At 37.4% G+C, this 71,592-nt stretch overlaps 5 protein-coding genes across 8 annotated transcripts in view; 3 read left to right on the forward strand and 2 right to left on the reverse strand.

Annotated features, from left to right (window-relative positions):
* The first annotated feature begins 5,516 nt into the window (after positions 1 to 5,516).
* On the forward strand, positions 5,517 to 5,948 carry LOC130744007 (uncharacterized). The gene has a single exon (XM_057596206.1). The coding sequence runs from the start codon at positions 5,517 to 5,519 to the stop codon at positions 5,946 to 5,948; it is 432 nt and encodes a 143-aa protein (XP_057452189.1).
* Positions 5,949 to 6,063: 115 nt separating this feature from the next.
* LOC130743465 (splicing factor SF3a60 homolog) lies at positions 6,064 to 14,173 on the forward strand. Its single transcript, XM_057595719.1, has 12 exons — positions 6,064 to 6,298; positions 6,379 to 6,492; positions 6,707 to 6,811; positions 7,334 to 7,476; positions 7,589 to 7,685; positions 8,315 to 8,479; positions 8,692 to 8,763; positions 10,400 to 10,558; positions 10,690 to 10,767; positions 12,336 to 12,464; positions 12,797 to 12,943; positions 13,748 to 14,173. The coding sequence occupies exons 1-12, from the start codon at positions 6,125 to 6,127 to the stop codon at positions 13,892 to 13,894; spliced, it is 1,530 nt and encodes a 509-aa protein (XP_057451702.1). The 5' UTR covers positions 6,064 to 6,124; the 3' UTR covers positions 13,895 to 14,173.
* A 471-nt stretch (positions 14,174 to 14,644) lies between these two features.
* Positions 14,645 to 21,664, reverse strand: LOC130743472 (1-(5-phosphoribosyl)-5-[(5-phosphoribosylamino)methylideneamino] imidazole-4-carboxamide isomerase, chloroplastic). 2 transcript variants are annotated; one of them, XM_057595726.1, is made up of 7 exons: positions 21,422 to 21,664; positions 21,081 to 21,291; positions 19,820 to 19,905; positions 16,954 to 17,079; positions 16,531 to 16,664; positions 15,604 to 15,652; positions 14,645 to 15,109 (listed from the first exon to the last, which is right to left on the reverse strand). In XM_057595726.1, exons 1-7 carry the CDS (start codon positions 21,593 to 21,595, stop codon positions 14,927 to 14,929), a joined length of 963 nt encoding a protein of 320 aa, XP_057451709.1. In that variant the 5' UTR covers positions 21,596 to 21,664; the 3' UTR covers positions 14,645 to 14,926. The 2 variants fall into 2 exon arrangements, with proteins under 2 accessions (XP_057451709.1, XP_057451717.1); XM_057595734.1 differs by having other exon boundaries at positions 16,954 to 17,055; positions 21,422 to 21,663.
* A 1,097-nt stretch (positions 21,665 to 22,761) lies between these two features.
* On the reverse strand, positions 22,762 to 32,664 carry LOC130743485 (uncharacterized). 2 transcript variants are annotated; one of them, XM_057595746.1, is made up of 6 exons: positions 31,847 to 32,664; positions 27,595 to 28,441; positions 25,670 to 27,020; positions 25,293 to 25,373; positions 24,274 to 25,038; positions 22,762 to 23,242 (listed from the first exon to the last, which is right to left on the reverse strand). In XM_057595746.1, exons 1-6 carry the CDS (start codon positions 32,382 to 32,384, stop codon positions 23,237 to 23,239), a joined length of 3,588 nt encoding a protein of 1,195 aa, XP_057451729.1. In that variant the 5' UTR covers positions 32,385 to 32,664; the 3' UTR covers positions 22,762 to 23,236. The 2 variants fall into 2 exon arrangements, with proteins under 2 accessions (XP_057451729.1, XP_057451723.1); XM_057595740.1 differs by lacking the exon at positions 22,762 to 23,242 and having other exon boundaries at positions 24,039 to 25,038; positions 31,847 to 32,663.
* Positions 32,665 to 67,070: 34,406 nt separating this feature from the next.
* LOC130743501 (probable plastid-lipid-associated protein 14, chloroplastic) overlaps positions 67,071 to 71,592 on the forward strand; it is a 6,440-nt gene continuing 1,918 nt past the window's right edge. The window contains exons 1-12 of one of the 2 annotated variants that reach the window (XM_057595754.1): positions 67,071 to 67,255; positions 67,981 to 68,323; positions 68,408 to 68,451; positions 68,532 to 68,610; positions 68,693 to 68,809; positions 68,980 to 69,162; positions 69,282 to 69,368; positions 69,851 to 69,954; positions 70,041 to 70,128; positions 70,899 to 70,979; positions 71,077 to 71,153; positions 71,481 to 71,592. The exon at positions 71,481 to 71,592 is cut by the window's right edge and continues 24 nt beyond it. In XM_057595754.1, the coding sequence (XP_057451737.1) occupies positions 68,000 to 68,323; positions 68,408 to 68,451; positions 68,532 to 68,610; positions 68,693 to 68,809; positions 68,980 to 69,162; positions 69,282 to 69,368; positions 69,851 to 69,954; positions 70,041 to 70,128; positions 70,899 to 70,979; positions 71,077 to 71,153; positions 71,481 to 71,592 (1,296 nt within the window). In that variant the 5' untranslated portion in view covers positions 67,071 to 67,255; positions 67,981 to 67,999. Of the gene's footprint in view, positions 67,256 to 67,391; positions 67,527 to 67,980; positions 68,324 to 68,407; positions 68,452 to 68,531; positions 68,611 to 68,692; positions 68,810 to 68,979; positions 69,163 to 69,281; positions 69,369 to 69,850; positions 69,955 to 70,040; positions 70,129 to 70,898; positions 70,980 to 71,076; positions 71,154 to 71,480 lie in introns of those variants that run through there. The other variant, XM_057595761.1, reaches the window with a different exon arrangement.

The raw sequence follows: 71,592 nt of genomic DNA on the forward strand, positions 1-71,592 counted from the left end.
TGATTATTGCTTGCTTTAAAGTCAAACTTGAGTGACTGCTCAACTGTCACGCCACCTGGCCCTTCTAAAATGATTCCAGCTCCACTGCCCTTGACGTTAGACGAACCATCTACAGACAAACTCCATTCACCAACTTCTATATTTTTCTCACAGGAAGACATTTCATTGACAAAATCCACCAATACCTGTGCTTTAACCAGACCTTTCTTATCAAACGTGATTTCAAATTCCGACAACTCAACAGCCCAGGAAACCATTCTTCCAGCCAGATCAGGCTTTTGCAAAACTTGACGAAGTGGCAAATCTGTTTTTACCACAATTGGAAAGCCTTGAAAATAAGGTCTTAATTTCCTGGCGGAGATGATTAAAGCTAACGCAGCCTTTTCAATTTTTTGATATCTAACTTCAGCTCCTTGAAGAGCATGACTCACAAAATATATGATCCTCACATCATCTTTACTTTCTTGCAACAAAACTGAACTAACTGCATTATCAGAAATGGAAATAAACATTGATAATGAAATACCTGGAACTGGTTTGGCTAAAATTGGTGGCCTGGATAAATGATCCTTCAAACTTTGGAACGCCTTCTCACATTCTTCAGTCCAATGAAAAGTTTTGTTCTTCCTTAAGCATTGAAAAAATGGCGCTGATTTTTCCCCAGAACACGGAAGAAACCTGGACAAAGCCGCTATTCTTCCTGTTAATTTCTACACATCTTTAACTGAAGCTGGACTCTGCATATCAAGTATCGCCTTGCACTTATCAGGATTCGCCTCAATTCCTCTCCTAGTGATCATGAAACCCAAAAACTTTCCACTTTGAATTCCAAACGAACACTTTTCTGGATTAAGTCTCATGTTATGCTTTCTTAATTCGCCAAAAGCTTCTTCGAGATCAGAACAATGTGCCATCATTTCCTCTGACTTGACCACCATGTCGTCTACATAAATCTCCATGTTCCGCCCCACCTGCTTGTCAAACACCTTATCCATCAACCTTTGATATGTTGCTCCCGCATTCTTCAACCCAAACGGCATAGTCTGATAACAATAGTTCGCCTGATTTGTCATAAAAGCTGTCTTCTCCTCATCGGGCTGGTACATTCTTATCTGGTGATACCCTGAATATGCATCCATGAGGCTAAGCATTCCGAACCCTGATGCCCTATCAACAAGCTTATCAATATTTGGTAAAGGATAAGAATCCTTAGGACAGTGTTTGTTCAAATCTGTATAATCCGTGCACATTCGCCACTTTCCATTAGCCTTCTTCACCATAACAACATTCGCCAACCAAGTTGGATACTTTACCTCCCTAATAAACCCAGCTTCCAGTAACTTATTTGTTTCCACCTTCACAGCCTCTGCCTTTTCTTCGCCCATCTTTCTTTTAAACTGAACAATAGGTTTCGCCCCGGGATTTAAAGCCAATTTGTGACATATAAATTCCGGATCGATTCCTGGTAAATCCCTTGCACTCCATGCGAACAAATCCATATTCTCAGATAATAACTTTACTAACCTGTTTTCCTGACTTGTAGTTAAATTGACACCAACTTTCAAGTTTCGCTCCCCAATCTGGATCGCCTTAGTTTCCTCTTCTGATTTCATCTTGTGCTCACTAAATCCCTCTCGAGGATCCAAAATAATTTTTGACTGTTCTAAATCCACCTCATAGACCCGATGCCCCTCTTTCACTGCCTTCTTACCCATGTGCCCATACTGCTTGAAGCTTTCTGAATAACACTTTCGAGCAACCATTTGATCAGCCTTTAAAATTCCAACTCCTCCTTTGCTCAATGGATACTTCGCCGTTAAATGTCTTGTAGAAATGATCGCCCCCAGTCTGTTTAGTGATGGCCTCCCAATAAGTACATTGTACGGTGAAGTACACTTTACTACCAAAAACTTAATAGCAAATGCCTCCGAACTCTTCCCTTCTCCAAAAACAGTCTTCAATTCCACATATCCTCGAACAAATACTTTTTCTCCAGAAAAACCCACTAAAGAACCATCATAAGGCAACAAATCAGATTCACTGAGCCCCAACTTTTCAAAAGCGTCACCATAAATCAAATCCGCTGAGCTTCCTTGATCCAAAAGTACCCTCTCAATTTCACAATCCGCAATCCTCAGCATTACAACAATTGGATCGTCTTCGTGAGGTTGTACTCCCTCAAAATCTCGCACAGTAAACGTTATATCGGGTTGATTGGTTGCCCAACTTCCCCAATCGTTAGAGTAAACAGCATTAATAGAATGAACGTACCTCTTACGAGCTGAGTTAGTCATTCCTCCGCCACGAAATCCACCAAAAATAGAATGAATTCGCCCCTTTGCTTTTCCATCTGACTGCCTATCTTGACCATCTTCCTCAATCTCTTTTCCATCTTCGGTTCGTCTTGTTGAAGTTCCTGCTTCATCTGAATTGCTTCGCCCTTCAAGCTGCTTCATATACCCAGCATTTATCAATTTATCAATCTCCTTCTTCAAAGTAAAACAGTCATCAGTATTGTGTCCTGAAATCCTGTGATACTCACACCACTTCTTCTTATCCACATAACCCGTTGACGGCTTTGGCTGTCGCGGAAAACGAATAACATTCGCCTCCAGACACGTGTGCAAAGCTTCAGTCAAATTAACCGCCAATGGAACTGCACGATCATTTTGGTTCCGAGTCCACGTCATCGAATGTCCTGGCCCACGCACTCCATACGGTTGAGCACGATTTTTAAAATTAGAACGATTCTCAAATCGTCCATCATAACGGTTACGATTGTTATACCCTGCGTTGCCACGTTCGGTCCATCCCTTCGAATATTGATCTGCAACCACGTCATCGAATGTCCTGTGATACGTGCTGATCAATATGTATATTACTTAGGCTGACCGAATCATGTATTAAATGGGCCGGGTAACCCATGATCCAGCCGGATCAAAACCCAACTATAAATAAAGAAGGACCGCCCAAGCGGCAGGGATCCTATCATTTCACGCATTTTTATTCGCTTTGTTTACTCTCGCTTGCTCTTGATATTGGTTAGCCTTAGTCTGCGGTTCCATACCGGAACAATGATCTTCACCAAACCCTATGGTGGAACAAGAATCACTCTTATTCTAGAAGAAGAAGCTTTACAATGGCTTAGGACTCTACACCCAATGTAGAAGATAAAATCCTTGTTAAGATCACAATCAAGTACAATATCACCAAAGGCTCATAGTTTTCTGGTTTCTAAAATTTGCCAGCACTTTCACTCTTTATAAATATGAAAGTTTTACTCAAAAAATTGTGTTTTATCTTTTCTGAAAATTCTGGCCTGAATTCAGATTTAAAGGATGATATTTTTTTTGACAGCAAAGGGTGATATTTATAGATTGTATGTTCAAGAAAACACAATGATTCAAACAACTGTATATATAAAATAGGTTTTGTTACGTCCCTGTGCGTTTTGATTTTGGAATCAGTTTAAACATTGTGTATTAAGACAACGGTTTAAAAACAATTTCAGTTAAAGCAAATATAAAACGATTTACTTTCAAAAAAATATAAAGCGATTTAACGTTAAGAAAAACTTAAAAAAAAAAAACGTTAAGAAAAACTGATATGTCCATAACCTTTTTTTCATCCCTTTGGTATTATAACGTTTCTGTGCCACAAGAAGAGTCATTATTGATTTACATTTTAAGAATTTTACTTCAACGTCTTTCTCTTCAAAGTTTTGGCCTTCATTTATTCTTCATTTTTTTTTAAACTAATTGGTAATGCTTCAATTTTTAAACGTTAGAAAACTTAATTTTTTTTTGAGAGACTTACCCACTTAACGTGATCTCAGAGCCTTGAAGGATTAGTCTCATGGGTGTCGGCTGTGGGAATACCTTAGGAAAAAAAAAACAAAAAACTTCATTTTTAAACCAATTAAATTTCAATTCTTTCCCCTGTACTAGAATTCAATTTGGCTTCTGAATCCAATTTACAAAGCACCTATTCGTAACCCAAATAAAAAAGCATTGTTTTATTTTTTTATTTTACTTACTTCTATAGTTATAAATACCCAAAAAAAATTCATAATTCATAACTACACAGATTTTTGTCTCCCACTAAATAAAATCATGTAAGTTTCAAAAAATTAAAAAAATAAAATAAAATCATGTAGATTTAAGTTGAAAAACAATTTAGAGGTTTTTATCTCTTTCAACTTTTTTTTCGAAAGCACAAATTGTATTTGATATAAATGAGAGGAGATAAACACGATATACACCCTCCTCAAAAAGGATAAAGAAAAACAACAAAACACCTAAGAGCCCTAAAAAACCACAACCAAGACACGAAGAAACCACCTAGAAAAGAAACCCCTAGAGCCAAGCACAAAGAAAAAAACCCAAAAAAACCACCAAAAGTTAGCCAAGCGGTCAACAAAGCCTAGCGAAGCCCGATCAAGCCTACGAAACCCACCCAGCAACTTCAAAACAACAGAAAGGAACCAAACAGAAACAAGCTCTACCCTCCCTTCGCAAAAGCTAAGAAACCCTTCTAGCCAAGATTTGAGCTGCGATCTCGCCATGGGCAATGGCGTCTGCACAATCGTATGTCAAGCCAAGACGCTTTCCCAACAGGATGACACTTCTCGCAAGAGTCATAACGCCAAAAGGGTTTGACAACTCTTCCGAAAGGACCATCAACTCTTTGCCCGTAGCCTTGACCTCATTATCGTCCAAAGACACCGCCGAACCAAGGCAAGACAACTACTGACCCTTCTTCTCGCATCCCTCATCCCTAATCTTCTTAGGCCTGCCTCGTGGTCTAGGGATTTTCACAGGCTCTATAGGTGGAGAAGGTTAATTGAGGTCTTTTCATAATTAATGAAAGCATAAAGATATATTAAAACACAAGGTAAGTTCAAATCATGTGCCTAAATATTAGTGGTCCATGTCACTCCTGTACATACCCATAATCAAAATTGTGAGTACCACAACATACACTTTGAAAAAATGTCGAAAACAACAATCTTTCTGGAATAGATGAAGTAATATTGTTTGTTGGTGGGGTGAGAATTGAGCACCATTTTAGTGCGTGTTAAGCTTCGTCGACGTGGTGTTGATGTGGATCCTAGCTGTCCTCTGTGCGGATTAGAAGAGGAGACCGTGGAGCATCTTTTCTTGCGATGTACTGTGAGTCGGGGTTGCTGGTTCGCTAGTAATCTGGGCTTGCGATCTCTCGCCGGTATGAGGATGGCTGAATTTATGGCTTGGATTGTGACTGAGATGGAGATTGAGGTTGTGGCTGATGTGCAACGGATATTATTTGCTATATGGGAGGCCAGAAATAAACTGATATTTTAGGAGAAACCTTGGTCTGTGGCTTCGATTTTGGCTCGTGTCGCTAGTCAAGTGGGCCCCCCATCGACGTCGTTCTCTTTGGCGCATGGTGGGCGGGGTCAGGGGCCAGGGAAATGGGTCCGGCCAGCGGTTGATGTGGTGAAAGTCAACGTGGATGCTGCGGTGGGAAGGGACAAGATGGCGGGTTTTGGGATGGTGGCGAGGGACAACGCCGGCGAGGTGCTCTCGGCTGCTGCGAAATTTCCAACACTTGCTCTTTCTCCAACAGTGGCTGAAGCTTTGAGTCTTAGGTGGGCTATGGAATTGTCTGTGGATCTTGGGTTCAGACGCGTTCAGTTCGAGACAGATTGCTTACCCCTCTTTCAGGCTTGGAAGAAGGCGAATGGAACTTCTTATATTTTTTTACTTATTTTCGATTGTCGTAGTTTATTTTCAGCTTTTGATTATGTTGATTTGTCTTTTGTTTGTCGCCAAGGGAACTCTTGTGCTGATTATCTTGCTCGGCGCGCCTCTACCTTTCAGAATGTTCTCTGGATAGAGGAAGGTCCGCCAGAGCTTACTAGTTTTTTGCTTTCTGATGTATTGGCTTCTATGCCGGATCCTATTTGATTTTATCTAAGGTTTTTGTTGAGTTCAAAAAAAAAATATTGAATTGAGGTAAAGGCGTAAAGCCCATTGGTCTGGGCTTTGCAAACACATTTATTGGGCCTACCTTCCATTTGAGTATCGAGCGCGATATAGAGAGAGAAAGAGAAGTGAAAGCTAGAGAGAGAGAGAGAGAGAGGATGTCGTCGACGTTGCTGGAAGTGACTCGGGCGGCACACGAGGAGGTAGAGCGGTTGGAGCGGCTGATAGTGAAGGATCTTCAGAATGAACCTACCTCCAACAAAGAGCGTTTGTTTCAGAGCCACCGCGTCAGAACCATGATCGACACCATCACCTCCTCCACTGAAAAACTCGTCAGTTTCCACCTTAGGTTTTTCGTTTTCTTCTTCTTTTTCTTCTTCCATTCCAATCTTAACTACATTGTATGTTGCAGATTGATATATATGAAGATAAAGACGGTGCGAGGAAGGACGAGATTGCTGCACTTGGAGGCCAAACTGCTACTGGAATCAATGTTTTCAGTGCCTTCTATGATAGACTCAAGGAGGTGAATTTTTTTATTTTTTATTTTTTATTTTTTTCAATTTCAACTGTGAGTTTGGAGAATTGGAGTTGTTGTTGTTGTGTGTTTTGAGTTTGGTTTCATGTTTGTGTTTTGGAATTGAGATTTGTGATGCTTAGGGTGTGTTAGGTTACTTGATTTTTGTTACTTGCTGCTTGTTTAGGTGTAATGGATTTGTTGTTTTTTGTGGTATGTGCAGATACGAGAGTATCATAGGAAGCACCCGGTTGCGCGTGTTGTTGATGCTAATGAAGATACTGATGCACTTCTTAAAGAGGAGCCTCAAATTGAGTTCAGTGGAGAGGTCTACTACTACTCTCTCTCTCTCTCTCTATATATATATATATATATATATTTATGTGTTTGTGTGTGTGTGTAATCTAGCAATGCTCTTAGAGCATGAACTATAACTGTGGTTTTCTTGCTGTTAAATTTAACTTATCCCAGTATGTGGGATACACTTTCAAAAGTACAAATTTGGAAATTCTTCATCTTTTAAGAATAGCATCGACAATTCCTTAGGAATTTTGGGTATCCCTCAGATCTGTCCCGTGCATGAATGAACCATTTAGTAGTTTATCTGTGCATCAGAAACTGGTGAAGAGAGTCTGTCTGAGCCTCTGAGCTGCCTTTTCTACTACTAAATGGTTCATTCAGAACACTTATGATGACACACTTAGTAGTCTATGCAAGTATTTTCAAAACGCAAGATGAAATCTAACATATTCTACACTGTTAGGAGAGATGATGTATCATTTCCCGTACCGATAATTTATCCCCCTGCAGCTTTTTCTAGTAACTGATTCCGTGAAATTTTTTCTTGTAGGAAGCTTATGGTCGATACTTAGACCTGCATGAATTGTATCATCAGTATATAAATTCTAAATTTGGGGAGCCAATCGAGTATTCTGCATACCTTGATGTTTTTTCGGATACAGATAAGATTCCACGTAAAATGAAATTGACCAGGTGAGTTGTGTTCTGTTAAACTAAATTTGTCTATCACTTGACATCTATGTGTACCCTAGTTCTGTATGGAATTTGTATTGGCTTCTAAGATTTTGCTATTCGATTTCTATAGGAAGTACAGGGAATACATGCAGAATCTTTTGGAGTATCTGTTATACTTTTTCCAGCGGACCGAACCCCTACAAGATATTGATCGGATTTTCTCAAAGGTGATTAATGATTATTACTGTTTTGAATGTGAAGTTTTTTTAGCATAATTTTAAGCCTCACTTTTCTGTAAGGAATTTTTTTTTTCATTTCTCTTTGTTTGGAAAGTTTTGAAGTAGAAATGCATAGGATCGGCTCTTCAAATGATTTGCTTTAGTTGTTTTTCGTCCAGAAAATTTATTTCAATGAAATCCAATGTTTTGGGCTGTCAAATTGTCTTGTCCATGCTTATAATTCTTGTGATAATTTTTCAATTTTATAATCCTTCTATTACCACACATTTTCCTCTATAGGCATGTAGTAATTGTTTATTTGGATATTTATAAATAAATTTACTCCATTTCTTCTTTCACATTATCCTATTTTCTGTAGCATTCTTCATTTTAGTAAAGCATTTTCTGGATTAAAGCTAAAATCGCATAAATATTTGTAGTGTTTTACAGTGTAATTATTATGAATAGACATTAGAAAGGATTATATTGTTTTAATCTTTTATATTCTCTTTGTTGAAGGGTAGTGGTGCCTTTATATTGCATCTTAAAGGGTGTGTATCTATTTGTAGTTACATCATTTCCATGTATTTTCATTTATCTCTTTTTATGGGAGGGAGAATCTGATATAAGTATGGCAGGTGACAGCTGAGTTTGAAGAAAATTGGCTTGCTGGAAGGGTTCACGGATGGGAGAAAGATAATCAGGAGAATGGACATGTACCTTCTCAACACGCTGCAATTGATCTAGATTATTACAGTACAGTTGAAGAGCTGATGGAAGTGGGGCCCGAAAGATTAAAGGAGGTAAAATTGAGGACTCTGTTTATGCATTCTATTAACAATGTGGCTAGTTAGGCTCAAGGGCTCACCCTTTCTTCTTATAAAGTAAATATCTTGAATTTCAATATTCATAAAGTACAGAGGTTAAGTATTGTTTCTTGCCGTTCATTGATTTGTGTAAAACATAGGTTTTTGATAACTGGTTCTTTTTTCTGCCCTGCTTTTGGATGTGATAGGCACTGGCTGCGTTGGGACTTAAGACTGGTGGCACTGTTCAGCAACGTGCAGAGAGGCTCTTCCTCACAAAGGTGATTTATATATACCTGTACTTTTATTAAAATACAAGATTACACTTTCTATTTTCTGTTTCATGTTATCTTTTTCCATCGAAGGAATAGAAATGTAGGGATTGTATTTGCCATAGTATAGTACATCAAAAAAGGCCAGTGAGTGTGTTTGGGTGAAGCTTAAAGTACTTTTATTTTGTCTTGGAAAGTCAATTCCCACATTCCTAGAAGAAAAACATCAAAGCAAATATGTGGTAGAGTTAACGTTCATGATGTTAAAGCAAAAATACTCCAAGGGATATTAAATGACGTCGTGCTTATCATTTCCTTCCAAGTTGATTGTCATAAGTCCAAACATTATTAGTCCAAAAGCTGGGAGTTTCTTGTATTCGAGTCAAAATGAAATACCTACATGTAGAGGTGGGCACAGTTTGATTATGTTTGGTAAACCAATCCCAACTGATTTGAACTGAAATTTGTTGTCTAAAGAACCAAACCAATTTTATTTTATAACAGCAAAATCTGAACCATCTAAACTGGTTTTTCCAGTTCAGTGAACTTGACTGAACCAAAATATGTAAGATTTCCAGTTTGAGCAAGTTTCAGTCTGAAACCTGATTGAACTAATGTCTTCGAATATGAGAAGTCCAGAAAAATCAAATAACTATGGAGAGAGAGAGAATATAAAAGGAAGGATGGGAGGAAACTTGTGTGAGAGAAGCAGTATTATTTCTCCTTGATAGAAGGCAGAGTCCCAGAGAAGAGGGGTTTCCTTCAGTCAATGAAATGAAACTTTGTTACAAGCTAATGTATGACTGACTTAAATATTTATGTTTGGTTATTTTAAGTTAATCAAACTTTATTGTGCTATAGAGTATAAAACTATTCATATGTCCTCACTAACTGTTCAAATTTTTGGTTAATGAACTGGTATGAGTATAAAACTATTCATATGTCCTCACTAACTGTTCAAATTTTTGGTTAATGAACTGGTATCATCAGAGCCTGGTTTAGAGTTCAATCATTGCCACTCCAATTTCCTAATAAAAAGTGGAGTTCAGCACCAGATAGGTGTACCTGTGCAATGTTCATGCTTCAAGCTCAAAGGGCTCTTGTGAGGGGTGTGTAATAAAATTATTGATGTGTCTGCAAGCTTTTGGGATAGTTGGTTGCCTGTATAACACTTAGCTGAACCACGTGGAAAAATGAAAACCAGTACGGTCATAGGATTCAGTTCCAGAAAAATTGGTTTGTTAGATGCAGTTTTCAGTTCACAGTCCCTTCTGGTTTGGTTCCACATAGCTTCCTGCTCACCCGTACCGACAGGGTCAGGCCCAAGTTGACCGTTTCTAATGCTAGTTTAAGATGTTTTTTAGTTACATTGGCTTCTCATTCAAATCCCTCTAAGTTATAACATATATAAGTACAGTCCTTGGAAAGCTAGCTTATAGATAATTGAGTCTAGGCATAATCTATAACTTTACACATCCCAGATGGTGATCTATTTAATAAAACACAAAAGTATTTTGTAGATCAAAATTAATATCAAACCCTTCAAGACCAATTTCCTTTTTATTTTGAAGAGGCCTTTAATTTTGATTCTAGTTGCTCTGTTGTCCATGAGCTATAACAATTTTTCTGTTGTTGTTCTATACAGCATACTCCTCTTGAAAAGTTGGACAAGAAGCATTTTGCTAAGGGAGCACATGGTGTAGATAAAAATGGGGTTGCTGCAGTTACTCAAGAAGATGGAAATTCAAAAGAAATTGCATCAATGGAGGCCAAAATGACAAAACTGTGTGATTTGTTAGAAGAGGTTAGCGCATGATGCATAATTTCCTCTAGTTTAGTTCTTTTGATGTTTCATATTCTAAATTGAGGCATAGACAAAGACTTCATGTGTAGAAACTTCTATCTACATGTATAATTTTTCTAACCTTTCTACAGACAATTGCTCGAACCAAAGACAATATTGTGAAGAAGCAAGCCCTAACATATGAGGAAATTGAAGCAGAACGTGAGGAGGTGAGTTAAAGCAATTACTATGATATTAGTTTTTCAAATTACAGTTTCAATAATTTTAAAAGAGTACATTTAAATAATATCTTTTGCTTGGATGCAATCAATTTAGTATATTAAATGCACATTTCTTGTTTGCTTTGAACATCTGGGGGGATGGCTTTTAGGACTGAAGTTTAAGAGCAGGCAATGATTTATATCTTCATATGAATTATCTACCGTCTCTAGATTCCAAATGATGTCCAAGATGGCTTTGGTCCACTCCATTGCATAAGTAAAGTTTAAATTACAACTTGGCCATCTATGCAAAAAGAGCAGAAAACATTTTTTTCTATGATTTCATCTCAATGTTTTATCTTGAACTTCGTATAGCCATATGTACCTTGAGCTGGTCAGGTATGGCTATTAGTAATTTAGAATATCATGAATTATCTTAGAATTTGTTTCCATATTTATTTATATTTTATGATTTATTTCCTTAGATAATTAGGATTAGGAGTCTAATATATTATTTACAAGGATTGAATATGTTTTTTGTCCCTGCACTATAGGAGATTATTGGTTTTGGTCCCTCATAATTTTTTTGTATTACTTTCGCCCCCCTTTTTTGGCAATAAACATTAGTCCTTGACACCACTTAAGTGATGCAGTGGGGGTGCTTACCTGCTCACGTGTACGACTCTTATGATGTGGATTTAGTGACTATTCTCAAAAAAAGGAAAAAATTAAAGCTTGCATGGAAATTTTCCAGTGAATTACCAAAATTGACATCCCTCTCCTACCTTTCCATCCACTGCAAACACCTTCATCGTCCCTTTCTCTCCAGAAGCACTCTCTGTCTCTCTCATTTCAATGTGAGGAATTTTCCGGGTCCACACAAAACCCAAACATGAATTGGGCGAAACCAAAGGGAACAAGCCGAACCCACAAAAATTCACTACAAAGCTCATTACTTGAGCTTAAATATCACCATCTTTTCACTGTCCCTGAGGATTATTCATCTAGAAATGTAATTTCATTTTTGACCTACCAATGAGGAAATAACTTCCTCACTTCATGGAATTTTGTGTGCACCACTGGCTTGTGTATGAATGTTTTCCTTCTCTGTTTCTGAGTGGATTATGCTGTTATATATTACATCATCGAGGTATTGTTAAGGAGAAGAAGAATGATGCCATGAAAATGATAGGGAAAAGTTATTATATAAGGGAAGAAATTACCTTATGGCGCTCAGTGAACCATCCCATTAAAACACATTGGCTTGAGAGGAGAAAAATGTATAATCTACTGTTAAGATGCATTAAACTTGAATTCTAGCTGAATGTACTGAGTGAGTATTTGTTAGTTTTTCCCCTCATTCCTCCCTTTGTGTCTTTCAAAATGATCTGGAAAATTAAATCTTTCTGTATTTTCATCATTTAAGTTTCATAGACCATACTAATGAGAAATATAAGTTTCATTCTTTTGCCTGCCCTCATTACACTTCCTGTTGTTTTGGCCATTAATTTTTATTCCTTCATTGGTTACAAATATTTCTTGTCTAACTGTACCTTATATTAAATAACTTTTGGCAGGAAGAAACACAAGAGGACTCTGAAAGCGAAGATGAGGAGCAACAGATTTATAATCCCCTAAAATTGCCAATGGGGTGGGACGGGAAGCCTATACCTTATTGGCTATATAAGCTACATGGTCTTGGTCAGGTAGTATTCAATTTCCATTAAAATCTTTGAACTGAAATCAACATATTTTCTCATTAGTCATGTCAAGCAGTCTGCATATTTGTTTTTTATTCTTGAGTCTTGGCAGTCACCTCAAATAGCTTGTGGCCTATAATATTTATCCCTTTTCTAGAGTAGCAGGGATCAGTTGAAAATAGAAGCTTTTAAAAGATAGAATTGTGATCATCTAATTTTTCTTGTTGGCAGTATTGCATTAGATAACTCCATTCGTCGAATTAAAATGGAAGTTAGGAACTTCGTTACAAGTCTGGCTCTCAATATTTGATCATTAAATAATGTAATATGCATTTCAGGAATTTAAGTGCGAGATATGTGGGAACTACAGTTATTGGGGGCGTCGGGCTTTTGAGCGACATTTTAAAGAATGGCGCCACCAGCATGGGATGCGGTGCCTTGGTATACCAAATACCAAGAACTTCAATGAAATCACGTCAATCGAGGTATGCATTTTTGTTTGTCTCATTCCCTTGCTGATAGTGAGTCTGTAGCATATCTCACTAGTATTACAAATTATTTCCATCTTCTTTGGGTCCTTGCCTAGTTGCCTTGTTATTTAATGTTATACTTGCATGTTATTTCCATCTCTGCCCTATGCTATAACTAATTAAAATGTAACGTACATTAAAACGTCAGGGTCTAACTTGATCATTCAGCATTAAACTTCTCTTGTATATACCGTATTTATATATTTGTTAAAAGTTTGAAATGTGACCTTTCAAGAATTTAAGTGCAAAATTATATTTGATTGCATGGTTTGATTTATTACTGATGTAGGTTGCAATACCTGTATCAGAATTTGTCCACTATTGTTTTCCTCTTACCCTGCAAGGAAAAAAAACTAATAGTCTGCTTGTAATCGTAGATACTGCCAATACATAGAATTTTGTTATTGTTCCTATCATGTACTTGATTATAGTTGCAAGTGCCAGTTAACTTTGTTTTATGTACTTGTCCTTGTTCAAAACACCTGAAACAACATTAAAAAGATTCATTGTGAGAAATGCTCAGGCAATGTTGAAACTGAGCACGTGAGTGTATAATATATTCGGTTTTAAAAACGAATTTAGCAAAAACACATTATCAAACCAGAATGAATTCACTTCTCGACAATCTTGGAATACTTGTGCTATTTTCTCTCTGGGACTCTGCAGTCCTTCTCAATCATTGTCCAACAAAAAAAAACTACTGTTTTTTTGTTACCTGTGACATTTAGGTATCTAACATTCTACCATGCTCTTTTGTAGGAAGCAAAAGATCTTTGGAAGAAGATACAACAAAGACAAGGAACGAACAAGTGGCGCCCCGATCTTGAGGAAGAGTACGAGGACAAAGAAGGCAACATTTATAATAAGAAGACATACACTGATTTGCAGCGCCAGGGACTTATATGAGAAAGAGAAACTTCAGAGATTTCTTTTCAATTCTTCTATTTAAAAAGAAAATTAACAATCCTGTCCTCACCTCTTCTATGAAGTGGAAGCAGTTTGTTTTCTGCAGAGTTAATAGGAGAATGGTTGTATCTTAACAAAGTAATGTGCACTAGAAGGCAGAAGAGTGGACAGACAAAGCAATATTCTGTGACTTGTGTTGCAGTTTTCTGAGAAATTGTGTACTTGTATCAATTCACACTCTAGGTTGCATAGTATCAATTCTAGGTTTTTTGGTGTCAACTAATGTCTTTATTTCAGTAGAGATCTGTGGATTATACCTTGCATGAACGTTGGACGGTGCTAACCAACTCTCAACCTTTCTCAAAAAAGTTCTTGAGCTAAAAAAAAAAATGAATAAACGCAAAAATAAATGCTTATCATAGATTTCGTTTTAAGGCGTGCTAAATGAATAAACGATGTCTATTGAATACACTTTTTTTATATCTTGGCCCTTGAGAAGATGGGCAAATAAGCTCTTATATGTTCATGTTTGGATTCGTTAATTGGAATGTAAGTGAAAATAAAATGGACTCTGCAGTATATGCACCTATGATATAAAACCTAATTACACAACCTGTATTGTCTCGTAAATAACAAAATAAAATAATGAGTTAAGCGACCAGTTAACATACAACTGAGAATCCGTAAAAAAAAAACATACAACTGAGAAGAAATAATTTTAAAATAAAAGTCCAATCAATATCTTTAATCTTGTATTTTAAACGTAAAAACCATGCAACCTTAATATGATTAAAAGGACTTGAATGAGATTGTTATACATGAGTTCTAGGAATCTCAGGGCGAGTAATATCAGACTTCTCAGAGTTACTTTTCCTTTTACAAATGAACATAATATACTCTAGCTTCTCCCAGAATCAATTATTCCTCAAACGTCAAAACCTACAGAAAATTCATAGACACTTAAATGATTGAGACAAAGGTCAGAATCAAACAAACCCTGGCTCACCCACCCTTGTCCCCAACATGTTTCCATCAAGATTCAACCACTGAGGCCTTTTGGTGGTTATGCCAGGCTACAACCTCTTGATAGGCCAAGCTTCCCCCAAAAATATCCAAGGCACTGCCAACAGTAACATCAACACGTCCCATTCCTGCTGTTTTTATCCTTTCTAAATCAGCCAATACAGTCACACCACCCGCATAAGTCACAGGAATCTGACAAGAAGCAAAATACATCAATAATATGCACACTTCACATGCTTTCCAATCAGAAACGCAATGGAAATCTTATATAAGCCATAATTTTTTTAGAGCCATAATCCTTCAAATACTGAGAACATTATTTTGTTATATTTACCACTCTTAAAAATACTCATAAACATCATTTCAGCAAACAGAACATATATACATTCAAAAGGCATACCTCCAAGATAAACACGACATACTAACACTTGTATAAGATACCCGGGCATGAATTCTCTCCAGTGACATGACCACTAGAGATCTAGCCATCTATTTTTTTTCCCCATTTTTCTAACATATTTCAGATGGTTGGGATCTCTCTCCAGTGATATGATCACCGGAGAGAATCCAAACCCATAAGATCCCCCCTCCCCCACAAAAAAAAATCCTTATGAAGTTATGGTAATTTGAAAACTTTGTTGCATAGAAGTCAACAGGTTAAAATAAAATTATGCGTGGTTACTAACCGGCGAATGTTTTCCAAGCAAAGCCACAAGCTCTTCATCAATTCCCAACCTACAGGGAGCAATCACTTAACATCAGATATATTTCCAAGCATGCATATGGAGTTTTTTTTTTCTTTTTCCATTTTGTCATATAAATTGTGGCAATCTTGAACAGTCGCATGAATTGGTAATTATATTCTTTAATTAAGATTTTGAAATAATCACCAGAACATACAATCTTGAACAGTCCCATGTTTACTTAACTGTTGATTTAACAAGACAAAGTGATGTAAACAAATACCAAATCCACAAAAAAATCTACTAAAATGATCTTTGCAAACATGTTTATTTCATTAACTCAATAATAAATACCAAAATAATTAGTGGAGGTCTGATTTTGAAACAATTTCTTTAAGCATGACATCCATACTGGAAAAATGCTTTCTCATCATCAATTAAACTACTTTGATGCATACAGAATCACAGTCTGAGTTCAAATTTGTTAGTCAATAGTCCAATAAAACTATTAAAAATGTACTTGATTGCACTGGAGAAAAAAATACAAATCTATTGTTGGATTGAAGAGAAGTTCAAAAACACATTTAATCCCTCTTGCCCTCAAATTGATTGTGATATATTTACCCTATAAAAGTTTGGGCCGTTAAGGTATTAGAAAAAGTGAGATCAATAATAAACAAGGATAAATTTGGAAAATGGAAAGACTTATAGAAGAATAGATTGTACAGAACACTAATGTATTCTATTAGCAATGCAAGTATGCAACCAAGAAACACACCAAACAAGCTACATAAAGCAACGTTTTCCATTAATTTATGGAGCAGACAGTCAATTTTTCTATCCAAAAAAAAATTTCTCCCACTCATAACTAATTTAGTAACTTAGAGTTTAGTCTAAACATGTAGTTATTATAAAAGATCTTATACTTACTTCTTCCCTTCAACATCAACACCATGAACCAGAAACTCATCAGCAAAGCTGGCAAGAAATTCCATAACTTCAGCATCAAGTGACACATCACTGAACTTCTGCCATCTATCAGTGACAATTGCATATTTACCATCCTGAGCACTGGAAACTATAAGTGCTTAAAAGAAAAAGTCCAACTAAAAGCATGCAAGGGTTGGTAATAATATCATAAAATTGTTACGAAGTTTAACACAACATCAAGTTTTCAATACATGAAACTATTTCTAATTACTGAATACTGATTGCTTCCCTCCCTCAGGTTGCATGAGATTGCTCTTGAGCATTTGAATACTTTCAAGCAATTATTTGTGTCATATCCGTTCCTAAAACTTTTCCAGAAAAAAATTACTTTCAAATATAATATAAGTGAATGACCATTTCTACCTTTTTCCTGCAACTGAGATCCAACACAAGCCTCTCTTTTCCAACAATTCGAACAAGATCTTTTAGCCTTCCAAGATCCATTTGTCCATTGTTGAATACATACTGCAAAGATGGAATAAAAGATATCTAATGTCTTAAAATAATTATCCATTAACAAATGGCACATCTGATAGGAACAAAGTCATTCCTATCAGAAAAAGTATGTATTGATAAGAGCAATAATGCTCCCAAACTTAACGGCCCAAACTTTTATGGTTTGGGCCGTTAAGGTATTAGAAAATGTAGTTACAGAAAGATAAGAGCAATAATGCTCCCAGTCAGGGATGATCTTCCTTGGCCCAACTAACCAAAAAACTATTTCCTCAATGAACACCCCCCCCCCCCAATTACATTTCTGTATATATACCCTTTTAATTCCCGCTCTTCTATTTTTCTCTTTCTATAACAAACTCAACTAAGTGGTGTGGACTTTGGACCTACGAGTACTCAGTATCTTCTCTTTCTTGGGCTGATTTGGGTTTGCATTCCCGTCAACATCACTGGTGTTTTTCTAACATGATCAGTTTGGTTGAGTTATAAAAATCAAGAATAGAGATAAGAAGAACAAAGCCTTTTCCCATCACGCCATAATTCTCTATCATGTATAAAGTATAAAGATAACTCATTTATCTCTAAACCCCTTTTAATCATTTGACCCGCAGTTATAGGTACTATTTCCAACATGAATGTGTTTAGACTTTAGATCCATTGAGAGAATGGCTATCCATCAAATTATTAGGATCAGCTGTGACATGGTGAGTTGCACCAGAAACGGGAAACCAAGTATGTGTAGTAGAACTGCCATATCAAAATTTGTAAAATAAGCTTGAGCTGATGAAGGCCTGGGATCAGGAACAGCATATCCCAAATTCTGAAGTGAATATACTGAATTCGTCAATTCGGTATAGAGGATGAAGGTATGGTAGTATGTCCACCATAAGATTGAGGCATTGAAGATCAGTGAGGATAAGAAGCCTTAGGAATTTGTGACCGGTGCATCCATTTTTGGAAGCACAAGCAGTAGGGCTGATCCAGTATGGCGATAGAAGCAGATGCTTGCATCATGACTAAAACGATAACAAATCTGGCATTGTAATGAAAATCATCCTCCAAACCTTCCACCACGACCACGTGACCGGCCAAATAGCCAGATTAACCACCTCAAGATGAAATTTCAGAATAACTACCTTGTTGAGGATGTGGTGAATCGAGAATGAAGAATTGGAATTCGAAAACTGAATCTGAGTAGGAACTTGTTGCCCAGATGAGTGCTGAGTAATATTCACAGACAAAGATTCTGTGACACATTCCTTCTTTGAAGAATCAAGAACAGCTGCACAGGCAAGAAGCTGAGCCTCAAGTTCACTCATGGATTTGAGATCAGGTCCATGGTTTTTAGCAGCAATTACTGGATTAAACTCAGTAGGAAGCGATTCAGTAGAATCTTGAACAAATCGCATTGTGGAATTCAATCTCCAATAGAAGCTAAGGAATCTGAAATTGCTTGAATGTGAAGAAGTTCAGAAACAAGCGGCCCCTTTGGTAATTGGGCACAACTCAGATATAACTTGATGAGATCGAGTCATAGATTAGAATTAGATATGGAAAAACTCATGAACTGCATCCCATACCTGCCAGGAGGGACGACATGTAAGCACTCTAGGTAGATTCATAAATGGTGGGGAGGAGTCATGTGCACAACGAGTCACGTTCCTCCCAATCTGCGTAGCTCGGATTTACAGCATCTAGGTTCCAATCAGCTTCATTAAGATAGCGCAGAGGAATAGTTAGATAGACAACAAAGTGGTGAAGCTTGTGCCCGCGAAGAATTCGTTCAACCTCATGCTGCCATCGGAGAAAGTTCATCTCACCGAGTTTAATGGAGAACAAATGAGAAAATGCTGAAGAATTCACCGGTACAGTCGATTTCACCTGTGATGGAGAAGACATTTCCGGCGATGTTTCGGTAGGAGAGCTCAGGGAAGCAATGGAAGAGCTCAAAATAAGCTCATGATACCATGTTAGAAACAAAGAGAATGGAGAAGATAAGAATATTTTTGAGTGAGGATGATTTCATTGACTGATAAGAGTACAAGTGAATACTCTATATAGTCTTTACAACTAAAAAGAATCTGAAAACAGAATTCTAACTATGATTACAACAGTCTAACTATAGTTGCAAGTTGCAACAAAAAGTTAACTATAGTTAAGATAGTAAACTAACTATGAACTAATTACAATATATGCCAGGCTATATATCTCAGTAAATAGATTTTCTTGATCTCCCTCCACCTCTAACTAACTATCCTCTATCTCCCCCTTCTTCTCGTTATTACAGGTGTTTCTACAAGTCTTCCTCACATGCCCAACCGAAGCCGAGACTTCTCCATCCTTTCTACAATAGGAGCTACCCAAACTTTCTATTTAATAACTGTATTCCTAAAACTATCTTATCTTGTATAGCCACTCATCCAACGTAACATTCTCATCTCAGCAACATTAACAAAAATAAAGATAGGAGACCCCCCTGAAAATTGATTTTCTTTTCTTTCAGCACTTAAAAAATATATGGTTCATTTTTTTGTTTACATTTTCACAGTAAAGATTTAAAACAAAATATATATATATATATATATATATATATATATAAATGAATGACTAACTATATAAGCCCTGTGCATATATCGAAAGTGTCAAATTGAGTTTAAGTTGGAAGCCCTATCTAGTATCTACACATCTAGTGAGGCATGTTTTTTCAATGGATAAACTTTAACGAGAACGAAATGTCAAAAACAACCCAAAGCAGGAAACACTAGACATAACTTACAGATGTGACAATGACATGGCTTGCTCCTTCCTCAATGTAACTCAAACAATTGTCAGAATTTATTCCCCCTCCGACTTGCAGACCGCCTAAAGTTTACCAGTCCTCCACAGTAAGTTCAGCAGAGGAAAAAACTGTAAGTTTTAAAGATATCATCAACCATAGAAAACAAAGGGACTGCAAAATAACTCAAAGGAAATTCTCCCATGCTATGATTAATGTTTTGATAAATATAAGCACAAAATCAAGGCGAACATCTATTTATGTTACAACAAGGAGGAGTGGATTTCCACTGTTTCTTCACTGTTGGCAGCATGTTCTGGATCTATTTAACATTTGTTTGGGTAATGACAAAGATTTTCAGCATTCGTGTGAACAAAAGTATATGCTCATGTTCTGCATTATATTTGATTTAACTATTAATTTATCATGAATTGTATGCCAAAAGTTGGCATTATAATATTAGAAAGAAAAAACTCACATATAAACTATAACACCTATCTGTAGTGTTTTTTTAATTCATTTTGTACAAGTAATTTTTATTGGTTAATTGTTTAAAGTTTATATTCTTACCTTCAATTTAATTTTCAGATTGATGGTATAATATATTATGCTTCTCTTGTGCAATAGAGCAATATCAGTAAAAAAATTCCATGCCACAAAAAACCTTAGATGCATTTCCATTCATTGCACAGATAGGATATTAGTTTAACGCTAACTTGCTAACGGGCATAAAAATCCCAGGTCAACAAAAAAGGCCCAATCAGACAGAAAGTCACACCAAAGAAAACATGTAATCTAATTATCCATGTCTTATGCCCCCTTCATCCCTTTTGGAGTTTAAATTCTATAAATGGTCACTCTAGAGTGACAAGCAACAAAAGGGTGCCATGTCATTACAAATTTGTGGTAACTAAATTTCTTACTTTAAGCAAAACGCTTTCAATTGTTGCCAAGATAGGTATTAGAAATATAATATGAAACACATGACATAAACCAACCATCTCAAAAGCTTAAGCTGTTAGGTGAAGAAGACACAATAGGCGACACCACATATTAACCGATAGAGCAAAACTTCTCAGACAGTATGTGAATCAAGATCAATCCATTTTAATTCTCTTTTTAGATTTCTACTTGTATATGCTAAAATTCAAAACCAACAAAATCACCTATATCACATTTCACATTGCATCAAACTCTACGACTAAACTAGCAGTAAACATCATCAACCACAATGGCATGAAGAAAGTCCCAGCAAGAATACCTGGATAAGCATGCAATGCTTCAAAGGCAGCAGCTTTGCTCAAAGGGTCAGCACCGAGCATGATCACGTGACCGCCGGTGAGCCCATCCTGTTTGTAAAGAGTGGCATACTCAGCTGCTGATTTATCAGACTCAAAATTGGTCACTGGTTCTGACCCACCATCCCCTTTCAAATCTTCAAGGGTTGACCCAACAATTTGTTTCACCTTCCCCTGCCACAAGCACACGAACCTCAGGTAAAAATGTCATTCCCCAAAATCACAATTACATAAAAATGTCACCGTTTTCCCATAAAAATCTTCACTACAAAGGTTGATTTTGACAGAAGAAAAGGTGGCATACCTTGTGGATATCGATGCAGGGGCAGAATCGAACAGCGCATTGAATGGAAGATCTCCTCGCTAAGGAGGAGGAGGAGGAGGAGGAGGAGCGAGGGTTGAGTGTAGCGGAACGAAGCTTGTTAGGGTGGAAGATCGGAAAGTTGAGGGAAGAAGGTGCAGAAGCTAGATTGCGCATTGTCCTCTGTGTTTGAAACAACACCACACTGCGACACAACAGGTTTAAGGTTTCCGAAGGTTAATGTTAATTCTCCGAGGTTATTTTTTAGGTCTTTTTTTATTTATTTAATATTTGACGGATCTTCTCATCAATTCGAAAAACTTCAATTGTGGACTTTTTTTTAGCTTGCCGCCGTTTAGCTTAGAGTTGTCATTTGCCACTAGATTTACACTTTCTTTGTAAATGGAAGGCTTCTTTGATTCTTCGCTTAAATAAATTCTCCCCCCATAAAATATGCCTTATTTTTTAATTTAGGCTTGTAATTTTTTTTTCCGTTCTGGTACTTCTAAAATCGTAACTTTTGTTTCTGGTCCGTGATGTTAATTTTTCGGTCGAAACTATAGAGGAAAGTGCATATAAGCATTACGTTTGTCATCTTTTTAACTTGTTGGTGTACATATAATTGTGTCATGTACATATGACATCTCCTCCTTCTCTCCCCTTCCCCCTCACCTTCCAAACCCTTTCTTCTTTCTCTACAAGAAACCCTTAACCACCATATGCGCCTCCAACTGACATCATCTCTACATCATCCCCCCGCGACTTTGTTTGTTTTTTTAATGTTTATAGAGTTTATGAGGTTAGTTTTGACTTCAAAGCACTAAACACATAAATAAATTGAGTTTTCTCATTGAAACTCTTATAGGTTTTTACTTTTCAACCACCACTTCACGAGTGATCGGTTTTTAGTCACAGATCGCAAGTTTCAAAACCCTCTCTCTACAACGACAAATATTAGAAATGCCTTTGTTTCTCATAAGAAAAATTAAAAGCGCATTTGTTTTTTTTGTTTGTTTACATAGGATAATTAAAGTGCGTTTCATTATTGATTTTGTAAAACATTTTTTAGTATGATAGAAAAAAAATTCATTTGACGTGAACAATTTTTAAAAACTCTTCTCAAAAGTAGTTCTTATCTTTCACTTTTTAAAACTGAAATCTAGAACATCTCAGCAATCAATCAAACATGTCTGTTGCTTTCGATTCTATTTTTAGTCACAGGATTTCTTATTTTGCAAAACATCTCATTCACATAATATTTTCCTTTATTTTACAAGTCATATCAATTATTTTGAAAAAAATAAATAGATAAAAGAAGCAAGGTTTAAATAGGTTTCTTGTCCCTTCAATATATCTTTGATTTCAAATTTAGTCCTTGCAATTTTTTCATTTTAGTACCTTTAAAATCACAACTTTTGTTCTTGATCCCTGACGTTAGTTTTTAGTTTAAATGAGGCAGAAATCCATATAAGTATTACATGTGACATTCTTTTAATTTTCATTGACAAGAATCAATGTACAATAGCCTAGAATCAAACTAAGCCTCTTTCCTTAGCCCACAATCGTCGTGCCTTCATCAAATTCTTCAACCTGCGACCACCACCTGCCCATCACCATCGATCACTGTACAATAGCCTAGCCAGCAAATCCATGCACCACCATCAATCACAGTACAATAGCCTAACCAGCAAATCCATGCAGCAACCACTTGAACCAGCCAGTAACCCTGCACAAACACCCACAACCACCAAGTCCTTATCTCTGCCACATCAAACCCCACCATTGAATCACCAGGACGACGAAGCCAAACCCTTCCTTTTATATCTACAATCACAGAAACACTATGAATCCCTTGTCATCCAAAACACAGAATAACCCTACCCACCACTCATAACAAGTATTGAACTAAATTTAACAATTTTTCAAAATAAAAGCTAGAAAATATTAGTTTGTATAAATATAACACTATAATTTATTTATTTATTAATTATTATATAATTCTCTTTATTTAAACATTAACTTTAACCCCTCCCTCCAAAAAAAGAAACTGTTAAAAATCTCCTAAACGTACGATCCTTTACTTTAAGAAAAAATCACCAATGTGAAAGAAATTGACAACCATAAATTCTCCATCATTGGTACAAAATAATATTTCAGAAAATCAAATACTGTTTATTAAACTATGATCAAGTCTTTTATGTTGATCACAATTGAAAAAGTGAATTATTTTTTAAAAAAATATGTATAAAAGAAAAGATGAATTAATCACATTCCTCATCCTACCGAAAAATCATAGCACCCCACCCCCTAAACAAGTATACCGGAGCAAAGTTCAAAGATAAAAAAGGTGGAAGCGGATGTGGTTTGAATAAATCGAGACCAAATAAGTTGCAAATGCAAAAAGGAGAAACAAAAGGTCATGAATAATACCAGCTTTAAATTCATTTGTAAAAGCTTTCATTTGAATAAATTGAAATGAAGGGCAATCTTAAAAGCCCATTGCATTCATGCAGAAGAGAAGAGCAACTTCGATGAGAAAGACTGGCTGCTATGGCAGGCAGCCTGCTCATGCAGAAATGCTAGAATAGGAATGAAATGCAGAGGGTCTGAAGATAGCTACTCTAGGAATGAGAATGCCATTTCCTTTTATTTCCTCGCTCAAAATGATAGAAACAAAAAAGGGGTAGGAAATTAAAAACATGATGATTAAAAGCAAAGATATAGAGATTGTCTCAATGTGTACTTTCAGGAGAATGATGTATCCGGCTTAAAATAAGCGACTCAGACTCATTAGAACCATGCATTAAAGCATCACAAGCTTTGGAAGACCCATCCTCAAAAATTAAGGGATTAACCTTTGTGTCACCAAAACCCAGCTTTTCATCTGCACACTGGGCAGAATCAGTAGGTGTGGCTTTGGTATTCATGTCATCACTCTCTTCCTGCAATCTGGGGGGTAACTCAGCTTCATCTTTGGATGCCGTGGGGGGTAACTCAGCTTCATCCTTGAATGCCGTGGGGGGTAACTCAGCTTCATCTTTGGATGCCGTGGGGGGTAACTCAGCTTCATCCTTGAATGCCGTGGGGGGTAACTCAGCTTCATCTTTGGATGCCGTGGGGGGTAACTCAGCTTCATCTTTGGATGCCATGGGGGGTAACTCAGCTTCATCTTTGGATGCCATGGGGGGTAACTCAGCTTCATCTTTGGATGCCGTGGAGTGAATCTCCTCCGCGTCCCCTGAATTCACCTTATCAGAAGTGACATCATTCTCTGGGGCTCCCAAACCTGCCTCTTGGTTCTCGGCACCAGAAGATGGACTATACATGCCTGTCTTCAAAGAATGGGTGCAATCATGATCTTGCTCCATTGGGCTGGATGTTTGATTGATCTCTTCCAAATGCTCCTTTGCAGGGGATAGGACTTCGACTTTATTTGGTTCTAATGTAGGCATTAGTACATCTTTTGTTCCATCAGAAGCTGAGACAGAAATTTGCCTATTCTCCAAACCAGGAACAGGAACAGACTCGTTCACTTGCACCTGGTTGGATACTGCAATTACATCTACATCACCCCCATTAGGCAGTTTCACCCTTTGCTTCTTGTAAATGCCTATGGCTCTCTGCACATTGGGAAAAATAGTCAGCCATCAAGAATCCATTAGTTCAGTATTTATGCATTCATAGAGCTGAAGTCAACAAAATGGACATGTTCATTTAGTTAAAATTCAAGAGGACAGTAAATATTATTACAGCACTTGGGAGTAAGAGGAGATTGATCACAATGTTAAAAGTCTAAAGGAAAGATGGGCATTATTATATATTCACCAACTGAGAATTTTTGTAAACAGACATATAACTGACCAAATAGTTTTACCTGGAAGATAGAATTATCAATTGCTGGAAAAGGTCGCTTTGATGAAGAGGCAGCTAATTTCTGCCGTGCACTCGAACCGTTCTGTACAGAGCAGGAAATACTGATAACGTCAGGGATCATTTTTTGCATTTAATTTACAAAAAAATATTAAATAGTTTTCAATATAAATAAATACAAGAACACTCAAATAACCAAGTCAAAATCAATTCCCTACAGGTTAGCTAACTAAATATTAGTTGGACATTGCTCTGAATAACTTCAAGTTATAATTTGCCTCAAAATTGTCACCCCACCCCCGAAACCCCAAAAACTCCAATTTTGTAGAAGCTTTTCATAAGTTCACAAAGGGAAGCAAGAAAGTTTTCTAAAATTTATACCTTCAATAATAGTTCTGTACTAGCAACTGCATCCACGGGCTTGCCAATATTCAGAGTATACATACACTGGTCATACAATTCTGGCAGTACTAAGTCTACTGAAATGTCAAGTTTGGAGAGGTAGAACCGGCTTAGAAGAGTAGTATTGTCACTTGGTGTAGAAGTATCAGGCACCTTTTCAAGAGCAGCTGTGGGTGAAGAGTTCAAAGGTACTTTTTCAGGGGAATTTACACTGGTCAGCTTAGTTTCAGGAGACTTATCATGAAATTCATCCCGGTTATGCTCATCCTGAGACATACGGATGGTCTGATCAGTCAAACCATTGTCAACCACAGCAGGAACTGATTCATCTTTGCAGGCTGGGGAAGGTAAGTCTTTCTTTGAATCACTATTCTGTTCTTTCCAAGTCTCAGAACCAGATTCCCATCCATGACTATTTGTTGAATGCCTGTTCCTGTCCCAATCAGAACCACCATACATTTGAGTATCATCTCTAAAGACACCATTACTGTTATCCCATCCATGCAAATGAGCAGGTCCAGTACCATCCATCATATTTGGCCACCCAAGTGGACGCAAGTGACCTGGAAACCTGTCAGCATCAGCAATATGGTAAGGAATGCCAGCATGGTTGACTTCCATCGGAGCCCTAATGCCAAAAAGAGGTTGAGATGCAAACTGTGGCATCATTGCTTGAAAACCTCCATGACCTGGCCCAGGGGGGAACGGAACAAATCCATTGGGTACTGGTGAAGTCCAGTTTGGAACTGCCCTCCAGGAATTACCGCCATGCATTCTTCCAAATCCATGTTCACTACTTCTTCTGTACCGTGTATTAGAGTTATCTCTAACATCGTCCTCCATGGAACCTGTAAAAGGCCTGTCTAATGCAGTCCTGAAACCAGGTGGGGTAGGAATCACTGGTGGATTGCTCTGATTAGTCCTACTGTAGAAAGATGAGTCTGCTTGAGAGGGCTCATCCAGTTTCTCTAGAGTCAATTCCCGGCCATGTCTATCATCAGAAGTAGAGAAATCTCTTCCATCATTACTGCTCCTCCTTCCACTTTCATCAATTTCAAGATTCCGCTTAACACCACTTTTATTCACATATCTGCGCTCGATGCTAGTTGATGAAGGAGATCTTTCAATCAGGCCCATGGGTGAAGCCTTCGCACTGGAAGACCTTTCAGTTGACAAGTCCCCTGCAGGACATTCATCTATTTTAATGGGTTTATCCATTGATTTGTATTTAGGGCCTCTATCTGAAATCCCAGAGTAGCCCTCTCTTGAACTTTTGGTTCTCTGTTCTACTGTTGAGTCTCTATACTTTGAATCTTCAGCATTTGCATTTCTGAAACATGGGGAAATTGGCAATCCGTTACAATTATGATCATGTCACCATTCCCATACTTACAAGCTTTTATGAGCAATAGTAAAAGTTAGACTACCAAACAATTTAAATCATGGAAGCAATATTTCAATCGTCATCAACAAACTGACGTTTATTATTTACTCCGTTGGTTAAGCAAAAGATTTCTTCATTGATCTTAAAAAATCTCATATTTAAACAATCATGTAAAACTAAGTTACTAAAAACATAAGACGCCTTAAAGGTAATGTTCACTAACAATGCTAATGATTTAAACAAGTAGGATATACTTGTCATCAAAAACTTCCTTGGAGGTGAGTAAAACAAATTACATGACAATTGTTCATTAAAAGTTCCTTGGAACAAAGTAAAGCAAATCACATGACAACTGTTTATCAGCAATCATGTAGCACAACTTAAAAGTAACAACTCTGTAAAACCAATGAAACAAAAAAAAAGAAAAATACAAAGTCAGAAAGGAACACCACCTAACGAAAAACACAGAACATGAGATTGCAATGCTCCAACTAAACTTTCAAAAAATAATGAAAAGTACCTATGTTCATCTTTGCCAATATGTGTATTTGAGGCAGGAGAGGATCGGTGTTTGTTGCTAGTCCCAGTGGAATCTGCATGGGCATGTCGAGATTGAGATCTTCCCCTGTCAACATCAGAATCAGCTCTATTGCTGCTCAAAGTCCTCTTCTCAGCATCAGGATAGTAGCTCTTGACAGCTCTAGATTTAGAGTCACTATAATCATCACGATCATCAAAAGTTTTTTTCTTTGTCCCACTCTCTTTGCCTCTAGCACTTCTATCATCCACATGTGACCCATCACGATCACGGTGGCGATCACGGTCTCTGTCTCGGTCATGTTCCCAGTCCCAATCTCGCTCTCTGTCATAATCATGATCCCTGTCATGATCATAATCATGATCACGTTCATTATGGCGCTCACGATCACGAACAGATTCAGAATCACGGTCTCGGTCTCGTTCTCCATCCCGATCATGATAATGGTCCCTATCACCTTCTGGATGCTTTGTTCTCTTTTGTCGTGATTCTAAACTATTCTTTTCTTCCCTAGTATACTTATCATCAGACCTAATGGAAGTATGATCTTTTGCAGGGCGCTCATCACGTTGCTTGTCATGTCGATGTTTGTTCTCCCTGTCCATTTCTTCCCTGTATTTGTCTCTATATTTCTCATCTTTTCGTCTATCATCCTTCTTCTTTCCATCCTTGGCAATGTCATCCCTAGAAGACAAACGTCTATCATAACCATCCCCAACATCATCCTGATGCTTATCACCATCACCATAGTCATCTCTTTTCTTCCTCATTCGCCTCTCAAGCTGGTTATCAAGTTCAGGGCTTCGCAACTCATCAATTTTCTTTGAATCTGCAAAAACACATAGCCACATAGACCAAAATCAGCAAACTGCCTTGTGAAGAAATCAAGAGTTGTATACACAAATGTACATCATACTGACATGTTTACAAGAAAGAACATGAAAATTAAGGACCAAAACATACATCACAATTCCAAATGCACTTCATGCATATAAGCTGTGACCGTGGGATGTTTCATATTACTTTATATGCAAATCAACACTCACATAAATTTTAACTTTTCAAATAAGTTACATTCAGAACTGCGGAACCTGACACATGGGGATAAATTGGTATTAATTTAATATCTCATAATTAAACATAAGTTGGCTTATAAAGTTCATTTAGACATGATCGTATCCCCTGGTTGAACAACATTGTTAATTTTATCCCAGCATGATATTCAGTTTAGCTGGTATAGAAGAGTTGAGATTAATTGTTTTGTTAAATTCTTAAATTGAAAATATATTATTCATTGACCACCACATTTTCAAACAACGCAGATAGCAGGACAAAACAATTTCAACACACACTTCATCAAAAGCAAATATGACATAGTGAGTAGAATGATAGATTCCTATGAAGAACCAGCTGAATCATAAGCTAAAAGTACAATATAAGTTTCATCATATGGTATTTTCCAAAAGGATCAAATAGAATTTATATCTAAATATCGTAAAGAGAACAGAATAAAGCCTTATTAGTTATATCTAGAGTTAAGGGTCTTCATCAGTAACAACTACTTCCCAAAAAGAAATAAAAGAACTTCCAAAATGATTATCACTAATTTGGGTATGATAAAGAAATAAGAGAGGACAGGAGCATCCTGAACAAAAACACTGAGAAAGGAATACATAAAACAAAAAAATCTTCAGCGGAATAAAGCTCTGCAATACCGTTGCACATCCAACCGCTAAATTGCCTTAATGAAATCAGGAACAGGTAGAAACCATAACAATCTTAACCCATGATAGATAATGCGATGTCAATTAGTCATCAGCCAAAGCCCAAATAACATATATATGTGCGCAAAAATAATGAAAGCCGCATTATCCTTATAAGATGCAAATTGCAAAAATTAGATAGCAAAAGGACACCCATAGTTTCAAATATACACAAATGCAATCATACAAATAACATGTGCAAGCAAGATTCGTTACCCATACTCATTCCAAACAGCTAGTTTTCAGTATATAGGGAAAACAACCATACAATTGTGCCAGGTTGATAGGCAAAACCACCTTTACTAAAATAGTAAAACATCACCCATACAGAGACTCAAATCCAGTAAAACATGAGAACCAAATCTGCAACACATGATACAGCAATCACTCTGTAATGATTGCGTAACGAGAAATCTTAAGATCTCACAAGAAAAGAAAATAGGCTTTGCCATTCTTGCCACTGATTGTTTAGAATGTGAAAGAAACTAAGAGAAGAGAAGAGAAGAGGAGGGAGAGAGATCGAAGAATGAATTCTATAAGTTATCATTCAATAATTGATTCAGAATACAAACATGTATTTATACAACTCTAACTGTAAATGATTTAGTTACAGCTAATCAGTTGCAACTGTAACTGAATCAGTTATAGCTAATGAGTTACAACTGTAACCAACTCTATACAACAGAGCTAACAACTAACTAAAGCTCTTAGAGACTTGAGTCATAACAGCTCACAGTTATGAGAGAACACTTAATACAAACAGAAACTAATACACGAATATATACTCTAATACTGATATATTCTTCAAAAATAATTTTAACATTCAAAATTCCATATGCAATCATATTAATCTACCATATGACCAGTCTCCAGGCCTAATTCACGTCAACCAAACCAATGAAGTTTTGACATTTGATAATAACTACAATCGATCTGTAATATAAAAAAAACTTATATGTTCAGTTACCTTCATATGCACCTAAAAGGGTAAAACTCCAATGCACCAATCTGTCATTGGCACACCAGCCTAAAGTGCTTTTAAGTGCTTTCAATTGTCAGTCCATATCAAGAAGAAAATAATACACACCAATAAGACAAGTTTTGCATACATGGCATGGGTGACAAATCCTGACAAAGTTTGACATCAATATGACAAGTACAAATGATTTGAATTCTCTCCTTTAATAATTAGTTAACACAAGAGGACCATGTGATAAGAGCAAAATACCATTTCTACTAGAATAAAATAAGTGGACATAATACAAAAATAACGGGTCCTGTATGAATGAAATTTGTGTCTCTTCCATAAAAGGACTCCCATGCTATTGACAAAAAACGGATCCAAATACCACATTCATTGCTGTAAATTGTCTTGGTAAATAATTTTAACTTATCATCTAGGGGCATTTACTTTATTTTGCAACTTTGGATTATAGTGACATTATCCAATTATAATTATCAATAATGATCAACTTGGCATCCAGTTTTTAAACATCCAATTGTGGACTTGAAACTCAACATGAAGTGTTTATCATTTCAATAGAGGTATATGGCCCATGGAACTGCTAGCAACATTCAACCACTGCAGTGTATTGTTCTAAAAAAAGTCAAAAACATTTTATCTTCCCATTATAGAATGACACTTTATTTAATGGAAAACTTCAAAATGCTAGATATACAATTACTTTTTAACCATATATTCCTAACTTTCACATGAATCAGCATAAGGTGAATATAACATTAAACAGAAAATGCAGAGAAGCATTTACCCAACAACCCAACTAATATTTGAACCAAAAACAATGCTTTGTGCTATACACTTCTATTTTCTATTCCTATAATGTGATATATGGCTTTACTATATAAGCTCCATTACTCAAGTCCTCATCCCTTATAAAAAAATAGACTAATACCGTTGGAAAGAACAAGGGAAGAAAAACATTGACAGAACCATATAAATAAAGAGAATCATCATTAGGCTTGTATTTCCAAAAGAGTATCACAGTGCATGAAATTGGTGGGATGTCTTGCACAAGAACACTGACATTGAATCCAGAATGGAAGGGACAAGGAGAGAATTCCATTTGTAATAGGACAATACATATTCCAGAGAACAAGGATAGTGGACCATAAGGAGTGAGAAAGCATTTTGTGGATAACTAACTGTATGGCAAAAATTGGAAATTGATATTCAAAATAACTCTGTCGTTACTCATTAGCCACTAGAGAAATTGGTCATTCACAATTTTCATGACAAGCTGAGAGTCAACGCATTCAAAATTTCAAAATAACTGATTTTGATCCTAATAGAACACACATAAAGCTGAAAACTTAGCACAAATTCTGGGATGCAAAATGAACTTCATCCAAACAATGCAAAATGAACTTGATACAAATAATGCAAGAGAAGTGATTCATCACAAGTGGAACAATACCCATTCAACAAATCAATCAGTTATGTGTTACCTTACCATTATTTTCAAAAACCTGCTTTGACAAGCGCTGATCCTGGTCATCAATCTCCACAGATTCCTCACTTCTACCATCCTTCAACTTCCTCTCCTTCTCCTTCTCCTTCTCCGCCACACCTTCTCTCCGACCGGATGACGACGAATCCCTATGCTTCCCGCTACCACTCCTCTTCACCTCCTCGCCTTCCACCACGCCCTCATCCCTCCTCCTACTCTTCGAATCCCCGACGGTCTTCGACTTCTTCGACCCTTCCTCCCCGCCATTCCACCTATCCCCTCCACCTCCACCTCCATCCCTACGCCGCTTCGACGACGAAGCGTACTCATCAGAATACTCCCCGTTCCCATGCGCAGCCGCCGCCGCGTCCTTCGAATCCAGCCTCCTCTTCTCACCAGAGCCCGAATCCTTAGACGCCTTCACGCCGCTACCGCCATCCTCCTTGCTGCTCCTCCGATCCTTAACAATGGAATCTCTCTCGGAATCGGAGTAGTCCCTGGAACTATGCTTGCTCGATTTGTGCTTCGAACTGCGCGGCATCGCGGCGGAAACCAGAAAACCCTAACCGGCGAAATTGAAAATGAATCTGAATCAGAAACCAAAACCCTAATCGGTGGTTCGATGTCGGAACCCTAACAGAGAATCGAATCGAATCACCACCGGAAAACGGATCGGGTCGCGAAACGGGTCAGGTAAGGTTAAATGTGGAACAACAACAACACCATGGGAATGTGAATCGAAAGAAAGGGTTGTTTGTTTCTCTCTCTACCTTTCTCTCTCTAGAGAGTGTGTGTTTGTGTGTGTGTGGATGATGATGGATCGTTTTGTATTTTTGGTTTTTTGGTGACTGAGGAAGGATTTTGTGTGGACGGGATTGCCCTTGCTGATTTTATTTAATGGCGGTGGTGTCCCTGTGCGGCGCGGGGTGTGAATTTAGGTCACGCTGTTCTGTCCAATCAGGATACGACACGGCGTTTCGTGGTGGTACTAAATGATCAGGTGCGACCTTTCTTTACTAGTTGTGTTGTTGTGTGTCTTCAAACTCATATCTCCTTTTGGTATCTAGATTTACTTTCTTCAACACAAGTACACACAAGCATTTCAAAACCTCAAACATCAATCAATGTGGTTCAAGTAAAAAAACACCACACGTGTGGTTTCACCATGTTTCCATTTTTTTTAATGTAAATATAAAAAAAAAATGTTTTTTTTACAAGAGGAAAAGTAAAAAAAAAAAAAAAAGTAACCAATAGCATTAGGTACAACGACGCTAAGACAAAAGGAGGGGGTCCTTCCACACGCGTCGTTGAGTATTGTCCTTCCCCGCTTGACGAGTTAAGCAATTCAGAGTGTTATTCTTCTCATATGAGACGTATACGAGCTGCACACTCGAAAATCTGGCCATAAGTTTGTCATATCCGGCTAATCGTGTCGATCTAAAATAAAATGTGTTTGATATATAAATAGAGTGAAAATACTTAATTTTAAAATCATATGAGCTTAACTTTTAAAACCACTAACATGACTTTATGATTATGCTTTTCAGTTTTAACTAGTATTGAACATGTGTCATGTACGGGCTGAAATATGAAGGTACGAATTTTATACTGTAATTTATTTTAAAAATCAAAAAGTGGCAGCTTCTCTAGGTGGTGCCCTTCATAAGGTTAGGTTTTTTGAAAAACAAAGAACAATAGAAAAAAAAATCACGTGCAAGAAAAATTGTTGGATGTATAACTTGATTACTTGGGTATTTATAATATCAAACCTTAGATTTTATTTTTAAATGTTCAACATAGTCTAGTTATAAGGAATCAAAATAGTCTGATTATAAGAGATAACGAATTACATTAGTGTTGAAGAGAAATTTGAATTTGATTTCCACTATTATTTGATATCATTATTAGACTCATAAATATACAATACTTATTAATATATTTAAACTTGATTTTGTCTTTATTCATAAATGTGATCAAATGTTGTTAGGAAAGTTATAAACTATAATGATCAAAATTTGGGACAACATATATTAACTTTCTATAATGAAATAATTGAGATAAGTTATTGTAAACTTATACCCCCTCCGTTTCAGAAAGTTTGTAGTTTTGAGTATGATTTCAATATCTCAAATAGTTTGTTTAGGATGCCAATGCATTTTCCCCATTTTTTCCGTTCTATACCCTTATTTATTAAACTTTATCTATTCACTATGTTTATTGCAATTCTTGATATAGTTACCAGTACTATCCTTGGAAATAGAACATCATAAATAAGCGCAATCTAGTCAAATTGTACTATCAATAATTGTTTTCTTAATCTTTGTGTCACAACCATAAACTATAATCTTTCTGGAACGGATGGAGTATCAATTTGTATCAATTTTTTATCATAATGTTACGAATTCATCATTTTCGTATATTAAAATATTGACGAGGCGAAATAATAATTTGAAATTCAAAATATTTATAAGATACATCAATTTGAAATTCAAAATATTTATGAGACACATTATTGTTATTTCGAAAATCATTCATAAGGTTACTAAGAATAGTATGAAAAAAAGAGTAAAGCGAAATCAGACAAATCTAGGAGGCTGCCACCTAAAGGAGTTGCCACTTTTTAGTTTCGAAAATAATTTATAGTATAAGATAACATGTAACAACCAAACCCACTGTTTTTTTTCTTCGCATATCCCCTTTTTCACCACCACCATCACTTCAACTCCACCGAACAATCTATATTGTCTTTACACTGTCACCACTTAGACACCCTCCGCCAATGCTACCACCACACTGCACCCTCCAACATCCCTACCATCCATTACCACCATCATTTACACAACTCCGAACTACTCGAGACCTTCCACTATCACCATTGTCTGACATCCTCCATAACCATTGCCAACACTCTTTGTCACGAGCATTTCCTTCCCACATCCTTCATCCCCATTATCACCACCATCTTATACATATTGTTGTTGCCACTACCTAGTACCATCCACTATACCATCGTTACTCGCTAACCTCAACCGCTGCCACCACTATCAGTTAACCTCAATAGTCGTCACTTGATAGTCTCCATCACCACCCCCACTACAAGTAACACCCACCACCACCATCTCCAACATATATCTCACACCAACACTAGTGTTAGGTATGCTATACCACCACTTTCATTGATACCCTCCATCATAGCACTGACACTTTGAAGCCACCTAGTACGCTCTACCATTGTCGCTGCATAAGACCCTAACCTAGTGCCACCACCATGGTACCCTTTACCATCGCCACCACTTGGAATCCTCCACTGCAACTATTAACGTCGCCATCTAATACTCTCCACCATAACCAACGATTGGAACCATCCACCATGATATTTGTCACTGTCGCTCAGCCTACACAATTATCGCTGCCCACTACCGCTTGATTTTCACTTTAGTTATTGTTTTCCAATACCCTTTATCCCATTGTGACCACCACCAAGAACCATTACCAATGCCATCACGTATTACCCTTCTACAACGGTACCCTCAGTCACAATTGCCATATAGAACCCTCCACAATAGCCATTGACTGACGTCACTCTCCACAATCTACTACCACCTAACTAGTGTCATTCACAATCATGGGCAGTGTTGGTTATCCGCCAATGCAAAGTCTAACATGAGTAAAAAAAAGTTGTCCATGGTATACCACTTAACATTTATAACGAAGTTACTATTATGGATTTTTTATGCCTTTGTTAAACTACATTTTTCTCACTTCAAGAAAACATTGCATTATGAGTGGCATATTGCAGATGGTTCAAAATCTATCGATAAGTAACTAATCCGCTAATGATTCACCATTGATTAATCCTTATATTCAATGTTTAGAAAACTGGACCGATCATTAAGCCGGTCGAGGTAGTGGTTCAAGGTTAATCAGTCCAACCGCAGTTCAACCTGGTAGTAATTAAATATTATTTTTAATATTTATATAACATAGAAACTATATGAAAAAATATCCATAAATTCATATCATAAAATAAACATTATAAAATACTTTTAACATCATTTATATAACTTAAAAAAAATTGATTTTAAAAAAATGACATTAGGACGTAGGTCTTTTATTTTTTGAAAAAGCTGTTGTTTTTTATATGAAGCATATTATTTTTTGGGGCTTGATATAATAGGCCCAAGTTTCACAACCCTTTAGAGTATAGGTTGTAGTTTTTTTAGTCAAAAGTTGTAGTTTTTTTCTTTTACACATGGAAGCATGTACTAGTTTTTTTAGCCTGTTCCATAACCCTTATGTGTTTATCTTGGTTACAGGCTGCACAAAACACAGCTGATTTGGAATTTTTTCAATGAACCGGTTGGAACCGGTAAACTGTCGATTTTCACCGGTTTTTCATAGGTCAATTATAGAGGCAGTTCGGACCGGTGCATGGTCCGGTTCCCGGTTAAACCTGTCGGTCCAGTTTTTAGAACATTGCTTATATCTAAAACAATAATATTAATATCGACCATCGGAAAATTGGAGGAAAAATTAAGCATGAAGCTTACTGACTGTTAAATCACTCGATAACATGGTGAAAATTAAGTGTGAAGTTTGTCGTCGATAAACTTGCACCAGTTTAATTTTTCAGTGGTAGTGTTAACCGTCAAGGTATCGACGACCAACTCTGTTGATAAGTTGTGAAATCACTGTAAGACCAACAACAAGATAGAAGAAATAGATTAACACACGATCGCACACAATAGAGAACAAAGAGATTTGATCACGCAGTTCAGCAAAATGTGCCTTTGCCTGCGACTATAGAGCGACTGTAGTTCCATCTTATTGATTAGGTCAAGTTATAGGGTTACAATGTTACAAGCATTATATAAAACTAATAACATTCTAGATTACAATAATACCCTTGGCCTGTACCGCGAGGGGCGAGCCTGCACCGCTTTGCGGCCTTGCCCCTTACTCCCTTGCCATTACCCATGACCCATACTCAACAATCACCAACCATTCACATCGATGGTAAGTCAGTGACAGTAAAAACCGTCGGAAATATATAAGAGTTCACGATGAAAGTTGCAAGAAGATTACAAGTATATATAGCTTCGAAACTAACGTCATTTTCACGCCTTTTCAACTTAGGTCAAGCTTCCAAGTTAGTTTCTTAATAATTTCTCATTTATTTTTGTTATTTTTATTTTAGAATATAGTTTTATTATTTGTTATGTGATTGTTCTGCAGTTTGAGTGTCCTTTTTTTTTCTCATATAAGTTTACATACTATTTACGTTTAACGGAGATTGATAATCGATATTTATTTTTTAATTTATATTTTTTTATAAAAAATATGATAGTTATATATATCCAATATAAAAAAATAAAAAATGTGTGTATCCCAAAAAAATATTGAGCATGCTATTTAATGTTATTTGCATGATTTGTAGGGATTTCATGGTGGAAGTTGTATGATCATAATACATACATGATAAATCTTTTAGATTAATTTATGTTATAAATTTAACATATGTCATCATCGACATGTTTGATGGTAAGGACCTGACCTTAGGGAAGGGTAAATCACATGAGTTTTCTTCTTCGCATAAGAAATGAAGAAGAAGACTCACAACAGAAGCCAACATTGTTGTTATTGGTGATACACCACTTTCCATGGATGATGGTTACGATGATTACTCTGATTAGACGAATGTTATGATACTCATACTAGTAACCCACTCAATTGAGATACTGGGTTAATGAATCACTGGTTTAACCGATTAAATCAGACATATTACATAAAATCAATAATAATTAATATATGTATTTGCAATTTAAAAATAATGTTATCATTTTTAATATATGAATTGTTAAAAGTTTTATAAATACTCGCCTATTTTAAGTATTAAATAACAGATTCTAGTAATAAATTTAGAAAGTTGTGGTCATTATTAAAAATACTAAGCATTTGAATGTATATAATATTGGACATTTTACCATTTATTTATTTACTATTTTAATTATGGTTAAATAGTTATAGTTGCATATATCTTATCTTATACTATAAACTATTTTCAAAACCAAGAAATAGCAATTCCTACATGTGGAACCCTCTCATGTTTGCCTTCATTCACTTTTTTCCTCTCTCATACCACGTGTTTTTACCCGTGCGTTGCACGACGAGTTGCTTCATTGTATAGATACATCAGTGAGAGCAGTAGGTAGAACATGAAATATGTTTCAAACATGTATCATGAATAGTAAACAATAACCAATTAAAATTGAACAAGATATTTAGCCCTTCCGAACTCAACATTTGAAGTGTAATATTCAATCCAAGTTTTTGATGATTGTATTATAAAGACAGTAAATTAAGATAAATATAACAATTGACAACAGTTTGAACGCGTAATAGAACTTGAAGTTGAAGATAATTGGAAGATCTTCAAAATCCAACTTCATGTTTAGTATCTAACCGTATGTTGGCAGGGTAACCTACAAATGGAAAAGTATATATTAGAGTGATACTTAGTGAGGAAAATAATGATAAACTTGCTGTCATTTGAAATTTGTAAACAAACCTTAAAGCACCCCAGTAGAAATAAAAATTAGATGATCAATAGACTGCTTGAGATCTTGTTATGCTTTCACCAATTACGAAAAAACAAATCAGTTTTCCTATTATTGAAGACTTCTTAATACACAAAAGTGTGTGCAGTGTTAAGAACAACTCATTCGTCATCTATAATGAGTATCTTTAGCCCTTTTCTACAGTTCACTACTCTTGACAGTGCAACATATAATTGCCTGTGAGTAAAGACAGATCTTGGAAAATACAGCCCAACATGAGATAAAGATTGTCCCTGGCTAAGAGTTTTTGACTTATCATTTACTTTTAAAAAATAAAATGTATCCCTAACAATTTATTTAATTTAATCAGTCAATTTATTTAATCCAATCCATGAGCAGCAGGGGCGGGCTGAGCGCCGCTAAAAGCTGACTGAGCGCCGGAGGTAGGGCATGACATCCTTCAGCTGCTGCCTCTAAAGCCTCCACAACCTCTTAGCTTCGTTGCATTCATCACACTGATTATACCCTCTGACAGAATGTATAGATAGTTTGTAGTTTTGGAGCATCTCTGTGAACCTCCAAGTTGTATTGCAGCATGCCGCCTCTGTTGTGCAGCCTGCCTGTAATAGCTTCCATGCTGCCTATGATCCTCACAAATTTGCAACCCATCAACTGCGACATTCGGGCACGCGCTGTGGGAACACCTGTGAGCTTGAGCAGGTGCGGCAGGAGGCTGCCCGACGGCGGCAGGAGGCCCAAAATCTATGGAAGGAACCATTTTTTTTCTAAAAAAAACGGGGGGAAAAAAAACTTCCAATTTTAAATGTATTTGAAATAAATGTAAAGGCATAATTGAATCAATAATTTAATAAGTTTAACGTCATAAGTTTCTTTCAACAAAAAAAAATGTCATAAATAATTCTGCTTGAAATTTTGCTTTAATTACTAATATTTATTTCCTATTTAAATTTTAAACTTCAAACTCAAATCTCTATATTATTTTTACATTTTCTAAAAATAATAAAAAATTAACTAAAATTGAATATCTACTCTTATTTACAAAAAAACAATATATACTCCTTAATCTATGACATCATGAATTTTTTAAATTTATTTGTAAAAAAAATGTATCCCTATTAATATTTTTTGTGTCTTGATTGAATATTGATTTCCTTATTTCTAAAAAAAAAGTTTTTTTTGAAAATTTAAAAAATCTGCATTAAATATCTACTCCTTAATCTAAGGATTTTTGACTTTATTTATTTTTATAAAACAGAATATATATTATTAATAAAAATGAAAAAAAATTCATGAGAACAACCCTCTACAAAGGAGTTGACCATGTTCATCCAATCCACACAAATATTCTATTCCTACCCCTTTTGAATGTCAAACATAAAGAATAAGCCTCATTAAAACCTTACTAGAAAAAACTCATTGGGAAAAAACCTTACTATAAAAAACTCATTGGGAAAAAACTCAATCCTCTTGAATGCCATTAACACAAAAATACAATGACCCTCACATACACCAGAACCGTATTTTACCAACTAACAATGAAATGCCAAAGACATGGAGCACATCCCATGCATGACCGACCCAAAAACAAGCAGCAAAAAACAGAAAATTCATTGTACCACCCTTCCCTTCCTCTCTTACGTGACCACACCATCAACATGACACGTCCTATGCTGAGCACAAAACCAACCAGCACATAAAAGAACAACTATCACCTCCCTCGAAGACAACAACACAAGAAGCACCAGAAAACTTCAAACAGACCCTCCATCAAATAACCACACAAAGATCTACCCGGAAGCACCCCTCCTTGGCCAAATCATCAACCTCAACATTCCCTTCCCTTAAAATATGATTTATCCACTACATGATCCAAACGACATCAAATAATAAATCATGTTCAACTCATTTGTCAACTTCCATGGTCTTGGCTTAAGCCCCTTTTCCCATCCAACTGCAAGCACATAATCACTTTCTATTTCCACATTAGAAATGAAAAATTGATGACAGAAGAGTAGAGCATGCGGGATAGCTAAAACTTCATGAAATTCTCGTTCATCTAGGACAAATGTGATACACAATGTTCAAGACAATGTGTATAACATACAAGCAACAACAACCACAGTTAATGTTGCTCTTAAATAAGTAAGACAATAAAACAAGTAAACACAGAGAGTTAGTAACCAAGTTCGGTGCAATGTCACCTACGTCTGAAGGGTTTTCACCCAAGAAAGGAAATCCACTATCAATAGTTTAGGTACACCTGGACTTACAAGAACACACTCCTTGTTCAAAGTCTTCCCACCAAACACTAAAATTGTATTTCTACTTAGTACTCCCCCTATGTATGAGAGCCCATCTCACTTTCTCTCAATCACTTACCATAATGATTGAATCACAACAATACAATAATGAAGAGATTACAACTCAATTAAACAAAACAACTAAGTGCTTTAGTTGACAACGACATCACTAGAGTTGGTTACAAAACTTACAAAATGACTCATAAGATAAACCCTAATAACACAAAGAACACAACTCAGAATCCATGCCCAGTTAGGGTTTCTTTGTCTCCTTAAATAGGCGTTCTTCATAAGGCATTGTCTTCAATGGGATGAACGTCACAAAGTCCATACAACAATTCTGAAAAGAATCTTGAGAAGATCTTTTCTCAATCAGAATAAAAACAGAACCAAATCTCCTTACTTTAATTGGCTCACACAGGATTAATCTTGTTACTCAAAATACATTAATCCTACCAAATACTTAGAAGATATTCAAAGCTTGAAACACGAGATATCACAATCGAATCTTCTGAACAATCACTCAAAAACCACACAACAACCAGTAACATTGTTGCTCCAAAGGCGGGAACATTTGGTCACACATTAAATTAAGCAAAATGCAGCCAATCACCAATCAAAAGAACAACATTTCAGTCTCATCCGCCCGTTTGACTTTATATCAATAACTTTTAAAAAATTAAACGTATCACCACTAATTTATTTCATTTAATCGGTCAATAACTTAGGTTGATAATAATTATGTTTTATTTTTCTAAAAAAAGGTAAAATAAGGGCCAATAAGATTAAAATAAGTGACAAAACATTATTTTACTTTTAGTAAAAATAATCAGTTGTCTATAATTACTTGGGGCTTAATCACTTGTTTGTTGTTTAAGTTTTTTTTTTTAATTCTGCCTAAAATTTTGCTTTAATTACTAATATTTTATACTAAATTTAAATTTTAAATTTCAAACTCAAAACTCTATATTATTTTTACATTTTTAAAAATAGTAAAAGCATTAACTAAAATTGAATAGGCTTAATCATCAAATTGGTCTTTGTCTTTGTAAGATCGTTTGTGTTTGGTCCTTCGCCGGAAAATATTGTGATTCTCATCCCCACGATTGTAGCATGTTTGCATTTAGTCCTCGCCGCAGGGCGGAGCTCCGGGGAGCTTGGTGAGTGGCAGGCCACCGGCCACCATCAAATAACCCCCTTTCTCACCCAGAAAACCAACCTCTTCTCCCATTATCTCCCCTCAATCCCACCCAAGACATCACTTTTTTCAAAAAAACTAGACCTTTCTTCAAACTCCCACCCTTTCCTTCACTCTTCTAGTCTTCCCTGCACTTCGCCACCATCAATCTCGCGGCCGCCACCGTCGCACCACCGTGTCGATCTCAGCAAGCTCGACGCCACTAGCAGCCAGGGTCATGGGACGAACAACTTCTGTCGCCGCGTCACGCAGTGTCCTTTGTTTTGGAAATAAACATGGAAGCCTCACCGTTGATCTTCAACCTTGCTACCTGCCTAGCGATCCATATATGGGATTTTGCAGGTGGGGGTGAGGTTTGAAGGGAGGGAAGAGGTGGGTATGTATCGAGCTCGAGGAGGAAGCTGCGAATGAAGAAGTCAACCTTGGTGGCGACGACGGCGTTGCTGCAGCCAACGCAAGTGTATGGCTTGTTTGAGGGTGGAGGTTGAGGTTGCAGGTGGGGTGACGAACGCACTGTCGCGGGTGCGTATCGAAGTAATCCTGCAGTAAAATAAATAAAATAAATTAATTCAGTACAAGGTAAAATCACCAGGATCGTTCTCACCAGGACTTAAATGAGTATCAACAGAATTTAGAGGTAAAAGCAATTTAAAGGGGGTTTGGTTGTTTGTTTGCAAAATAGTAATAGGAAAGCAAGAAGAAGAAAGCGTCAATCCTAAGGAAATAACCATTCAAACTGCAGCAGACAATCATTGATCATAATATATTTTAGATATTAATTCATTACTTAATGATTTCTTGGGTTGAATTTCAACTCACAATCGTGAGTTCATAATCCAGATTCTCTACTAGACAATCGTCTAGAATTCGATTGATTCAAGTTAAAAAGTGGCGATCGCCCCTTTAAAGTACAAGAACAATCTCCGGTCACAGAATCCCCAAAACTAACACCGATCGGTATTAGAGGTTAGATTTCTTAAACAAAGTGTAACTACAATCGCCTTTCACACAAGGTTTCTCTCTATTGAATAAGCGTTTGAAACAGAACATCAACGCATGTTCTATCCAAGAACATACAATAGGGATATAATACCCAAAGTGTGAGGAAAGTGATGTGAATGCTTAGAGAGAGAGAGAGATTCTAACCGCTAGAGAGAGAAAGAATAATTGAATTTCAATCTTGTTATTTCACAAATGAGCCCAGAGTCCCTTACATTCGGTAACCGTCCTCTATTTATAGGTGTGGAGTTGGGCTTGGCACCTCTAATTTACCTTAATGAGCCAATTGGGCCTCGGGGAGGGAGGCCCAAGTCTCAGGTGCGCCCCTCGCCTTAGGCTGATGCCTCTAGGCCAGGGACCCTGGGGTCTCACCCAGTCCAACGCACAAGGTTCAACCAATCGGCCAATACTTGTAGAAAATATTCAGATCATTGAGAGAAGATAATTAAACCAAATCCAAAAGCAAGAAATAATACTTATTAAGAAAAGGATCTCAAGTCTGCATACATGAAAGTTACACCTTAAGATCAACTATGAAGTTTAGCAAAATATAGGGAAATAAGGAAGATATGTCGAGAGGAGAAGAGAATGGAGGCACAAGTGTTCAGATCTCCTACTTATACAAGTGAAAACCGATTTTCCTAGGTCAAAAGTGATTCCTAGGTCTTCACAACTTCTGGCCCAATAGCGAGTGATTCTTCTGGAACTTCAGGCGTCTGTTTGACCCATAAGTTGGCCGAATTCTGGACAAACACCAACATGAGAGTTGTAGCCCGTTAAGTCAGATTTATGCGCTCTCTGAGTTTTCTCAATTCGGAGTTCTGTAGCCCAAGTTATGCTAACTTTAGTCCAGACTGCTCCAAACTCACAGTTTCAGCTACAACAACTTTCAACGGAAATTCTTACCATATTTGAGTAGGATCTGGGTCTTTGGCTGAACTTGAAAGTTGTAGGGATTCAGTTAGGCTTTCCAACGCCATATCATAAGCTCCATTTAGATCTCTGCAGCTCAAGTTATACCTGTTCTAGTGCAAAGCATTCAAAATAGCTAAAATGAAAACATTAGACCCTTTTTCAATATAAACCAAAATAAGTGTGATCATGGAGAACTAGGCTAAAATATCATAATAATGCATAAGATTACTCTACGAAGCTCAGAATATCATAAATATAATGCATCAAATATTCCGCGATCAAATTCCCCCACACTTATCCTTTTGCACTCCTGGGCAAAACATAACTTGAAAAAGTAGAAAATTCATTTGTGAACATTTATTCAAATAAAGAGAACTATAGCACACACTTACCTTTAAGAAATAGGAATATGAGCCATGAGAAAGAGATTAATCACCTTACAAAATTTTGAGAGATAAGTCAATCAAAAGTTCCATTGCTTACATTCCAAACCGCCATGAGTTACAAATTGAATCCAAGTGATACTCTCAACTCTCAAGTGTTTGGGTTTGTGTGTAGCAACTCTTATCATCTCATGAATACCTGCATCTATCATAGGCTTGACAAGATTCTAACGTAATGAGATTGAGAAAAAGCACACAAAGATCAAAAGGACTTTCCAAGGTTGTAATGGGGCTAGGGTAAAGGAAAGGTATATGAATGATAAACATGGCTAAAACCTTAAGAAAAATAAGAGCAATGGGGAATAATTTAGATTCTGAGCACATTACACAACCCCAAGAATAATATTTTCCCCTTGACATTTGTCACAACCTTCGACTTTTGTTCACCTGTGAACATTTTTGGGCACCTTCTTCAGATTTCTTTCTCTTGTATTTTTTTTTTCACTTTCACTTTCACTTTTTTTTTCAACATGCAAGAGAGTAATAATAACAAGGAAGAAGGTACCATTTTTCACCACTTTACAACATAGACTGTGCATTAAAGTTTCTCACCCAACACTTGTTCATAAATCATTCCCAAAACAATTTTAAAGCTCTTAAATTCCCTAAGGTAGAGTACTATCATGGTTTTTCGCTTTAGGCTTGCAATGAGCTAACGCAAAGAGTAGGAAATTAGGCTCAAAGGGGCTAAACAAAGGTCAATTTGTGCAAGGTCAGCTCTTAAGGCTAGTAGCTTATAGAACAAAAATGCCTTTATCATTTCCAAGCAAACATTTGAACAATATAATTCAAGAAGAATCAGGTCAATTTCTGCAGTGCATGTAATCATGAGGAAATCACACAAGAAAGAAGAGAAATGACAAAGATTAATCCATTCTATTATTTGGCCCAAAACCTCACAAGGTAAAACTCACATGGTAGCACATTTCACATTGAGTCCAATAAACAATCATGGTGATTCAAAGTGTAAGCAACTTAGTTTCAAAAATATGAATTGTGTAGCACAAAGGTGATCAATTACTCAAAAACTCAATATCTCTAAAACTCATTAGAAAAGTGTGCACTATTTTATTACCTAAAAGCAAGAAAACAAAGCAAAAACTTTTTTTTATAATGAAAGACATAATTGAAAACAAATTAAACTACTACTACTTAGGTTTTCCACCCCAACACTGAAATCACACATTGTCCTCAATGTGAGGCACAAATCATCAAATAAATTAGACAAGTGTAATGAAAGAGAAGGGATAGGAAGAACCCGTAATCAAGAAAGGACCAAGGGAGGCATGAAACCTCGCAGGTTTCTGAAATCTCGATCACCTGGGTCTGGTGGAGGCCTTGCATTAAGAGGAAGCTCATAATCTTGAGGCACAATCGCAATGCTCCACAAGTCAGGGGGCTTTGGTTCAACCACTTTGCTATAAAGCGCAGTACCACCAATCCGTTTGTTTGCACCTTTAGCATGTCTCATGACAAGGGACAATTTGGGGGGTCGTCTCTTTGTAGCCTGGGTCCTACCTGAAATCAGTGCAAAGGACAAAGTAGTGTAAAAAAAAAACAAACTCTAAGTCTGGAGGCTTGGGTGGATTTTGTATGAAAGGGTCCTCCATTATGGTCTCATCCATTCCATTCTCTCCAAATAACATTCCTTTTTCAAAAAGTACTAAATCAATGACAATATGCTCATTTGAAAAAATTTCTATTGGAAGTCCACAATCAACAGTCACTTTATCAACTTCAATTCCTGCAAGACCCTTACAATCAAGTGATGAATTGTTAGAGTTACCAATCAAAACAACATCTATCTCATTGCAAATATAACAATCACCATGATTACAAATATGAATATCAATTTCCTCCGTTATGCATATGTCAGGAAATCCTTCTAGAGTCCAGCCAATGTCCTTTTTATGCTTCTTCAACACTTCCAGCAACCTTGCTTCATTATCTCTGGGCAGATTGTTTGCTACTATAATCGGGAGCTTTTCACTGTCTGCCAAGTCCACAAATTTTAGATTTTCAGGAAGAGGCTTCAGCTCCAATTCAAGAGGTTGCTCCACAGAAGGAAGCAATTTCGTGGTAGGTGCCACTTCTAGAGAGTGAATTTCTTCAGTACCTGTATAATCTGCAAGCTTATTGTCCACAGGTTCATCAAACATGTCAAAAGCATCAGCAAGGTTAAGAGAATCAGAAGTAAGAAATTCATGAGAAAACTCATTAACCAAATCAAACATCAAACCAATGTGGAAAACAGAATGTTGTTCCATTGGGTACTTCATTGTTTCAAATATATTAAACCTTACTGAGCAGTCACCAAATTCCATAGATAATGTGCCAACATACACATCTATCTTTGTCCTTGCAGTTTTGAGGAAAGGTCTTCCTAAAATTAAAGGTCCTGCATTGTTTGAGGCTCTTCAGCCATATCAAGAATGTAAAAATCGGCAGGAAATATCAAGGTGTTCACTTTCACGAGCACATCTTCTATCAAACCCTTGGGATATGCAGTGCTTCTGTTTGCCAGTTGAATCACAACTCCTGTAGGCTTAAGAGGACCAAGACCAAGTGATTTAAATATAGACAGAGGCATAACATTTAAGGAAGCTCCTAAGTCTATCATGGCATCATCAAATTCAAATTTACCTATTGTGCAAGGGATAGAAAAGACTTGCATTGTGTATGTTGGAATGGCCGCAATTACCGATTTTGCCAAACAAATCCTCCCTGCTAGATTAAGCATACTCCTCCTCCAAGTACCCTTCTTGTGTTGAATATTTTCTAGAAGAAAATCAAAATCTTTACTCCTCATGCACGCCCCTTTGAGTGGAAACCCCAAGTATTTCCCCCAAGTCCCTCACAAAAGGGATAGGGGCAATTCTAGAGATCTCTGTCCTCACTTCTACACTGACGCCCTTTGAAATTATGGCTTTGGACTTGTTCATGTTAATCTTGAGACTTGAACTGTCGCAGAATGCCTTCACGGTAGCCGCCAGAAGATTAACTTGGGCTGTCGTTGCTTTGCAGAAAAAAAGCACATCCTCCGCAAAGAAAATGTGAGATATTGGAGGGCCTCCCCTTGAAATCCTCACCGGCTTCCAATCATCAGCATCCACCAGATTCTGAATGCAAACTGAAAGGCGCTCCATACATAAAACAAATAAATATGGGGATAACGGGTCACCTTGTCTCAACCCTCTCCTAGGCTTGAATTTTGGGAGTCTAGAGCCATTCCAAAGGATAGAGATATGAGAAGAGGTGACACAACACATGATAAGGAGAATCGTCATTTCCGGAAAGCCATAGTACTCCAAGGTCTCCTTCAGAAAGGTCCAAGAAACACTATCATACGCCTTTTCTATGTCAATTTGCCATGCTCCCCATCTTCGCAGGAGAGAGATACATGTGGTGAGTTATCTCTTGAGCAAGGAAAACATTATCCATGGTTCCACTATCTGAGAGGAAACTGTTTTGCATCGGGTTAATCAAGGTATTAAGAAAAGGGCGCAGCCTATTGACCATCAACTTGGTGATCAATTTGTAAGTTACATTGCAAAAGCTTATGGGGCGAAGCTCCTTAACTGTGGATGGGTGATCAACCTTCGGGATAAGGACCACCAAGATTTCCATCAACTCCTCATTAACGCGACCATCCTCGAAAGCACTCTTTACTAGCTTCCAAAGAGAATCCCCAACATGGTTCCAATACTTTTTGTAGAAGAAAGGCTGGAAGCCATCTGGTCCTGGCACTGTATAAGACTTCATGCTCATCAAAGCCTCTTTGACCTCCTCTATCATGACTGGTTGCACAAGGGAACCCTTTGCCGCATCTGACAAAGTTGGAAAGCGATCATGGCTAAGATGGACACCCTAGAAAGAAGAGTCTGCAACGAAAAGGTTGGTGAAGAAACCCTGAACCTCCTATTTTAGTATGTCTGCATCTGAGCACCACTCTCCATCCCTAACTTTGAGCTGATGAATATAGTTCCTTTTAAGCCGAATAACGGTTTGAGTATGGAAATAAGATGTGTTCCTATCTCCAAACTTCACTCTATTGTCTCTCGCTTTCTGATACCAAAGGAGCTCCTCTTGTTTGAGGATATTTCTATACTCATTCTGCAATTCAGCTTCAAAAAATAACCAGGTCTGAGGTGCCATGTTATCAAGTTCCCGCTGGACACCTCTTAGGCGAGCTTTAACATGCCTCTTCCTCCTGAAAATATTACCAAAGATCTCTTTGTTAAACACCAGAGAGGCCTCCTTCACTCTGTTCAACTTGTGGAAAATGTTCTCCTCCCCAATTCTCCACGAGTTCTCCACCACCGCCTCAAACTGAGAGTGTTCCACCCATGCCGCCAGAAAGCGAAAAGGACGATCATGGCACCAAGTCACGATATTACCACAATGGAGGAGGAGGGGTGCATGATTGGAATGGACTCTGTTTAGCACCTCAACAAATGCATCCGGGAACTCCACTCGCCACTCTGCATCTCCAACCGCTATGTCCAAACATTTTGACAAAATCAACCTATTGTTCACCTTCCTGAACCAAGTGTAATTACGCCCGACTGATCCTAGATCAATGAGATTACACCTTTCTAGGATTGAGGCAAAAAGGTCAGCTCTGTTGGGGAGGAAATCGCCTCCTCTAACTTCTGAAGGTAGGAGAATTTCATTGAAGTCCCTCAATGATCTTTAAAGTATACACACATTCTCTTTCATCTGTAAAAAAAAATTAACAAATTTTAATTTTAATTAAATATGTGGAAATGAAAATTTAATTAAAAATGACGTGGATAAAGCCACGTCAGCTTCGGTCTGCCACTCAGCAAGCTCCCTAGAGCTCCGCCATCCGACGAAGACTAAATGTGTAACATCCCGATCCAGGGACCTGTGTGTCCGGCGAACGGTGTGTCCCCCCACATGAATGAGGGTTGTACGGTGTGTCCCCTCCGAGAATTGTTCATCTGCGGATGATCGTGATATTGGCCATTGGTGTTGAGGTGGTTGTGTGAATGGTGAGGTCGTTAGCCTAACTGAAACTTAGGTGACTGACCGTGACTTAACTTAAGAAGTTTCCTTATTGTATCTTGTTATTTATGAGAATTATATGGATATGTGAATGTTTATATGAGAACATGAGATCTGACCCTGTTATTTGTGTATGTGTTATTCTGGGGGGGCCCAGATGGTGAAGGTCAAGAGTGCAGTGGTCTCGTGGACGATAGATTTGCATGACCAGCATAAGGACAACGCCTGGCAGACCGACTCTGCCCAGGTACGTCGCATCTACGTCGGCAGCGCTACGATCACGGGACGTGACCGGCATGGGAACGTCGTCGAGACTCAGATCATGGAGTGGGGCAAGGTCAAGATGCCCTTTGTACCCTGTCGCTTCTTTCATCCATGAGACGAGGGTTCTTGCTCGAACTCTCCACAGCGGGCTGCAGGAGAGGAGGGTTCTTCACGGGCGTTCAGGACACCAGATTGGTGGGCACGCATTGACGACTTTCCAGCTCCGCCTTTAGAGTCCCTTCCAGTTCCTGCTGAGCCTATGAAGGACTTTGCTCCACGGTACGTTGCAGTAGCTGATGCACCTAGGGATGTCGAGACGGAGGGGCATGGAGATGCACCAGAGGTCAGGGCTCCTGTGAAGAAGCGCCAGAGACAGTGCGGTTGGCTCGACGAGTGACAGATATTGCCATGCTGGGGGTTGAGTGTTCGTGGTGCTGAACTATCTTTTATCAGTTTTGTTTTTCCGGTTTTGATGTATTGTTGACATAGGGCTTTAGCCCAAGGATTCATTTATGTACTTGAGTTATGGTTCCTTTTATTTACGAATTATTTTATTCAGTAATGCATTTCTCATTTATTCCGCAAATTTATTTCGTAAGGATTCAAGAGTTTTGCAACAAATGAACTTTTGTCATTAATTCAAGATTAATAATTGAACGACGAAAATTCTTTACGAAAATGGTGATGTTTGATTTACTGTGTGACACTCGAGAAAATCGGGGCGTTACAAAATGCAAACATGCTACAATCATGGGGACGAGAATCACAATATTTTCCGGCGATGGACCAAACGCAAACGACTTTACGAAGACATGGAACAATTTGATCATTAACTCAATTGAATATCTACTGCTTAGTCTTTGGGATCATAATTTTTTTAATTTATTTTTGAAAAAAATAAGTGTAATCCCATTAATTTTTCCATGTCTAGATTGAATATTGATTTCATTTTTTCTTAAAAACTCTGTTTTTAAAATTTTAAACTTCTTTGAATATAATGGTAAATATTTTAAACATGATTTAGGGGGAAAAATTCCAATTTTAAATGCATGTAAAATAAATGAAAAAGCATAATTGAATCAATAATTTAATAAGTTCAACGTCATAGGTTTCTTTCAAAAACAAAATCATAAATTCTGCCTGAAGTTGCTTTAATTACTAATATTTAATATAAAATTTAAAATTCAAAATCAAATCTCTATATTATTTTTAAATTTTTTAAAATGATTAAAGCATTAACTAAAATTCAATATCTACTCCTTAATCTATGAGATCATGACTTTTTTTTTTAATTTATTTTCTTAAAAAGTAAATGTAACCCCATTAAATATTTTTATGTCTGGATTGAATATTGATTTCGATTTTTTCTTAAAAACACATTATTTTTTAAAAAAATGTGATTTGAATATATATTTCCTTAATCCAAGGGTTTTTGACTCTATATCAATTACTTTTAAAAACTAAACGTATACTCAGTAATTTATTCAGTCAATATTTTAGGTTGATAATGCACCAAAATATTAAAATTATATGGAAGTTGCAAATAAGACTTAAAGCACAACAATACATAGATGGGGAATTCTAGAGAGAAGTGATCCTCCTTCTCTCTAGACAAAGGGGTGGCCACTTAACGTCTAGTAGACCATGGTAAGGTTGGTCACGCTAGAGGATAAGCACCATGGAGTGTGAACGGGGCAGCTAGTCCTTCTCGAAGGAAACTTGTCCTCGTTGGGGGAGTGGGGAAGGGTAGGAATTTGGAGGAGGCAGCACCTAAGCCTATCCTGTCTGTTTGGCGGAAAGTATGACCTATGCAATGGTGAAATCGTGTTTCAACAGGCTGGGTAAGGTGGAGGGTGCTTTTGTTCAAAGAAATAAGAAGTGGAATAGAAGATCAAAATTTGGCTTCGTGAGGTTCTTGAATAAGGAGGAGGCGGATAAAGCAGTGAAGGAAGTCAATGGTTTTAGTCTAAATGGAGCAAATATTTTGGTGGAATATTCAAAGTTCGCGCTGGTGTCTAGGAAGAATTTTCTTGTGCTCGGACGCTCCACGAAGAACGAAATAATGTTCCATTCACACCTCTCTTGGAGGTCGAATGAGTTGGAATGAAGAGAGAGATAGGAAGAAAAGGAAAAGTAAGAGAGAGAAAGTATGAGATGTGATATATGATAAGAGGAGAGAGATAAAAATAAATGGGTGGAAATGAAGTGTTTTGAAAATTAGGTATGTATATATCATTGTTGCGAAGAACGTTTCCCCGTCGTCTCTAGAGCATGTCTCTAAACAGGAATGAAGGCGTAAATCTTCTCAAACTTTGGCGCCGATGATTGAGTCGAACTACGTTTGCTGCAATTCAACGAAGAGGGAAGATCATGAAAGAGTGCATAAGATGGAAGTGGCATCCTTGAGAGGGATGAGGAACGTGGGGTTCTTCAGAACCTAATAGTGTCAAAAGAGATATCCAAGATTAAAGTGAAGGCACAAGGGAAAAGGAAGTGGTCCTCGAGTACGTGGATAAGGAGAAGATGTTGTATTTCCTTCACAAAGGTGAAGGTGCCTTATTTCATAAGTTTGAATGGATTACAAAGGTTCAGGAAGGTGGTTGGGAAGTTTGGTTCTCATGTCTGCTTGGATGATGACACTAAGCTTCATCAGAGGTACGATGTAGCAAGGTTGTTAATCGCCTCCTTAACACCAAGGATTCAGAGCACTAAGGTTCTAGTCAGAGTGGATGATTCCTTGATAAAGGTGGTTTTGGAAGCTGATTCGATCTATAGGCATAAGGAACACCGTTTTTCTTCTTCGAAGACTTCGAGCTACTCAATGCCCCCTCAGATGGCTTAAGACGGTGTAGATAAGGTTGGTTCTGACAAGACGGTGGTTGGCCAAACAGAGGGCTCTAAGCATAGCGATGGGATGTTAGATGACGGACCCTTGGGAGCATATTGCGGTGAGGTGGTGGGACCTTTACAGGATGCTGATGCCATGTGCTGTAAGTCAATAGAGGTTGGGGTTTCCCTTACCATGATGAGAGACAGAGGCAACATTGTTGTCGTCAGAGAATAGGAAGCTATTTGCAGTAATGAGGTGATTTTTTCTCATAAGGGGAGGGTCTTGCAGCTAAATGTGACCTATACTGGTCAAAGGGACTTTCTACTGCTATCGCAGGGCCACCTACATTACCTAGATAAGGAAACATGGCTAAGGTCAACCATGTTGGCAAAAAGAAAAGATGCTCTTTTTTGTGAGATGCCTTTATCGGCGAGTAGGTGTAAAGGTTGTTTTAACCTTTTGGGCTCAAATGACTCTTTGGGCCTACCAACTTCCTGGGGTGAGCCCACAGCGTTAAGTTCTGAAGCACAAGATACAGGGTTGGGGCTCAGATCGGGTTTATCTGGTGGGGAGCCCAATCGGGTCATTTGTTTTGGCCTGATTACTGTTGGTGACTCTTTTCCCCATTCGGTGGATAACAATGTTCCTATTTCCCCAACTTCGCTTTTAACTCTCTCTCCCCACCTACAAAAATCGATGTCGCATCTTCTATCCTGGTGTGTCCTCCATCGCGACCCTCCCAAGGGGAGCAAATTGAAGCGTGTTCTTCCTGCTCATCCCTTGCCGAATCTCCCTTCTTCGACCTCAACTTCGAGTGATGACAGAGGTACCCCTGATCTTTCTACAACTGTCAACAACCAGCTGATTGTGCTCCCGCACGAATTTCAGGAACCACATGGGATTTTGACAAGGGCTAGAAGTGCTATTTTGATGGGGAAAAGGCTGGGGATGGAATATGATTGTACTGATGATTTCGCCTCAAAAGGGATTGTCTCCCAAATTTTGGCCAGAAGGTAGTGTGCTCAGTGGCAGTGGATGTCGATTTGTGCTATGGGAAGGTCCTGGATTACTTGGAATGTGAGAGGGTTGGGGTATTCTCTCTAGAGGAAGACTGTCAAACGAGCTTGTAGCAAGCTAGAATATTTAGTATCCGGTTAAAGTTAAACATTGGTAAAAAAATAGACAACCAAATAGAAGGAGAAGAGTCAGCTTCTATTTTAAAAACAAATTGCTTAAAAGGGGCAAAAATTTTAAAATCAAATTGATTATTTGGGGCGGTTTGAAGGACAACATATGAACTTAATTGGAGACATAATGGTGGCTTAGATGAAGGAGAAAGAATAAATGCTGATATGGGGGTCAATTAGCCATAATGGAGGAGAGAAAGACAAGTCACTACATCGACTAGAATGAAGGAGGATGAGACATGTAAGAATTTTTAGTAGGAGAATCATTGTGGAAGGAGATTTTTTCTTGAAATGCCACGTCATCTAATTGAGGCTTATAATGTTGTTCTTTTCTAAAGTATATAGATTCTTAGTAAGTAGATGATGTCATATTTTATTTTTATGTATTTTTTTGGAATTTCAAAGTTCATCTTTTTCCTCATAATTAATTCGGATTTTCCAGCTATTATTTACTCTCATAATTAATAATGAAATTCAAAATTAATTCCCTTAAATCATGGTATAAATTTTTACAATCAATAAATAATTGATCCAAATTTTTACTTTTATAGAAAATAATTAAATTTTCTCTCAAAATATGGGCATTTTAATTATTAACTTTAATATTAATTGCAAAAAAATTAAAAAAAGTAAAGGGTTATATTTAAATCAATGTTAAATGTATGGAGTTTAATTTGGTTTAGTTGAATATTTTTCAAATCAAAATGCAATAAACTATAATATTGGCTATTAGGCTATGCTAGTAAATTATAAAAAATAAAATTTGGTAGTCAATGCCACGATGATGGTGGCATCGAAGATGGAGGTGGTGGCGGCGGCGGCTGTAACACCCCGACTTTCAGGGGTCACCATAATAACCTGCTAAAATAAATATGCAATGTTTTCCAAATGATTCATAAACACGAGTATAATTTTTTCTCTTCAAAGTATTTCAAAAAAATGTCATGCCTACTCCCAACTATAAATCAAATTACATCTAGCCTTGAAACAAGACAAGTACCCGAAGGTAGGAACGAAAGAACACAACCTACAAAACCTAAAAAATAGAATCAGATTCAACAAAGAATCTATTATGCAATGACACCATAAATTCGACAGGCTCCCTACGATCTCCACATCAGGGAACCGCAGGAAAGCAATGCATCGGAACCTACCCGAAACCTCAAATATAAATTCCTAAAATCATTATGCAAGCTTTAACCAATAAAGGTAAGCTCTCTAACCCAAGGCTCTAGACTTACACCTGACTCTACTCTGCGAGTCTTTCATTATTCTTCAAGTTCTCCTTCCAACTCGTACAAAGGACAAGCTCTATCGAAGATCCTCCATCGCCTAATAGCGTTAAGCGCCAAACAACAAGTAGCAAAACAGAAAATGTTAACTCCATAAAATTACCTCACATAAAAGAGAAAATCGTGTTATTCAATTTAAATACCTGACATGGTAGATGAGTTAACAACTTAATTCAAGATAGATGAAAACATATATCCAACAACATGTAATCAAACTATATATCAATCAAACTCAACAATATGGATTTAAATCAGATAACAACAAACTCAACAATATAGAATTAAGTCAGATATCAACAAACTCCACAACATAGATTTAAATCAGATATCAACAAACTCTAAAAGTTGTGCCCTGTAGTGCGACTATGTGCTACTACCAAGATGGGTCGATCCTAAACGTCCCGCAAGACGGGACAGTCACCTGGAACGAAAACCATTGATCTGCCACTTTGGCGTCTCTCAAGACGGGACCATCATGTGGAATGAAAACCATTGATCTGCCACTTTGGCGTCTCTCAAGACGGGACAATCGCGTGGAACGAAAACCACTGATCTGTCACTTTAGAACATTTCGAAAGATGGGACAATATTGTGGGACCATACCCACCTCATTGCCACTTAAGGTCGAAGCCATATATCCCAAGTTAGTCAACAACAATCTAATCAACCTCAGTAGTCACTCAATCAACAATTCTCAATCCAATAATCAAGTCAGAGTAACCCTATGTTATTCATAATTTCAACAAGCATAAGTCAATTCAATTATCCATACTAGCTCAACAATCAATATTAGCAACAAGAGATTATCATCAAGTAAGTCATTGAACAATGAACAATGACCTAAGCCCCAGAAAGCAAAGGCGTAAGCCTCAAGGTTTAACAATAGCCAAAGCCTTAGAAAACATTTGGCAAAAGTCTTAGAAACAGTCAACATAAGCAAGTATACAACATAGCAAAACATGCTAACATTTCAATCCAATAACAATCAAACCAAACATCTTCATCTCAAACGCAAGCAGTGAAATTAAAAACATGCAAGCTCAAATGACGCTTCTATACCGAGTTACCCTTACCTTTCATTTCTCCATCCAAGCTCGACATCCCCTCCGTCGTGAAATCTCACAGCTTGCTCCAAAGCCTCTTTCCTCAGCTCAACGCGTTCCCAAACCTTAAGCAAAGTATCGTTGCTTAGTCACTAAGAAACAATATAAACTAAAAACACTAATCAAAACCGGAAAAAAACTTTCGAAGCTTCAGAGTTCGACATTTAGCCACGAATGGACAACAAGACTTTTGTTTGCTAAAACGCGCATAACCCGAGCTACAGAACTCAGAAAGACACGAAACCACAGCCAAAATTTTGACAACTGAAAGAGTTAAACTATAGCTCAAGTCAAACAAACCCAAAAATTATTTTTCGACACAGTACCACTCCAACAAGTTTCGGCCACTAACAAAAAAAGGGCTTCCCGAACTTTTTCTTCGATCTAATTTAATTCCTAGGTATTCTTAGGCGATATGTAGGGTAGGGAAACACTCGGAACAATTTCGGGAGTTAAAACTAGAATAAGGGCTTTTTGGTCCAACAAAATTGCCCAAAAACTCAAAGTCGATATTTTTCGAAACAGATTTTGAATAGCGATAAACAAGGCCTTTATCAACAACTAACCGCAAAGGCACTAATCAAGATTAAGGCTTTAAGCTTTGTAACGCCCCGATTTCTCGAGGGTCACTTTAGTAACCTTTCCAAAAGAAGTGGGTGAATTTTGCCGAAAAAAAACTTTTTAAGACATAGCTTGACAACTGAAGGAGTAAATGGACTGAATAATTCCATTTTATTAATAAAACCTTGATTACAAATAAACCCTTCAATTATAAAGACATAAGGGTAAACTAATGTTCGACCGCTTCTGAGCCAACACAGAAAGAAGGTCTTCAGGTTAAGTTCGAGCCCTACAAGAATATTCAGCTCACCCCAAAGTACTAACCTAAAACCATAATAATACTAAGACACATACATAGTTCTACGCCTGACATCCGCCCGTCCCTTGAACACATCCTCAGTCATATAGTGTTTTATCCAGGCGCGGTTTATCATTCTCTGGCGTTAGGCGCCCATGCAGCACACAGTCAAATAAGCAAGGGTCAACTCTCAAACAACACTTACAACATGTAGCAAGACTGACATAACATCATAGTAATAAGGTCATCTACCCTAATACTTCATTTGAAATTTCAGGCTCATGTTATACAGTTTAACAACTAGCATATAGAGTAACAAACCCAAAAGCATAAACAAGTCCACCTAGAGTCCAGTAAGACTACATGCTCAAGCAAATGCTAATTTTAATGCCAGCAACGACTTATAGGAAGGCGAGACAAAATACGACTCCACAATTGGGGTTAGTCTACACTAACACACCGTCGTCGAATCACTCGCACGATTCCACAATTGAGGTTAATCTTAATAACACACCGTCGCTTTTATTTTGTCACTTCTTCGGGAATGTCGCTATCCCTCGGCAGATTTTCATATCGTGGTTCAACCTAACCGGTTCCGAACCACAACAAAACATGCATAATGCCATGCGGTTAGTCAACACAACATCGGAACTGTCATCCTCACAGTCCGAACTTATAAAAAATAACTCCTTATTGAGTATCTGGTTGCCCACTAGCAAAGGCATCTCTTGCCAACGCTCACATCTCAAATTTATCATAAATCACAATGTTCAATTCATACGCCAAAGCATAATAACATGATTTTAATACATCATATAGCAATACTTGCATCATCTAGTTTAAACCAACAAATATCATATAAACTGTAAGACCCAAGTTTTTAAGTTTAGGATAGGTGAATAAAATTCCTATTCACGATTAGGTTTGATGTATCGTGAAGGGAAACCTGAACAAGAGTTTATTGAATGAAATAAATTTATGAAGGAGAAAGTTCAGGAAAAGTCTAAGGATTGTATCAAAATCGATAAAAGTTATAGCACGATTGATATACGCTTAAACCTAGGGCAAGAACACTAGTAAATAGCTAATTTACACTTAAAGACACGATGGAAACTAATTCCAAAAATCTTCAGAGAAATGTTAGAACTTATCTTGATCGTCTATAAACAAGCGTTTCGATACGAAACCCTAGAATGTACGAACGTCCGATTCCAATCCTCGGAGGTTTGCCGAAACCGAAACCCTGATAGTTCAAGAAAACTAAAATGAACGGTTGATGAAGACTTTTTCTATTCGGAGCTTCAAATGAAGATTCCACATGCGTACACCCATTTCTCTTGATGTTTCCAATCTTTCTTCAGAAGGAAGTTTTCTCTTCCGACATTCACTGCAAAAAGTAGTTTTTCGGGTAAAATAGATTTACACCGACTTTGAATCGTTTACCTTAATTCCAAGAAACCTCTTTTGAGTTTTGGAATTCTGTCGCCAAAACCTATCTTAGAATTCATGGAGAATGAAGCCGGAAAAATCGGAATCGCGAAATTTTCATTTTTCCGCATTTTCCAAAACCTATAAATAGCAAGAAAATGAGAAATTTGGCAAAAACTTACCCATTTTCTTTCCCAAACCCGCGAGCATAGGAGGAGGAGGAGGAGAAGAAGATTTTCGCCGTTTCTTGCCCGATTGCTTCAAAGTTCGTTGCTACTTGAAGACTACGAGGTATAGATACTATCCCTCACTTCTGATCGTCATTTCTGTCGTCTTCTTCTATGTCTCTGTGCTCAAAGTTTGGAGCTTTTTGTAAAACTGTCCAAATAACTTCATCTTTCTATCTAAACATCTTCCCTACGTGCCCAAGAGCATGTTTAGCGGATTACATTTCGCCGATTCTCGACGAATTGCCGCCGAGTTTCAATTCTGCTCCAAATACCCATTTTTATGCAAAGATTCATCCTTTAAGCTGAAAACTATCGACGTAGCTTAGTGCTAGTAGGATTAGTCGTCATAAACTTCGTTGTTGACGTCCCCATCCAATTTGTTTTTCGAAATTTCAATTTTGAAATTCTGAGCTAAAAATATTGACCAAAATACCCCTGCGACAGTTTTCGATTCGATAATTTTTCCGAGTTTAGATTCACCTTAGTTACGACTAATAATAACCTAGGAACCAAGTTTGATCGAAGAAAAGTCGGCTCACACAATTGTTGTGTGTGGCCGTGAGCTACCCTAGGGGAGGAAGAAAATTTCTTTTTCGAAAACTTGTCCGATTTCGTTAGATTATCGTACCTCGAAGTATATGCTACTTCGTGTAACCTTAGTGAGTATTGATTGTTGAGTTTCTGACTGATTATGATGGAATTCTGTGGTTTTTACTTTAAGGTTCTTTTGAGGAATTTCCCGAAGAACAAGACGTGGATTGTGAAGGAGCGCTTGAGGAGAACCCTGGAGGAGCTACAGGTGAGGGCTACTCACTGAACTATTAGCTAATTCTTTAGGTGTCAACGCATTCGATTTGATTTACTGTTTATGCACTTGTTTGTGTTTGACCGGGAAAATGTTTTCTGAGGCTTCGACTGACAATGATGATTATTCATCTATTGACTGTTTTTGAGTTTGAATCACATGCTATATGCTAAGTGCTACGTGGTTAATCTAGGATGTGTGATATCTGCTCTATATGCTAAGTGCTACGTGGTTAATCTAGGATGTGTTGATATATGAGCTATGATTGTTGGACTGTGCTAATTTAACTATGCTATTACACATATATCTATGGTGCTGGAGAGTGAGGATAACGGGCAAGACATGCCAAATTTTTTATGAGATTTTGAGAAAATTTGACGGGATGAACGGAGTTCGGGCCTTGTTATGGTTTTAGTGGATCGAGACATTCTCTGGGAATTACTTGGGATTATGGTATCTTTGAAACTCATAGGAATTACGATAAGACTAAATGGAAAGTATTTTTACAAGGAAAATTCATAAGATATTAAACAACCTCTAAACCTTTAAATAAAGATAACCATCTCGGATGCAAGCTTAGGATTGAAGTTTAGTTTTGGAAAAAGAGAAGTGTCGTCGAATCCAAGTTTTAGGGAAATTGTAAAGTTCTGAGTATGTTGATACTCCTTCGCTCTCTGAGCAGTTTGTTTAGCCATCCAAGGGATGAGCCGAGAAGCTTCACTGAGGCGTGAGACCTCGTGAAAAGCATGGATCTTCACTGAGGCGTGAGACCTCGTGAACAGCATGAAACTTCACTGAAGCGTGAGACTTTGTGCAAGTGTGTAAATTCACTGATGCGTGAGACCTCGTGAAAGCATAAAACTTCACTGGAGCGTGAGACTTCGTAATTGTATGAGACTTCACTGAAGCGTGAGACTTCGTGAAAGCATTGATGACTCGAAGAGTTATCGTGAGTGATTGCACTCTTTTTATGATTAATTGTATTTTGTCACAGAATCGACATTCACCTTAGGGTATTCTTTTTAAAGACAATAAGTTAGCTAGAACACGTGGCGACGTGTCGAGTGAGGTCGGAGACGTTGTTTGGCTAATCACTTTGCATTCATGCACTCATTTTGAGGTTAATACACGGCGGGATACCGGACCTCGATGGATTCCAAAATGGTCATAAGACCCGGATTTCCATATAAGAACACTGCGGTGATTCTTAGTAGCAGACGGAAATGGCAGACCTTCGGGTTCACTGCTGATCTGACTACACTTTGTGTGGTATAAGAGACACGCGAGCAGAAACGGTCCCACCGTGGCTGGTGCTAGGGCTGACTCGTTGATGCCCATCCTTCCGGAATGCATCTTGTCAACCAGCATTGCATTTCACGCAACATGCATACTAACTTAGTCGCTGAGTGTGATTGATACTTGTTAAACCTATTTGATGCATGCTAATTGTTATTATCGCCTTTTATATTCATTGTGAAATGTACAACCCTAGGATGTTATCTCTAACTTATAAGCCTAAGTGGCTACTCCTTATCTTTACCTATTGGATTTATTATTTACATAATTCTTTGGAGTTGACCCTCGCGTCTTCTGTGTGTGCTTTGGCGGACTACGCCCATTGTCAGATGTCTATGGCGGACTGGTTTACGATGGTCCACCCTTCGGGGGGGACCCGGTTTGAGATGCTGGACCAGGATGACCCCGGTTCATGGGTGGTCGACCCCGCTAGCCACCGTGCGACTTATTCGGGGAGGATTATGGAGGACCGCGTCGACCGACTGGGACACCTGACGGAGGGAGTGCTGAGGAGGTACACTGTGAGCTTCAACTTGCCACCTGGCGTGCACTGCGGACCAGGAGTGGGAGCACCACCACCACCGTCATCTTCTGATGATGAGGACCCCTCAGAGGAGGAGCCTGTGGGAGGGACTTCTGCGGAGTCCAGCTCACCCACTGTTGCTGTCATCGATGATTTTGGCTCGGGCCCTAAGCCCGTGAGGCCAGCACAGGAGCGCATCGGGGTAGCGAGAGGAGGTAGGATGGTGTACATAGACTTGGTCGTTCTGGATTCAGATTCGGACGACGATCACGCTAGCATGTGAGATTGAGTGCTGGTGTGGGCTCCTCGAGATAGGATTAGTGTAGGAGTAGAGTCTTAGCTCTGACCGTCGTGTGTCTAGTTGGGGACAGGGTAGTTTCCTGCCGATAGCTTTTTGTGTGATTTCTCTACGGAAATCACAGAGAGTTGGTTGGACTAGGGGGTCTTGTTTTAGGCCGTTTGGGCTAACTTATTCTCATTTTTGAGGGATGGTGTTGCGGACACTTAACTTTTCCTTTGGATTGTACATATTGCCTGCGGGCGTTACTTTCTACTACTTCCCGTCACTGGAGGATACTCGTGACGTGGTTTGCTTCTTACAGCGGGGGCTGTAAATATTATTGTATATTAGTTCTGTTATCTTTTGTTGTTGAGTTTCATTTCTTTCAGTCTTTAATTTTATCATAAAAAAAAATATATTCACGTTTTTCCGCTTTAAGTTTCTTTTGGTTACTAAAGTGACGCCACCGAAATCGGGGTGTTACATAAACAAGCATCATATAGCACAATCACATGCAGACAAGTCTATACCGAGTGCCCTAACCTTAACCACTTTCTTTCCTAAGTTGCGACTTCGATCCAATCAAATCATCGCTCCTCGTACCGTCTAGCTTTACTTCCATTCTTTAGCTCCGACACGAACGCATTATCGCACTTCGTATCCTTAGAAAATTAATCACTTTCAAAAATGCTAAGCTTCAAGATCCTAATATCCGCTCCCAAAACTAGAGAAATTGCACCAAAGCTAATGACACAACAATTTTCTATGCTTAGGTTTCTTTGCAACCTCTCGTGTTTATATTTCTATTTGTGTTTCTCCACTAAAGCCACCCACATTGCAAGCTATTTATAGGTCTCCATCCAAACTTAAGAGTGAAGGAAAGTGAGCAGCATCTAACACGTCTAACATGCAGCAAAGGAGGAGGTGTAAAATATAAGCATGAAGTGCCATGAAGCATGTGGTGGAAGACATGCAATTTGCCATATCATATATTACAAAGCTGGTGGTGTACATGAACAAGATGGAGGTGGAGCTTTCTCATTATTCATGAGGAATTTGGAAACCAAATTACCAGATTGTGTGGAGGTGTCGTGAGTAAGAATATAATAACTTGCTTTAGGTAGTGTCGAATTTAACTCATAAAGCTATAGAAAAATATTATGAACATGAAACAATATCCTAAAAATAATGAGGAACTATATAATATAATTTAAGATCACTTTGAGCAAGTTTAAGTGATCAAATGTAAAAGTGTTATTAAGTAAGATATGTATACATATTTCCTTCTTGTAAAAAAAAAAAAGATATGTATACATATATCTGTTTAAACTTCCGTATCGCATTCTTCTTCTTCTCTTTGTTTTTTTTTTTTTTTTACATTTTTAAAAATCATTTCAAGTTAATCTTTGGTCACTTACGTGAGATTATTTCTTTCTTCAACTTTGAAATTTTCTTTTCTTTTTATTTTTAACTTGTTTTCCTTTCTTTTTTTTTTGATTTAGGAAGGAAATGTTAATAATATTAATAATACAATCATTTTTATATAAACACAATGTACAAAGAACACATCAACTTAGGCTTAATAGCGCTTATCGCCCTTAAGCCGGTATAACTAGTTAAATAAACGTGTAATCTATTTGGGTCTTACATTAAGCCTGTGACGCCCGGGGCCGACGAGGGCGGGGAGTGATCGCCGGTGCAGTGAGGCACGGACAAGGAGCGGCTCCTAGCAGGCTTCTAGGCGGAGGGGCACATGAATGAACCGATCTCGCTCCGAACAAGAGGTATTCCGAGACTGTATAGGTATGGGACTATACAGTTGATGAGGGCATAAAAGATTTGATTGATACTACTCATAGTAACAAGATGCATCTTCTTTTCGGGAGCCCAACTCATAAAAACTCCATGGTTAAGTGTGCTTGCCTTGGAGCAATATTGGGATGGTTGACCTCCTGTGAAGTTTTCCCGCGAAGCGCGTAAGTGAGGATAAAGCGCGCTGAAAAGACTCGTGTTGTTACAGTGAGACCAGTCGTCAGATCGGGATGTTACAAGCTTCGAAAAGCAACAATTGAGTAGAAATGGATTTTTGGCTCAGATTTCATATCTACGGTATTACGGCGAGAATCTAAGCGCATGAATCATGAATATGAAGTGTAGAGAAGGTATAGAAGATATTTGAAAGAAGAAATGAAGCTAAAATGACATTTTATAAAAAATCTTCAAACTTTGAGCACATAAAGACATAGAATAATCCAACAGAATGTAGAAATAGAAGTAAGATTAAACATCCTTACCTTTGTATCTACGCGTAGCTTCAAAAATCAGGACGATCGGGCAATGAATCGGACGAACGGCGCCTAAGCTTCTCTCTCTTGCTCACCCACGACCACACTAGCACAATGAAGAGGTTTTGGTAATTTTCTCCTTTTATAGGAGAAGGGAAAAGAATAAAAAGAAATATTTCTAGGGCCTGGTCGTTTTGGTATTTTCTTCTACTGATAAAAATTGAGTATTCGGCGACAGAATGTTGAAACTCAATTCAGAGCTCACTAAAAATGAGAAAATGACTTAAACGCAGTCTGGCTCAAAATATGCCGTAAAACTACTTTTTGCAATGATCGTTGGATGAAGAAATTTTCTTCTGGAAAAAGATCACAACCGTCGAAAGAAATGAGGCAAGACTTCGAATAGAAAAACTCTTTATTCAGGGTCTTAATTAAAGTCACCGAGAAGATAAAGTCTAGCTTCGACGGACTTCCGGGAAGCAAAACCTATCGTGCGTACAGTCCAGGGTTCCGTATCGGAACACTAGTCATGGGAAAAATACCCTGAGGTTCTTATTTTCCTATCGAATTTAAAATTCTCTTAAACAGTGCTCTAAGAGCGGAAATAGCCTTTTTTTCCTGGGTCTAACAGCGACGACGAAAATGAAAAAAAGAAAGTCAAAATAAATAAGATTTCTAAATTTTAAATATTGTTTTGGTACACATAAACTTAAAAGAAATAGAAAAAAGACCACAAACTAGGTCCTCATGTACAAGGTGTTGCGGTAGTCATATGACAACAGAGGTTGAACGACCAATAAATGGTGATCCAATAAACTCAGAGGAGAGGAACCATGCGCTTTGTCCTTCGCCAATCAATCTGCCACTGCATTGCCCTCGCGGAGCAAATGCTCCAACACCACACGCTACTCCCTCTGAATGAGGCGACGAGTGCTCCCCACAATTGAAGTGAACTCATGAAAGTGACCAGCGCCTTTCTGGAGGAGAGATAGAGCAACTAGAGAATCCAAGAACACCACAACCTGACGGGAACCACGATCCCAGCAAAATTGAAGACCAAAAAGGATAGCCAGTAGCCCAACCTCTAGACCCTAGAAACACCAACATGGCCTGAAAACCCAAACACCCACCAATATTCAAAGCCACCCGCCCTGCCGGTGGCAAACGCCAAGCGATCCATCGCAGCTGGGCTAGCTCATGCGCTGCTGACCCCTCACTAAAAGCCACTCGCACAACTTCCTCTGCACGATGCAAAACAAGCTGTCAGGACTCGCAGGTATGCTGAAACACAAAATTACAACGACGCCGCCAAAGGAACCAAGCATGAATCAAGAAGCTACTCGCTTGAAAATGAAAACCTATATTCTAAAAATGAAAATAGAAAATGAAAACATAAAATATTTTCTCAAACCAAACATGCCCTAAGTTTGTGGATGAAATATAAATGACATGACCAAAATTGCAAATTGCAGTGAATGTGGAGACCGTAACTATGATTTATAAAGTTTAAGAACCGCGTTTGTACATTTGCGTAAAGTGGGGGACCAAAATTAAAATTAAGCCGAACATTAAGAACCACCACTGGATTAAAATATGTATAAATTAATGTTACTTATGCATGACCTAAGTCATATGTGACATTTTGGACCCACATAAATAATGTTAATCAACTCAAGTAAGAACCACCATTGTGGATTCTATTAAAAACACAAAGGTGAAAGATTCATTCTGGTCTTCCATTGCCAAATACTATATTGGTGTTATTGAGTATGACCAGATGACAAGTAACCTAGCTAATTAGACTTATGATTTATTCAAACTTTACTTTGTTTTCTATCTCAACTTCATTTTCTTTATTTTTATATCTTTTTTTTTCTTACTATATCATCTATTATGTCATATATCTCGTTTCTTTCCAATGTATCTTTATTTCTCTCATAAGTGTGTAATCAAGGAAAACATCTCATGCAACTAGACAAATCCTTTGCATACTGCTTGTTGAAGTGGGACTATAGCTTGTGGTTAGTTTTTTTTTTAAATATAAAAACTGAAACAAAATGTTGAAAAAGAGAGGGGAAAAGGGGCTGGAATTATGGTTATTTTCTTCTTCTTGGACTGAGGACGATAGTAAGTAAAAGTATTTTTAGCTTAATAGTGTGAACTCCAAATATATGATATGTAAACCACAGTCCACTGACATTATTAGACAAAGTTTCAGTTCAGTTCTATTATCATTTCAGTACATCGGCAAGATAAATTGCATCATGTCAGGAATCGATCCCTGAACCTCCCCTACCCAACCTATATGTCCCCCAACTCCTACCACTTGAGCTATCATATGGGGACCAGCTCTATTATCATGATCAAATGGCCAATAATTATTGTATGTCTTGTTGAATCGTGACCTAAATTAGCCAACAATGATCAATCCTCAATAAATGATGATTTTGGCGCTATTATTCAAAAGAAAACTAAAGTGAAAAACAGTAAATTTTTTTTAACAAGAATGCATTTCTATAAGGTTTTAAAAATATTTTTATATTCTTTAAAACCAAATTCTATTTTTTTTTTCAAAAATACTATTTTATAAGATATTAAATTCTGAAAAGTATATATGATCATCATAATTTGTTAATTTTTATTCAAAAAGACCACTTTTTTCACAATAAGCAAATTTAAGGTATTAACAACTAATAAAATTATCTTACCTCAAATAAAAAAACTCCAAGAGGTTTCATTTCCATTTGAAAGTCATTTATAACATGAGTTTAATGGATATGTACTGTCAGTGTAAAACAGTTTTACACTGGCAACCAATTACAATATGCCATGTAGGTGAAATATTAACTTTCACCTTAAAATTTTAATTAAGACAAAAATATATTTACTGATGTGGCGGAATTCAATTGAGTAACTGTGTAAATAAAGTTTATACTGACAATGCACACACATTAAATTCTTATAACATTAAACAAATAATTCCACACTAACATACACTTTTTTTCGTGCATAGGAATATAAACATTTACCAGTGAGCCACACAATCTGATCCACACAATCTGATCCACACAACATACACTGAAACCCTACAAACTTAAAAATAGCTCAACTATGTTTTATAAAAGATCTAATGTAATATACTTCTTTCCAATTAGCATATTGTTATAATTAATTACTACCACATAAATTGGAGGAGTTGATTTCAGTAAGTAAAGACAAATCACTTCTCATCTTTTGTATGTTCGATTTCTACTACCGATTGATATGAGTACTAGCATGATTTCTAAGACATGTCCTAACTCGTCGTGATGAATGGAACTGAAAACACAAATGATTTAAAATAAATAGGAGGAGTAATTAAGTAGGAGGTAATGGATAAAAGAGATATTTGTAGAGGCAGGGAGGGAGGCAGACGTTGACATGGGTGAAACCCGTGGCAAAACGTTTCCAGCACTCAATCGCACGCAATTTTCGCACGCTTCCTTTCTATATGAATATGAATGAATGAATGAATGAATGAATGACTTCCTCTGTCACCATTCAACAATCCAAATCCCCCATTGATTCTGGTGATTATCTTTCAGATTCTCTTGCTCCCTCTCTGATTCCTTCTTTTCTCTTTCCACGTCCTCAACTTTAATTATTATTATTTTTAGAATTTATTTTATTCATAGTATTTGCTAAGTGTTTGCTTATGATCTTGATGTTCTGCTATTTGGACTTGTTGGATTTGAATTTCACTACCTGTTTGCTTAGGTTTCTCACCTTGTTCCTTAATTTTTATGGTCGAGCCAAGTTAGCAAAATGTTTGGCCTGTCTGAGAAAACAAGAAATGTTTAGGTTGGTTTTGTTTTTATTTTAAATTTTAGTTATGTAACTGCCATTTTATTTTTTATTTTATTTTCTGTTCTTACTGTTCATAAAGTGAAAATAAAGTGGCAGTTCTGTAATTGAAAATATAAACCAGATAGGTCCTCTTAGCTTAGTTAATTGCTCCAGAAATGTTGGAAATAAATAGAAAGTAGAAACTGGGAACCTTGATCAAATTTGGGAATCAAGTTTGTTGTTACAAAATAGGGCATTCTTTGCTGAGAGGGAAACCAAGAGTATATACAGTTCATGACTATCACATACTTGAGTTTTTGACCCTAAAAATCACATGGTTGAGGTGGCGAACGTGATTTGGTCACATTTGAAATAGATGTAATCATGCAAAACTTTTTTTAATGTTGTTACAATTAATGGAACCTCTGTGAATATTTGCTGATAATGCTGTCTTCCTTTTTGTTATTAGGCTACCAGAGGTGTGATCAATGGCACTTTGTAGAACTGGGCCAAACACGATTCCGAATAGTAATGGCTTAGCTAGTTCAGCTAGAAATTTGTCGACAAGACTTGTTTTACCAGTTCCCCTGGGTTTCACTGGACAGTTATCTAACTTAGGCAGGAGAAAACACAGGGGAGTAGTATGCTCATCATTAAGGAAATCTGCATCTGCATCTTCTAAGGAGTCACAAGAAGAAGATGCTCCGAGTACCCTTTCAGTTTGCTTGGAGGAGGAACTGGGTCATGTTATACGGTTCAAAATGTCAGACTTTAAGATTTTAAATCATGTTAGCATTGGCCTTGGTGGACGGGTATGAAATCTAAATAAGTTTTTAGTGTGTTACATGCTGGATAATTTGTTCTATGCTGGTCTGATTGGTTAAGTTTTGCTGTAGGGGGATGAATTAGTTTTTGAAGGCAAGGTGAAGGATAGTGGTAGGTAAGTTCATTATTTGTTTGGTTCATGTCTTGTGATTTGTTTTGATCACAATATCTGTATCTATTCATTTTCGTCTGCAGCCCTTTGTATAGCACAAGAGTTGTACTTCGACAGCTTTCTAGTGCCCAAGCTCAACGTCGGGGCAAACGAGCAATAGAGGCATGTTGGTCTTGTAGTATCACAACTAAAATGGGGTTGTCTAACTTGTGTTTCTCATCACTTTTTTTTTGGTGTCTATTAGGTATTGAAGAAGCTGGTTAGACGTAAACTTTTGTATCATTCTTACTCGATGCAAGTTCATGGCTATATCTCTTTGCCAGAGAGTAATGACAGTGGCTCATTTATCCTAGTCCATGGGGTAGGTCTTAATCCTTGTAAAATTTATTCTTTGAAATTTTAATTCCTCACATACAGTTGACTATTTCTGGCTCTGAATGTTTTTCAATTTGAGTTTATCTGCCCTTTTGTGTGTGTATATAACTATATATAACTGAATGTTCTTTCTGCTTTAATAATTTTCCTTTGCAGTATCATGGTAGTTTTTCTTTGAGACACTGGCTTCAACGGTCAGATTGGCTTCCAACTTTAGAGGCCACTCTTGCACTGGACGAAGAGTCTGTTAGGAAGATAGGAGAAGACACAACTGGAGGTCCTGCAGTTTCTAGGCAGTTGCGACTTATTCGAATATTGATGAGGGATCTTCTGATCGGGGTGTGATTTTAAAAACTTTAATCTTTTCTTTATGGAAGAAATTTTTAGTTATAAGTGCTTGTATGTTCTACATGGCAATAGGAGCAATGACATTTTATCCTATGGTTTATTTACTTTAGGTAAATTACCTGCATAGCCATGGTTTTGCCCATACAGAGTTGAGGCTGGAAAATGTGCATATAAGCCCAATAGACAGACATATCAAAGTAAGCACTGCCATTCTCCTATAAAATCAGAATCATGTGTTCTTCCTTCATTCACTTTTGTATCTTTTCTGTGGATTACATTTGTTATTTGCCTGATCCCGTAGAAGGTTTGGTACTTTGCTTATGCTGTAAACTCACGGAATGCCACAAGACTAACCTAGAATTTTGTTTTTATTGCTAGTGTAGAACTACAATTCCACAAAATAGGAAATGATATATTGTGATAGTTTTGGTTAGCCACTTCTAATGTTCTATGCTAAATACAAAACTAGATCAGAAATGCAATAGTGTAGGAAAGGAAAAATTACAAATATGAAATAGACTTGCTTGATGCTGGTTTCCAGAGGGCTGATAATTCTTGGCACTGAATGTGGATCTATGCCATCCAAGTTACTGGATATTGATAGTCGGTGTTTCTTGGTGTGTAATCTGGTCAATCTTTCCTCTCATGCTTGGTTTGACCTGAAGTATTTACTTGACAGGTAGGTATACTTGGAAATGCTGCTGACTTTCATGTGGAAGGTTCAAATAGCGGCACTATGGACAGCATGGACAGGCGGCAGATGATGATTGCTTTTGACATGAGGTATGGCCTCAGAAATCGTCAGTGAAGTATGCATGCAACTAAATAATCTTTTAGATAGCTGATTATCTGTTTTGCGATTTGTAAAGATGTGTCGGTTTCATAATGGCAAAAATGGTAATACGAGAGCTTATGGAACCTTTGATCTTTGCAAAGTTCAAATCATTCCTCACAAAGGTACGTAAAGCTGATTTTTGTTATTAATTATGACCTCTTGATTGTTTAAGAAGCATAATTTTTTTCTAGAAACTAATTGAATTAAATGTTAGACTGTTAAGCAAGTCCCCAAGAATGGCTTCATGTACCTAATATGGTCCCCTCATACAAACTAGGACCTAAATAGTTTCCCTCCTTATCTTGAAGGAGTCCATTTATCTTTATTCATTAATAGCAAGGCATATACCATTATCATGAAAATTTGAAGATTGTGTAGTTGTTGAAATTAATGGCCATTTGAAATATAGTACAAAATCAATGGTTAAATGACTATGATTCTTAGTATGTTACTCTGGAAACACTATTTGAAGGTCTACTGTAAGTGGACGCTCACTCTCAATTCTCAAGTTGGTATTTGTAATTCCAGATCTGGTCTTACCATACTAAGATATTAAGTGACGAACTCTGGTAGTCATCTCTTTAATCTGAATCAATATGGAAGTACTTCACCAGACTCCTCTCAATTATTTCATCTCTATAGTCTATAGATCTGTTTTCTATGAACTTAATCAGACGTGCCTAATGTCAAATGGTTCATGATGATTTAGAAGGGAAACCATTAAAACTATTTGAATGGGGATATTGATGAGTATGTAGACAGATGCGCTTCATATATTTCTATGTTGCCTATTCCTTGACTACAGAAACACACAAAATATAGTGAAATAGATGAATGGGCCATGTAAGGATTTGAACTTTCTAATGATAATTCCTGCTCCGTTAAACTTCAGGGGCATGATCCTTCATGTTTGCGAGAGCTTATGTTGGAAATCCTTGGTAGAGGTTCCCCACATGGAAATGCTGGCTTACAAGTAATTTTATGCTTCTCCAGTGAAAGTTGCTTAATATTTAGAGTCCCATTCTTGTTTTCATGTCTTCTGGTGCCTTTCTAATATTATTTTCTTGCAGATACTTGATAGGAACTGGGGTGCTGGTTGGCACCTCTTATCTTTATTACTTGCAACCAAATCTTCTCAAAGGATAAGGTATGCTATGAAGTAATATCTATCCATTGAAATGTGAATATGTTTGTCAATGCTCCTGTACAGTGGTGTGATCAATAATATCTTGCAGATTTGTCAAGATTTTAACAAAGAAAAAATGTAGGGCCATGAGGAAATTTCAGATGTAAAAACATTTACAAAAAAGTGTTGAAGTTTCGTTGGTATTTAAGGAGGGTTGATGTTTTGGAACCATGTAGCTAGTTTCTTAGAAAATTGTTAAAACACAAGTAGCATTCGATTAGAGATGGTAGTTTGATTGGCCTAAGTTTAAAAGTCCTACTGGTGTTAACCATGTAAACTATTATACAGTTGTTTGGATGCTCTAAGACACCCATTCCTTTGTGGACCAAGATGGCGAGTAGTCCCATCAATGGATATTATAAGATGGGGTCTGGGTTCTACTGCAATGCGTATCAGCGAG

This window comes from Lotus japonicus, chromosome 1, assembly GCF_012489685.1.
Source record: "Lotus japonicus ecotype B-129 chromosome 1, LjGifu_v1.2".
NCBI lineage: Eukaryota > Viridiplantae > Streptophyta > Magnoliopsida > Fabales > Fabaceae > Lotus > Lotus japonicus.

Bases quoted from the DNA above. Each gene is read 5' to 3' on its own strand.
- LOC130744007 (XM_057596206.1), top strand. From the start codon at position 5,517: ATGGCGGGTTTTGGGATGGTGGCGAGGGACAACGCCGGCGAGGTGCTC.
- LOC130743465 (XM_057595719.1), top strand. From the start codon at position 6,125: ATGTCGTCGACGTTGCTGGAAGTGACTCGGGCGGCACACGAGGAGGTA. The intron at 6,493-6,706 runs GTGAATTTTTTT...TGGTATGTGCAG, and splicing joins TCTATGATAGACTCAAGGAG to ATACGAGAGTATCATAGGAA. The intron at 12,944-13,747 runs GTATGCATTTTT...GCTCTTTTGTAG, and splicing joins ATGAAATCACGTCAATCGAG to GAAGCAAAAGATCTTTGGAA.
- LOC130743472 (XM_057595726.1), bottom strand. From the start codon at position 21,595: ATGCGCAATCTAGCTTCTGCACCTTCTTCCCTCAACTTTCCGATCTTC. The intron at 21,292-21,421 runs GTATGCCACCTT...TGCTTGTGGCAG, and splicing joins CCTGCATCGATATCCACAAG to GGGAAGGTGAAACAAATTGT. The intron at 15,653-16,530 runs GTAAGTATAAGA...TGCTCCCTGTAG, and splicing joins GTTGATGTTGAAGGGAAGAA to GTTGGGAATTGATGAAGAGC.
- LOC130743485 (XM_057595740.1), bottom strand. From the start codon at position 32,384: ATGCCGCGCAGTTCGAAGCACAAATCGAGCAAGCATAGTTCCAGGGAC. The intron at 28,442-31,846 runs GTAAGGTAACAC...GTGTTTTTGCAG, and splicing joins GCAGGTTTTTGAAAATAATG to ATTCAAAGAAAATTGATGAG. The intron at 25,374-25,669 runs GTATAAATTTTA...TGCTCTGTACAG, and splicing joins GTACAGAACTATTATTGAAG to AACGGTTCGAGTGCACGGCA.